The sequence below is a fragment of the Lolium rigidum genome, chromosome 4, assembly GCF_022539505.1.
Source record: "Lolium rigidum isolate FL_2022 chromosome 4, APGP_CSIRO_Lrig_0.1, whole genome shotgun sequence".
Taxonomy (NCBI): Eukaryota; Viridiplantae; Streptophyta; class Magnoliopsida; order Poales; family Poaceae; genus Lolium; species Lolium rigidum.
Genome location: NC_061511.1, coordinates 206,588,217 through 206,652,849, shown reverse-complemented (window position 1 = coordinate 206,652,849; position 64,633 = coordinate 206,588,217). Strand labels below are relative to the sequence as shown.

Genomic DNA, 64,633 nt, shown 5'->3' with positions numbered 1-64,633 from the left:
GAGCCCAGCCATGGTGACGACCAGCTTGGACACGTTTGAGGTCACAGACGAGCAACCACGACGGTGGTTGGTGCATGTTCGGCGAGGAGAGGGCGCCGACATGGGGCGCACAACATTAGGGGTGTGAAGCATGGTGGAGGTCAGGAGGCGGCCAGCGAGGTGGAGGTAGGAGGTGTCTCGCATGACTGACGAGCAAGAGGTGAGGCTCCCGGCAAGGTGGAAGCAGATGTAGCCGACGCTTGGCGGGGGCCGTCGAGGTGGAGGCCGGGTTCAGCGCTCCTGGCGAGGTGGAAGAGGATGTCGAGCAGAGGAGAGGATGCAGGCCCGTTGCTGGGCAGAACGCGCAGCCAGAGCAACATACGTGATGATCCTTCCGTTTAGATTCATCTTTTTTTGCGGGTCCCATACTTTTATTTGCGGGTCCGTTTAGATTCATCTTAATTATGAATAACTTCATTCTGATTTAGATGCCGTGTGATGTTGCCTGCTGAGCGTTGCCATGAATCCTCACTACGAAATGTCCTCTTCTATGTACATTCTTCGTCACAAAATGTAAGGTATCTAAAGATTAAATAAAAGTCAACATTTTCTAAATTTGACAAAGTTTACACACAAAATATGAGAAATTACAATATTGAATCAATATCAACAGATTCACTAAACTATGAGAAATTACCATAAACTATATTTTCTTAATATTTTCATTTAATATTGTATATGTAGATATTTTTATAAGTATTCAATCAAAATTCTTAAGATTTAACTTTTAACTAACCTTTAGACGCCTTACATTTTTGGGATGGATGGGAGTAATAATTTCATGTCATAGTCTTGCACTCTTGGTGTGATTGCGCTTCTAGTTCATGGGGTGTGCAAAAATGGCTCCTTCTATGTAATAACTTTTTTTTTGCGATTCTTCTATGTAATAACTCTGGCTCGTTTGTTTCACATATAATTGCAGGTGTGCAGGTGTGCGGGCACGTGTAAAATGAATTTAAAATACTTTGTATTTTGAGCTACAAAAAAATGATAAAAGTGTAATCTGATTGTACATATTTAAAAATCTCCAAATTTTATCAGATTTTCTCATTTGGTGTAGCTTAGTTTTTTTTTCGACATTGGTGTAGCTTACAATATAAAGAATTTTGCATTGAGGTTTTGCATGTGCTCCTGAAGACACTTTCCGACTTTATCCCCATAAGCTTGCCCTAGAGCTCATAATATACAACCTTGATCTTTCATTTGGTTCAAAATTGCCCCTTGTATTCACAAAAAACCCCAAGTGTTCTGGTTTTCATCTTGTTTGACCTGTAGTCTATGATGACATGTCAGCTAAATCTCTCTGAGCTGCCACGTCACGTACCAGTCCATATTGAAATTTGTCAGATTTCAAAACACTAAAATTTATCAAATATTGTCATTTTCTATATCCTAATGTAGAAAAAAACCATAGAGGTTTTTTACACGTTTGTAAGATTCATCACTACTATATCCAGGCATTTTTCAGAAATTCTCGAAACTTCAAAATATTATTACAGTAGTATTATCTTTTTCAAAATAAATGGCTTCCCAGAGCTCGGCCTCCATTTGTTCACACCTAACCAATATAGGAAATACTAGTTGTAATCCAAACAAATATTACCTCTGTTTTAAATATAAGCCTTTTTTACAAAGCTAAATTAGCTAGTCTAAATCATCCCAAATATTACTTGAATGGGTGAGAGAATAATAAGTTAGAATATTGTGCAAATCAAAACGATTTCACGCTGATTCATCAAACCAAAGGCACATCGTCACATAGAAAAGTCCCATTCTGCTTAGATTAACATAATCTCCTTTTCCTAGCTTGCAGATAATGAATATCATCACCCATTGGGTCTGCATCCAACGGTTGATGTAAACCCTCCGGCCAACACAAAACCCAACGGCAACAGAGAAATGCACGGAACCTATCTCAGTTGCAGTTAGAGACAGGAGAGGGAGAAGCTTCGAGAATGGCCGCCGCCGCTGCCGCCGCCGCTCCGCCGGAGACGCCGCTTCCATCGGCGGACGATCCCGCGTACGCGGAGGAAGAGGAGCAGTGTCGCATCTGCCGCTTCCCCGCCGAGGCGGACCGCCCACTTCGCCGCCCCTGCGCCTGCCGCGGCAGCATCCAGTTCGTCCACGACGAGTGCCAGCTCCAGTGGATGGCCATCCGCCACCAACACGAATGCGAGGTATATATCGTCTCTTCTCCCTACTCCGCCGCCGCCTATGGTTTCCAGGTGCGAGCAGCCAATCCTCCCCTCCTGGCCCCCATTTTCCAGCAAGTCAGGTCATCAAGTCCGCCATGGGTGACCCCCCATTCATGATGTTGCTGTGCCTGCACGTGTTTGCTCGTTTAGATTCATGTCAATTTTCAGCCCGATTTGGAAGCCGTGTGATGTTGCCTGTTTACATATTCCTCACTCCCCAGTCGTTTCCTGTCATAGTCTTGCTGTAATTGCTGCAATGTAATTATTCCCTTTTCCAGTTCATGTGATGCCGGTGTTCTTTTGTTTCGCGTAATTGCAGGTGTGCAAACGCCTCATCTTGACCCGCCCTGTCTACGCCGCAGACGCCCCCGCAAGGCTGCCCCTGTGGGAGTTCATGTTGGGCGCGCCCAACAGGATCATGGGTCTGCTGCTCTCCCTCTTCTTCGCCGCATGTGTCCTCCGCGAGTCAGTCGTTCGCCTCACCACTCTCTGGTCATGGCGCGTCGCGGTTGCCAGGACCTTTGCTCAAGTGCACCGTCTGCTCTCCCTCGGCCTCTCTACCACGTCCATCATCGCTTTGATACCTCTCTGGGTTTTGTTTGCCCAAAAGCTCAGGCCATCTGCTGTAGCTCCATTCACGCGCTGGGTTCAACGTATGGAAGCTCGTCTTCACGGGCTTCGGGGATTTGATGGCTTGCAAGTCGTTGCGCTATTCGCTGTTGAAGGTTTATTGTGGGTATACTTGTTTTTTCTCAACTCATGTCCTACGGTGAATGATAATATCCTCCTATTTTTTCATAGTAGTAAAGTACCAATTAATGCAGCTGTGTTCTGCAGTTAGAGCATTTAGCACATCTTGTCATGGTTGTCTTGATTGTCTTGTAGTTAGTCATAGCTCAGTATGGATCCACTTCAAAGTGTACCATCCTCGATATGTCCAGGTTATTGCCAGAAATAGCAGCAAAACTAAAATGATTGGTCACATGGGAGAAACTAGTATGTGTTGTTCTATGAAAATAAGGCGATGTTCAGTTCTTTACTTCTTCCCTTATCATATTTCCATCCTTAATTACCCTTTTAGGCTAGTTCGACCCTGGGCTTCTCTATATGGTTGTGGCTTAGTTGCATCCTTTTGGGAATGGTGTACCTCACATTTGTTTTGCTTATTTTTTGTACTTATTTCCAGAAAAGTCTGACAATGTGCTTCTCGGATCAGGTGTTAATAGGTGACATGGCACTTGCTTGTGTTTGTGGTTTTCTCCCATTTTCACTCGGAAGGATAACCTTATGGTGTATGTCATGTTTCAATTTTGGCATTGTGGATGAACTCGATTCGTATACATCAACAGCTTCTGTCCTTCTAATTGGATATGGATTTATCTTTTCTGCGGGCGCAACTTTTGCTGGGCTTAATACTTTTCGCCGATACTTGACGGGCAAGCGCCTCATGATTGCTAGTTTCTTTACAAGTCCGTGTGATACAGTCCTTAGAGGGATCGTATATTTGATCACTCTTGCAAATATTTGTCTTAATCTTCTGAACCCACTTATACTACAACCATTGCTCTTGGGTTGGTTGCTTGATATCTGCACTTCGAAAATGTTTGGTGCAACAATATCAGAGAGGTTCAAACTTCTGATTGCATCATCTTTTGCTTCTAATGCTCTTCATTGGCTAATTGGACTCACCATTCCTACTCTACGCCACAAATTGTCGAAAATTCTTCATCAGGTATTTATTGTATTATATATGTCATCATGTCAATAATGTATGCACTACATAGTTCAGAGGTATAACAAGTTTTGTACTTTCTTTTGTGAGTAGATATTGAGGCCAGGAGTTCCCATTCCCTCTGTCCACCATAGGCTGAGTTACCATAGTTGTCGCGAACCATTCTACAAATTTTATTTCAAGAGACTTCCTCGTGTTTGTGTCAGAATTATCTTTATTGTTCTGGTCATTCTTGTTCCTATTGAAATTGTTACCCAATTGGCACCTGAGATGTTCCCACTAGATATCACGTAAGCATTATGTTTTTGCTATTCATCCGATGTATCTGCCATCCTTTGGTGACTTAACTCATCCAACTTAAAATTTTGAATCGTAGCTACTTCAGCCGTCCTGCTAAAGGCACACCATTTTGGCAAGGGCTGCGATACTGTGCAGAGTCACTCTCTGTCATTCATCACCTGAAGTTTCTCATTGGCAATATGGTTTTATACCTTGAGTGGGTAGTGGGGAGGGTAACAATGTATTCTTTGTTCACTGCTGGGGAGGATCTGGGGACCAATGCGGCACCAAAAGTCCAGTACGGTAGCAGTGATGAAGTCAATGATAAAAGGTAAGGACCCATAGTTCCATTCGTTCATGGAACTGAACAATCTGTACATCTTAGCCTGACTCATCTTTGTCCATTTTGTAATACTAAAGCTTTTTGCAATGCCATAGTTGTTTGCTACACTTTTTTTTTGTAAATGCTTACACTGCTTGCACATTGTACCAGACGATTTTTTGCTGTTGGAACAATGTCACGGGTGCTGCTAGCATGGTTGGCTGTTGTGGTATTCAGTTCTGCTACGCTTTTCTTCTCAATCTCAGTTGGACGTACATTTTTGTTTTCCATCCCTCAGCTGCCACTGGCTGGTCGATTTTTGGAGTCTAATGGTAATGATTGTTCAGAGATGATCAATGAACTTGCTTCACAATGGAAGTAAATATTTATCTCCTTTGGGCTTACGAATGAAATCGTTTCTCATAGATCTGTTTGCTATTGCTGTTGGATTGTGCATCATATCAACTATTATTGCCGCCGCTAGAGATTCATTTGCCTGCATGACTTCCGGGGGGACACGCCTTCTAGCTTTGGAGATGCATCTTCTTTTCTTCATATGGGTGAGGAATTTATTTGAGGTGCTTTCATTTATATTTGTTTATTTTATGCTATTGCTCAGTAACTTAAATCTTTTTTTTTCCAGATTTTCATAGTTCCTCTATTGATTGGCATGCTGGTTGATTTATCATTGCTGTCACCCTTCATCGGGCCTGATGATGATGTTCCAGCTGTTGGCTTTTTCTGCACTTGGTTTCTGGGGCGGCAATTGCAGAATATCGGGAACTACTTGGTGAGTTGCAACTTCTGTTGTCGATTTCTGACCTCAGAACTTATGTAATTATCCTATATGTACCAAACATGGCACGATTTTATCTGAAATAAGTTTCTACATGGCACTTAGATTGTACTGGTTGCAAAAAAGGGAAACTACTGCTGAAGTGAATTACCAAATACATGCTTCCAGATTTTTCTTTTTATGGGGAAGGCCATTATGGCTATGCATATTTTCATTTAAGCCTATTTCATTTCTAAAGTTTTATTTGTAGCTTTTTTTTCTCAATAAGGGGGGAGCCCCAGCCTCTGCATCAATCAATGCATGCAGCCAAAAAGTTTTACTTGTAGCTATGGGACCCTTTGTACCTGCTACCTACTCCTTCCCCATTGTTGAACGCATATCGTTTTTCCTCTTGTCTCCTGCGCCACCTGAAGCACTCACACAAATCTCACTATCTTGCATCAGGCACATTTTAGGGCAGAATGCAGCTACTCAAATTTTTCGAAATTAGGTTTATAGTTGGATAAGCTTACGAAGTATTTAACTGATTACGTTTTTATTGTTGATGAAGGCTCCTCGGACAAGGTTCTCGCCTTACCTCCCTTTCGTGGCATATTTTATTGATGAAGGCCACTACGTGAATGTTTGTTTGTCAAGGGAGGTGCTTACAAGTGTCAAGCTAACGCGGTTGCTACAAGATGAATTGTTGCCTATTGCCTCGAAGCTAGTCACTGCTCTGGGTGCTCCCTATGTGCTTGCGAAGTGCATATTCCCATTATTGGGCTACCCGGTCGCCGTGAACTTAGTGGTCTACCGTTTCGCGTGGTTGGGCAGCCTCACCTTCTGCGTGCTCTGCATCAAACTCCATGCTTCGATAAGGAATGACCGCTACGCCATCGGGCGGAGGTTGGAAGACGTGGATGACACTTGCTGGAAGACTCTACTCCTAGGGCTCTATTTCGAGTAGTTCAAGCAAAGATCATGTGATGCCAACTATCAGGAAACCGCGCAAACATGAGGGGATACATAATAGGTGATAGGTCACATTTTAGTGAGTGCAGGAAGGATTCAGTTCAAATGAGATGATGGCAGACAGATGAGATTTTGGCGAAACTTGTAAATGTTTATGCAGTTTTCCATGTGGAAGTTTTGGAGAGTAGTCTCGGTCAGTTCCGACAATTTTGCTCGCTGTAAGCCACCGTTGAATACTTGAATTGACATTCACAAATTTCTGCCATTTTTTGTGCGGTGTTCTCAGGATTGTTGTGCGGTCACCCAATGATAGCATAGGCTGAGGAGAACGAGATGTTCTTTGTTGCCTTGAACGTAGTTCACTTCGTTTTTTTGTAGTGCTGAAATATTTTTCTAGTTCGAAAACAGTAATGCCGCGCACAGGGACTTTTCCTCCTAGACTCCTAGTCGAGCCCAAGTTTTTTTTTTTACTGAAAGTTAAATATATCAAATATATTTCCTATATAAAAAATTGTTCCTCCATTTTTACAATTTATTTGTGTAGTTTGAGATTTACTCATCAATATTAAGTAAAATGATTGTAACACATGATTTTTTTTCTGTGCCATATGTAAAATCATTTCTTATACTAAAGGATTTTATTACTCCCTCAATTCATATTACTTGCCACTATTATAAATGTACCTTGAACTAAGATATATCTCTATATTAGTGGCAACTAATATGAATCGAGGGAGTAGCACATGTAAGCAAATTAGTCTTCTCGTTGCAATTATATGCACACTTGGAGATATAGGGGTTAACCTTTGAAGAAATATTTTTCAGAAGTCTGAAACCAAAGAAATCTTTAATGATTTCATCACTGTGTGTATTAGTGTCATTAGTTGCATGCGTGCAAGAGAAAATGGGAGGAAGGGCTGAATGGAAACCTTAGGGTGTAACAGTCTTTTTTTTGAACTGGAAATTTCATTCCACTTTAAACGTGCTGCACAGCAAGATCGCTGGCAACCAAACCACTTACAAAGTCTGGACAAACGTCCATCCAACTGGATGAAATAGCGTTCTCCTGATAGCCAAACTGTGCCAGAGTATGAGCTACTTTATTACGTTCACGTTGACAGAAAACAAAACGAAATCTGCACTATCAAAATGCAGTCGGCTCAAGCTTCTTGCCTCACGAAAGAGGACTCCTGTATCAGCCAGGTCGTGGCCTCCCTGCTTGGTCGCATTTACCAAAGTGGAGCAGTCAGACTCGAAAATCACCCGGTAGATATCCAGGTTAACCACAGCTTCGATAGCAGCAACACAGTCGTTGGCTTCAGCTTGCAGTGCACTTCGGATGTTACCAAGCTTCCCTGCTCCCGCCGCAACGAACCCACCATCACTTGCACGGACGACGACGCCAAACGCGCCATCTTGTTTTTTCCTTGACATAGGATGCGTCCAGATTTACCTTCATAAAACCTGGAGGTGATTTCCCAGCTACGACGAGGCACTGTAGGCGTGTTAACACCTCTGGGGCTTTGGCTGAACTACCGTAGATGCTTAGAGCATCTCCAGTTGCGTTTCCCAAAGGGATTTTTTTGATAAAAGGAATATATTAATATCAAAAAGATACCAATTACACCCAGCCTCTGCAACAACGCACCACCCTAATGGCACTACGGATGCACACAACCAAAAAAAGAAAAAGAAAACTAAGAAACAAAAGTCTCGCTACAGTATCTCGGGCCTAACAACAACAATACATCCACCGCCAAGATAACACCTGAAATACAGACTCTCCAAAAACAACGCCTCCAAGAAGGGAACAGTGCTCTAACACCGTCGCTGCACGATCAACGATCTTAGGTTTTCACCCTGAAGATAGTCCCCGCTCTCAAAACAATGCCTCCAACAAGGTCATTGCCAGGCACAACCAGTTAAAGCCAGACCTTGGGTTTTCACCCTGAAAGGTAGGACTCTGAATTTCACTTGTGTTGTCGCCCCCACTTTCATACCGCTGCTGTGAAGCCCGGAACACCAAGCAAGTCCCTCAATAGCGCGGCGACTTGAACCTCCCTTAGCTAGTCCTCCCCTCCGGCCTTCATGAACTTCTCTTCTTCCGACTTTCATCATGGATCCATAGTCACTTGATGTCAACACAGAAAAAGAGCTTCGCGCCGCTCCCTCCAGAACCAATCGGTCGGAATAAAAGCTTGGATGCGCACGACCGAATACCACCAATCCAGCAAACCCCAGGAAAAAAAGCACTGTTACATTCGCCGGCGGAGCCTTCCGGAACTCAACACTCCGGCTATATCACGAGTCCAGGCCTCCGGTAGGTCTTCCTCTTCACGCAAGAGAGACCCTAGGACCACCGCCTTTATTCAGGTCGGACCCCCACGTCGGCGACCATCCCGAGCTGGCCACTCCAACCCTCCACCGGCGACTCCGTCGCCGGCCTCCATGCATCTCCATCTCGCCGCCGGAACGCGGTGATAGATCGATAGATCCACCACCACCAACCGCAAGCCGACCCTCTCCGGCGAAGAAGAGGGCCACCTCCACCGTCGTACCCAAGGCTGCTGCCCCGAGCGACCCCGTGTCGCGGGTGAAGCCCGAGATCGCCTCCACTCACCGGCGAGAGGCGGGGGGAAATTGGCGCAGGCCATGGGCCTGGCCGCCGCCCACCACTAGCCCCTGCCGGAGTGCTGCGGAGAGCCGACGGGAGGAGGGAGCGCAGGCAGTCCGCCGCCGCCCATCCCAACCGGGCCGACCGATCCACCAGGGGAGAGCCGGCGGGAAAAGGGGGCGCAGCGCAGGCCGCCGCCGCCCATCCCATCCATGCGTCCGCCATGCTCGAGGAGCGGAGATCCGGCCGCCGTCCACCATGCGTCGACGAGGAAGGGCCCCCGCCGCCGCCATGCCCCGTGGGTCTTTGCCCCGGCGGCGCTACCGGCGGCGGCGGTTAGGGCTGGGAGGCTGGGGTGCGGGAGGGTTAGGGAGGCTGGGGTCAAGTGAGGCTGGGCTCCCCAAAGGGATTTGGAGCGTACCGGATAAAAAAGTTCCCAGCCGCGTCCTCTAAATCTTTTTTTGTCTGGCGCGACCCGATACCGGTGTCCAGCGCCCCAAGCCCATCCCCGCCCCACAGGGGACGCTCCGGGCACGGCGGACACAATGAAAACCGAGGCAAGGCGGGACCGACGCGTCAGCGGGACATGAAAAATCCGTCCCCCTCTCCCACCAAATCGTGCCTCTCCCGCCACATCGCGTCTCTCTTGCCACGCATTTCTGCCGTCCCAACACATTTGACATATCCCGCCGATTCATTTCTCCCTCCCGCCGTCACTACTCTGTTCCTCCTGCCGCCGCTACCCTCTCCCCATCCATGGCGCCGCCGACAGCCCCCAAAAAAATGGCAAAGAAAGCGGCCAAGAAGCCGCCGGGCAATGAGACGAAAGGGGCTAAGGCACCCTTCGCGAAGCCTCGGAAGGCGCCGGCTCCGAAGAAAAGCCAGAAGGCTGGACCGATGATCAGTGGCATCAAAACTGTCTGCGCCGGAAGCTGTCGACGGCGGAGCGGAAAGGACGGAGGGCGACGCAGCAGTAGAAGAAGGCGTTGGCGGCGCGCGCACCAACACACGCTGACCGGGTGTATCGCTGCCACCAACGCGAGCCCATGGAGTACGTCGGCGCTGGTGTACGTTCTGGGAGTGGTCTCTCTGTCGACATCCGGGTTCTACAACGAAGGTCCCTCCGCCACTTCCAGGTGCGTGACGCCAAACTTGTCGCCGCACTACCAGGATAGACTGCCGCATGGCGGCTTCAACCCCAACTCCCTCTTCTACGCCTAGGCGTACGAGCCAGGGCCCTAACGCGAGCCAGGACCCGGTGCGGACAGCGCCCCGTTCACTGGCTGCAGGGGCCCGCTCGAATTTGACGGCGCCGATGCTGATGAGGAGGAGAAGGGGGGAGGACGAGGAGGAGGAGGGGGAGGAGGTGGAGGATGACGACGACGACAAAAAGGCCGATGAAAGGTGGCGGGCGCTGCTCAAGAGGCAAGAGGAGAAGATGGAGCTCAAGAAACGCATGGACGACATGTCCCTGCTGAGAGCGTCGACAGAAGGAATGTCTCCCCGGACGAGGCGTCGCACAACTTCTTCAAAGGCCAGATCCTCGACGACATCGAAGCCAAAATGGCGGTGGCTGAGGCGGCATCCGAGGCGGCGGCCCAGGCAGCGGCAGCAACCTCAACCCCGGAGCAAGAGCCGGCAGACGTGTCTGCGACAGCATCTGCTACTACACCTGTGTTGGCCTCTGCCTCGGCATCGGCGACGGAGCATGCACACCGGGCAGATCAGGACGAGATCATCGTGATCGATGGGCCTACGTCCACTCAGATTCGCCGTCGGCGTCGGCATCGCCCAACCCCTTCCCCTTCTTCTAATTCTTGCGTCGGCCTGTAATATGATCGCGCGCCCAGTACTTTGATCGTCGCTACTCTGATCGCGACGACTTCGGCGGGAACAATCTCTTTTGAATGCAAACTATTTGAATTTCTGATTGGGGACGGCGTTTGGGGGACACGGTTGGGGAGCGACGTCCCGCAAACGCGGCACGAACAAAACTCGTCCCCCAAACGCTCGATTCGGTGCCGTTTGGGTGACGGTTTGGGGGACGCGACTAGAGATGCTCTTAGTGATGAAGTGACACACATGGTCAGTTGGTTCCCTGGCTTTCTCCTACATTGGTTTTGTGGGATGAGGGCCTAACCTGAGGTAGGGATAGATGGTGGCTGCAGGGAGGAACTCTCTCTTGTTAGGATTACATAGATGGAAGCAACTTATATAGGTCATGAACTGGGCTGGGCCAGATAGGCCACAAAGAAGACAACCCAACATGACATACAACAGATTCACCAACAGTTATCCAATACTCCCCCTCAAGATGGGTGATAAATGTCAATCATCCCCATCTTGCATTCCTTTGAGCCTAGCCCTTTTGTTAAACAGTCTGCCACTTGTTGTCCTGATCTGACATAAGCTAATGAGATAATCCCTGCACCAATCTTTTCTTTAATAAAGAACCTGTCTATCTCCACATGTTTAGTTCGCTCATGCTGGACATGGTTGTTTGCTATGTTTATGGCAGACATATTATCACACCACACTTTTAGGCTTCCTTGCCTCAAAATTTTCAGCTCTCTTAGAAGGTTTCGTACCCACAACATTTCACCCAGACCCTGTGACATAGCTCTGTACTCTGCTTCAGCTGTTCATTTCGAGACAACATATTGTTTCTTGTTTCTCCATGACACCAAGTTTCCTCCAACAAAATCACAATACTCTGAGGTGGATCTTCGATCATCTAAGCAGCTAGCCTAACCTGCATCAGAATATCCATCTACATTAGGTGTCCATTACTTTTAAACCACGATCCTTTTCTCAGAGTGCCCTTCAAGTATCTCAAGATGCTTTGAGCTTCTTCCAAGTGTCCATCCATCGGATCATGCATATAGCGACTCACTACACTCACTGCAAATGATATATCAGGTCTCGTGTGGCATAAGTATATTAGTCTTCCAACAAGTATTTGATATTTCTCCTTGTCTATGGGTTCTTCAGACTCTGCTGTGATTTTATTATTTTGGTCAATAGGTGTTGAAGCCACTCGACACCCCAGCATGCCCATATCATCTAAGAGATCCAAGGTATACTTTATTTGAGATAGTGATATCCCTTTTGACGATCTTGCAACTTCTATTCCAAGGAAGTATTTAAGTTTTCCCAAATATTTCACCTCAAAGGCTTGACTCAAGCATCCTTTTAGTTTTGTGATTTCCACATCATCATCTCCCGTGATAATAATATCATCAACATACACAGCAAGGATAGTGATTTTCTGCTCAGAGTGTCTGTAAAATAAGGTATGGTCTTTATTGCATTGACCATATCCCATGCCACACACCACTTGTCTAAACCTGTCAAACCAGGCCCGTGGAGATTGTTTGAGCCCATATAGTAATTTCTTGAGTCTACATACCTTCCCTTTAGTTTCAGGTGTAACAAATCCTGGTGGCATCTCCATATACACCTCCTCTTGAAGATCACCATGCAGAAATGCATTTTTGACATCAAGTTGATGCAAGGGCCATCCGAAATTTGCTGCACAAGAGATCAATATTCTGATAGCGCTCATTTTTGCCACTGGTGCAAATGTCTCATCATAGTCAATACCATAAGTCTGACTATATCCTCTTGCCACAAGTCTTGCCTTATATCTCTCCACTTTTCCTTCTGCATTTTGTTTTATAGAATAGATCCACTTACAACCTACTGCATTCTTTCCTTTAGGGAGATATGTCAACTCAAATGTTTTATTTTTCTTCAAAGCCTCTAATTCTTCCATCATTGCATTGCACCATCCCGGGTCCAACCTGGCCGCCTTCCAATCCTTAGGAATAGAAATAGTTTGCAGCGAAGCAACAAAGCCCGAAAAGAGGGTGACAATGCCTCGTAAGAAATATAATTTCCTACGTCATAGTCATCATAAATAAGTCACTTTGGGGGCCCAACTTTCCTTATCCCTTTCCTTATTGCAATTGGCAAGTCTAGGCTATTATTGGACCCAGTCTGAGATTGATTCTCTTCAGCAGAATCTACACTTGTGCTTCCTTGATTTTCAGGTCCAATGGGTTGCTCCCCTGCCCCTGGTCTTGTTACTCCTCCAGTGCATCTACTTGTTCCCTTTGTACTTGTCTTATGGAGTACACAAGTGGATTCTGCAGCCATATTTGTGGTAGTTCGGGTCTAGGTGGTGTAGGTGTATGATACGTCTCAAACGTATCTATAATTTCTTATGTTCCGCGCCGCCCTATTGTGTGGGGCCCTCATGCCGCCCCTAAACCTACCCTTCCGCCTACTTAAAGCCTTCATCGAGAAAACCCCAGTACCGAGAGCCACGATACGGAAAACCTTCCAGAGACGCCGCCGCCGCCAATCCCATCTCTGGAGATTCAGGAGATCGCCTCCGGCACCCTGCCGGAGAGGGGAATCATCTCCCGGAGGGCTCTTCATCGCCATGATCGCCTCCGGATCGATGTGTGAGTAGTTCACCCCTGGACTATGGGTCCATAGCAGTAGCTAGATGGTTGTCTTCTCCTCATTGTGCTATCATGTTAGATCTTGTGAGCTGCCTATCATGATCAAGATCATCTATTTGTAATGCTACATGTTGTGTTTGTTGGGATCCGATGAATATTGAATACTATGTAAAGTTGATTATCAATCTATCATATATGTTGTTTATGTTCTTGCATGCTCTCTGTTGCTAGTAGAGGCTCGGCCAAGTTGATACTTGTGACTCCAAGAGGGAGTATTTATGCTCGATAGTGGGTTCATGTCTCCATTGAATGCGGGACAGAGTGACGGAAAGTTCTAAGGTTGTGGATGTGCTTGTTGCCACTAGGATAAAACATCAATGCTTTGTCTAAGGATATTTGTGTTGATTACATTACGCACCATACTTAATGCAATTGTCTGTTGTTTGCAACTTAATACCGGAAGGGGTTCGGATGATAACCTAAAGGTGGACTTTTTAGGCATAGATGCATGCTGGATAGCGGTCTATGTACTTTGTCGTAATGCCTTGATTAAATCTCATAGTACTCATCATGATATATGTATGTGCATTGTTATGCCTTCTTTATTTTTCAATTGCCCAACTGTAATTTGTTCACCCAACATGCTATTTCTTATCGGAGAGACACCACTAGTGAACTGTGGACCCCGGTCCATTCTTTACATCTGAAATACAATCTACTGCAATTGTTCTTTACTGTTCTTCGCAAACAAACATCATCTTCCACACTATACATCTAATCATTTGTTTACAGCAAGCCGGTGAGATTGACAACCTCACTGTTACGTTGGAGCAAAGTACTTTGACTGTGTTGTGCAGGTTCCACATTGGCGCCGGAATCCCTGGTGTTGCGCCGCACTACACTCCACCACCAACAACCTTCACGTGTTCCTTGACTCCTACTGGTTCGATAACCTTGGTTTCTTACTGAGGGAAAACTTGATGCTGTACGCATCACACCTTCCTCTTGGGGTTCCCAACGGACGTGTGTCTTACACGCCATCAAGCATTTTATCTGGCGCCGTTGCCGGGGAGATCAAGACACGCTGCAAGGGGAGTCTCCCACATCCAATCTCTTTACTTTGTTTTTGTCTTGCTTTGTTTTATTTTATTTACTGCTTTGTTTGCTCTTATATCAAAAACACAAAAAAAATTAGTTGCTAGTTTTACTTTATTTACTGTCTTGTTCTCTATATTAAAAACACAAAATTTAGTTACTTGCATTTACTTTATTTAGTTTGCTTTATTTACTACTGCTAAAATAGGTACTGTTGAGAATACTAAGTTGTGTGACTTCACTAGCACAAATAATAATGATTTCTTATGCACACCTATTGCTCCACCTGCTACTACAACGAGAATTCTTTGAAATTAAACCTGCTTTACTAAATCTTGTTATGAGAGAGCAATTTTCTGGTGTTAGTTACGATGATGCTTGCTGCCCATCTTAATAATTTTGTTGAACTTTGTGAAATGCAAAAGTATAAGGATGTAGATGGTGACATTATAAAATTAAAATTGTTTCCTTTCTCCTTAAAAGGAAGAGCTAAAAATTGGTTGCTATCTTTGCCTAGAAATAGTATTGATTCATGGACTAAATGTAAGGATGCTTTTATTGGTAGATATTATCCTCTCGCTAAAATTATATCTTTGAGAAGTAGCATAATGAATTTTAAGCAATTAGATAATGAACATGTTGCTCAAGCATGGGAGAGAATGAAATCTTTGGTAAAGAATTGCCCTACCCATGGACTAACTACTTGGATGATCATCCAAACCTTTTATGCAGGATTGAATTTTTCTTCGCGGAACCTGTTGGATTCAGCTGTTGGAGGTACCTTTATGTCCATAACTATGGGGGTGGCAACAAACCTTCTTGATGATATGATGGTAAATTCTGTTGAAGAAACCTCTTCCTTGAGTGATAAGATTGATGCTATTATGTATATGCTTGTGAATGGTAGATGTAATGTTGATCCTAATAATGTTCCTTTAGCTTCATTGGTTGCCCAAGAAGAACATGTTGATGTGAACTTCATTAAAAGTAATAATTTCAACAACAATGCTTATAGGAATAATTCTGGTAACAACTATAAGCCATATCCTTCTGCTAATGGTAATGGTTATGGTAATTCTTATGGGAATTCTTACAAAAATAATAGGAGTGTACCCCTGGTCTTGAAGCCATGCTTAAAGAATTTATTAGTACACAAACTGCTTTTAACAAATCTGTTGAAGAAAAGCTTGATAAAATTGATATTCTTGCTTCTAAGGTTGATAGACTTGCCTCTGATGTTGATCTTTTAAAATTGAAAGTTATGCCTAATAAGGATAATGATAATAAAATTGTTACTACAGCAAACTCCATCCAAGTTCGAATTAATGAAAATATTAGATTGATGGCTCAATTGCATGCTAGGTGGGAAAGAGAAGAAAACGAAAAACTAGCTAAAGAGAATAATGTAGCTAAAGTTTGGACTATTACCACCACTAGTAATGATAATGATTCACATGTTGCTACACCCCCTACTAGCAATGGTAAAATAATTGGTGTTGGCAATGTTTCTACTCCTAGTGCAAAGCGTGCAAAATTGCCTAAAACTGCTGAAACTGTTTGTGATAAAACTGCTGAAATTTTTCAAAATATTGGGGACAATGATTCCATTGCTGTAGATCATAATGGTTTAGATTTTGATGATTGTCACATCTCTGAAGTTATAAAGTTCTTACAAAAACTTGCTAAAAGTCCAATGCTAGCGCTATAAATTTGGCCTTTACAAAACATATTACAAATGCTCTCATAAAAGAAACCTCTATTCCTAGGAAGTTAGAAGATGGTTGGGAGCCTATCATTAAGATGAGGGTCAATGATTTTGATTGTAATGCTTTATGTGATCTCGGTGCAAGTATTTCTGTTATGCCTAAGAAAATCTATGATATGCTTGACTTGCCACCATTGAAAAATTGTTATTTGGATGTTAATCTTGCTGATAATGCTATAAAAAAACATTTGGGGAGGATTGATAATGTTCGTATTATGGTTAACAATAACCTTGTCCCCGTTGATTTTGTTGTCTTGGATATTGAATGCAATGCATCTTGTCCCATTATATTGGGAAGACCTTTTCTTCGAACTGTTGGTGCTACCATTGATATGAAGGAAGGTAATATTAAATATCAATTTCCTCTTAAGAAAGGTATGGAACACTTCCCTAGAAAGAGAATGAAGTTACCTTATGATTCTATTATTAGAACAAATTATGATGTTGATGCTTCGTCTCTTGACAACACTTGATTCACACTTTCGGCGCCTAGCTGAAAGGCGTTAAAGAAAAGCGCTTATGGGAGACAACCCATTATTTTACTTCTGCACTTTTGTTTTATATTTGAGTCTTGGAAGTTGTTACTACTGTAGCAACCTCTCCTTATATTTATTTTATTGCATTGTTGTGCCAAGTAAAGTCTTTGATAGTAAAGTCAATACTAGATTTGGATTACTGCGCAGAAACAGATTTCTTGCTATCACGAAATTGAGCCGCCCCGTCTGTAGGTAACTCAGAAAAATCTGCCAATTTACGTGCGTGATCCTCAGATATGTACGCAACTTGCATTCAATTTGAGCATTTTCATCTGAGCAAGTTAAGTGCCCCTGAAAAATTCGTCTTTACGGACTGTTCTGTTTTGACAGATTCTGCCTTTTATTTCGCATTGCCTGTTTTGCTATGTTTGATGGATTTCTTTGTTCCATTAACTTTCAGTAGCTTTGTGCAATGTCCAGAAGTGTTAAGAATGATTATATCACCTCTGAATATATGAATTTTCGATTATGCACTAACCCTCTAATGAGTTTGTTTTGAGTTTGGTGTGGAGGAAGTTTTCAAGGGTCAAGAGAGGAGGATGATACAATATGATCAAGAAGAGTGAAAAGCCTAAGCTTGGGGATGCCCCCGTGGTTCATCCTGCATATTTTAAGAAGACTCAAGCATCTAAGCTTGGGGATGCCCAATGCACCCCTTCTTCATCGACAACTTATCAGGTCACCTCTAGTGAAACTATATTTTTATTCCGTCACATCTTATGTGCTTTACTTGGAGCGTCTGTTTGTTTTTGTTTTTGTTTTTGTTTGAATAAAATCGGATCCTAGCATTCCTTGTTTGGGAGGGAGACACGCTCCGCTGTTTCGTATGAACACATATGTTCTTAGCTTTATTCTTAATGTTCATGGCGAAGGTTGAAACTGCTTCGTTCATTGTTATATGGTTGGAAACAGAAAATGCTGCATGTGGTAATTGGTATAATGTCTTGAATAATTTGATACTTGGCAATTGTTGTGCTCATATAGATCATGTTCAAGCTCTTGCATCATGTACTTTGCACCTATTAATGAAGAACTACATAGAGCTTGTTAAAATTTGGTTTGCATGATTGGTTTCTCTAGAGTCTAGATATTTTCTGGTTAAGGTGTTTGAACAACAAGGAGACGATGTAAAGTCTTATAATACTTACAATATGTTCATATGTGAGCTTTGCTGTACCATTTTATACTTGAGTTTGCTTCAAACAACCTTGCTAGCCTAGCCTCGTGCATCCAAATCCTTGAGCCAAAAACTATGTCATTTGTGTCCACCATACCTACCTACTACATGGTATTTCTCTACCATTTCAAAGTACATTACTTGAGTGCTACCTTTAAAATTATATTCTTTGCCTTTACAATATATAGCTCATGGGAAAATAGCCTTAAAAACTATTGTGGTGAAGAATATGTACTTATGTGTCTTATTTCTTAATAAGTTGCTTGTTGAGCGGTAACCATGTTTCTGGGGATTCCATCAACTATTACACCTTTGTTGAATATCATGTGAGTTGCTATGCATGTTCGTCTTGTCTGAAGTAAGGGCGATTTTCATGATCAAATGGTTTGAGTATGCATATTGTTAGAGAAGAACATTGGGCCGCTAACTAAAGCCATGAATCATGGTGGAAGTTTCGGTTTGGACAATTAATCCTCAATCTCTTATGAGAATATTATCTGTTGTTGAATGCTTATGCATTAAAGAGGAGTCAATTATCTGTTGTCTATGTTGTCCCGGTATGGATGTCTAAGTTGAGAATAATCAAAAGTGAGAAATCCAATGCGAGCTTTCTCCTTAGACTTTTGTACAGGCGGCATAGAGGTACCCCTTTGTGACACTTGGTTTAAACATATTCTATGCAATGATAATCCATGTTAATCCAAGCTAATTAGGACAAGGTGCAAGCACTATTGGTATACTATGCATGAGGCTTGCAACTTATAGGATATCTTATACATAACACATATGATTTATTACTACCGTTGACAAAATTGTTTCTATGTTTTCAAAATGAAATGCTCTAGCACAAAAATAGTAATCCATGCTTCTCTCTGCGAAGGGCCTATCTTCAACTTTATTGTTGAGTCAGTTTACCTATTCTTTCTATCCTAGAAGCAAACACTTGTATCAACTGTGTGCATTGATTCTTACATGTTTACCTATTGCACTTGTTATATTACTTTGTGTTGACAATTATCCATGAGATAAATATGTTGAAGTTGAAAGCAATTGCTGAAACTTATATCTTCCTTTGTGTTGCTTCAAAGCTTTCCACTAAGAATTTATTGCTTTATGAGTAACTCTTATGCAAGTCTTATTGATGCTTGTCTTGAAAGTATTATTCATGAAAAGTCTTTGCTATATGATTCATTTGTTTACTCATTATCTTCACCATTGCTTCGAATCGCTGCATTCATCTCATATGCTTTACAATAGTATTGATCAAGATTATGATAGCGTGTCACTTCAGAAATTATCCTTGTTATCGTTTACCTACTCGAGGGCGAGTAGGAACTAAGCTTGGGGATGATTGATACGTCTCAAACGTATCTATAATTTCTTATGTTCCATGCTACTTTTATGATGATACTCACATGTTTTATACACATTATATGTCATATTTATGCATTTTCCGGCACTAACCTATTGACGAGATGCCGAAGAGCCGATTGTTGTTTTCTCGCTGTTTTTGGTTTCAGAAATCCTACAAAGGAAATATTCTCGGAATTGGACGAAATCAACGCCTAGGGTCTTATTTTTCCACGAAGCTTCCAGAAGACCGAAAGGGATACGAAGTGGGGCGACGAGGCGCTGCCACACTAGGGCCGCGTGGCCTAAGGGGGGCCCGCGCCGCCCTGTTGTGTGGGGCCCTCGTGCCGCCCCTAAACCTACCCTTCCGCCTACTTAAAGCCTTCGTCGCGAAAACCCAGTACCGAGAGCCACTATACGGAAAACCTTCTAGAGACGCCACCGCCGCCAATCCCATCTCGGGGGATTCAGGAGATCGCCTCCGGCACCCTGCCGGAGAGGGGAATCATCTCCCGGAGGGCTCTTCATCGCCATGATCGCCTCCGGATCTATGTGTGAGTAGTTCACCCCTGGACTATGGGTCCATAGCGGTAGCTAGATGGTTGTCTTCTCCTCATTGTGCTATCATGTTAGATCTTGTGAGCTGCCTATCATGATCAAGATCATCTATTTGTAATGCTACATGTTGTGTTTGTTGGGATCCGATGAATATTGAATACTATGTCAAGTTGATTATCAATCTATCATATATTCTGTTTATGTTCTTGCATGCTCTCCGTTGCTAGTAGAGGCTCTGGCCAAGTTGATACTTGTGACTCCAAGAGGGAGTATTTATGCTCGATAGTGGGTTCATGCCTCCATTGAATGCAGGACGAGTGACGGAAAGTTCTAAGGTTGTGGATGTCTTGTTGCCACTAGGGATAAAACATCAATGCTTTGTCTAAGGATATTTGTGTTGATTACATTACGCACCATACTTAATGCAATTGTCCGTTGTTTGCAACTTAATACTGGAAGGGGTTCGGATGATAACTCGAAGGTGGACTTTTAGGCATAGATGCATGCTTGGATAGCGGTCTATGTACTTTGTCGTAATGCCCTGATTAAATCTCATAGTACTCATCATGATATATGTATGTGCATTGTTATGCCTTCTTTATTTGTCAATTTCCCAACTGTAATTTGTTCACCCAACATGCTATTTCTTATCGGAGAGACACCACTAGTGAACTGTGGACCCCGGTCCATTCTTTACATCTGAAATACAATATACTGCAATTGTTCTTTACTGTTCTTCGCAAACAAACATCACACACTATACATCTAATCCTTTGTTTACAGCAAGCCGGTGAGATTGACAACCTCACTGTTAGGTTGGGGCAAAGTACTTTGATTGTGTTGTGCAGGTTCCACGTTGGCGCCGGAATCCCTGGTGTTGCGCTGCACTACACTCCGCCACCAACAACCTTCACGTGTTCCTTGACTCCTACTGGTTCGATAACCTTGGTTTCTTACTGAGGGAAAACTTGCTGCTGTACGCATCACACCTTCCTCTTGGGGTTCCCAACGGACGTGTGTCTTACACGCCATCAGTGTACCAGGAATTCTAGGAATCTCCGCAACAATAGGAATTTGTTGATGTTGTTGTTGGTAACCACCTTGCTGTTGTTGATCACCACCTTGCTGTTTCTTCCCCTCTTCAGCATCACCAAGATGGTCAAGCCCCTGGAACAAGCCACTAAGATCACTCTCACCGCCATAAAATGGTTCTGACTCGCGAAACATAACATCCATGCTTACAAATGTCCTTCTGTCAGTAGTGCATCATTAGCTTCAAGAGATGGAGTTTGTTGGTGTTGTGAAGATGAAGGCTCCACCATAGTAGAGCATAGTCCTTCCCGAGACGCCACACCGTGTCCCTCAATTAATGGGGCGGAAAAATCCCACACCTATTTTTACTATGACATCTTGAGGTATTTCATCACCTGCACAAACATCAACTTGCCCCACTTGGGATCCATCATTTTCCTCGAACTTCACACTACAAGATTCGATGATAATCCCAGAGGATATGTCAAAGACTCTATAAGTGTGAGATTTGGCACCGTAACCAACAAATATACCCTCCAAAGCTTTAGGAGCAAATTTAGATAAACGAACTCCTTTGATTTTATAGAAACACTTACACCCGAACACCTTGAAGTATGAGATATTAGGCTTGTTCTCGATGACTATTTCATATGGAGTCTTGTTCAAGACCTTACGGGGATAGAGCCGGTTAGAGGAATGACAAGCGATGGAGATGGCTTCGGCCCAAAAATTATAGCGGGATTTGTACTCCTCCATCATAGATCTTGACATATCCATAAGAGTCCAGTTCTTCCTCTCCACAACACCATTTTGTTGAGGGGTATATGCAGCGTAATATTGATGTCTTATCCCCTCATCACTGATAAAATCATTGAGTGTGTAGTTCTTGAACTCGGAGCCATTGTCACTTCTTATTGCCAATATAGTGAGGTTGTGTTGACATTGCACCTCGGTGGCAAAGTCGATGAAGATTTGTTGAGTCTCATCTTTCTTCTTGAGAAAATAGACCCAAGTGTATCTTAAATAGTCATCAACAATCACCAAACAATGTTTCTTCACACCAAGACTTGCATGAGTGGTAGGACCAAAGAGATCCACATGAAGGAGCTCCAAGATCCTCTTGGAAGATATAATAGTCTTGCTTGGGTGCGGAGAGTCAAGCATTTTGTCTTCAACACAAGCCCTACAAACACGATCCTTGACAAAAGAAACACTGTCCATTAGTCCCACAATATGGTTTCCCTTGTGAAGACTTTGCAAAGTTCTCATGTTGACATGGGCCAAGCGGCGATGCCACAACCAACCCATATCCGCCATTCCGAATAGGCACGTCGTACTTGACGTGGTGGCCCCCGAGAAGTCCACCACATACAAGTTGTGTTCGCAATACCCAACGAAAGCGACTTTTAGAGTCTTGCTCCACAAGAGGACCACAATATCATTATCAATAAAGATGGCGAAACCCATCTTGCCAAGGGCGGAAACGAACAATAAATTGTAACCAAGGGTTTTGACAAGCATGACATCCACAAGAGTAATGTTGTGTGCAACCACAAACTTGCCAAAACCCAATACCTCGGATGTTGAATTATCGCCAAAGGAGACGGTGATTTCATGAGTGTTGGGCCTCAACTCCTTGACGAGATTCTTGCCACCGGTCATATGACTTGTGCATCCACTATCAAGCACCCATTTTGAACCTCCGACGGCATAGTCCTACATGAGATCAATTCTTGGATTTAGGTACCCATTTTTCAATGGGTCCTCTTTTGTTAGCAACAAGGGTCTTTGGGACCCAAATAGACCAAGTAATATAACCATCATAAGGGCCAACATATTTTGCATAAACATCACCATAATAATATTTAAATAAAACATAGTGAGGGTTAGCAATTCTCGTATGATCATTATTAATGGTTTTGGCCTTTGGGGCATCACCATTAATGACCACATTCTTCTTTTCTTTTGCGGGCTTGGCCTTCTTCTTGTTTGACTTCTTTTCCTTGGCTTTATAGCCAATGCCCTCCTTCCCATTGTTTGACCTTTGCTTACTCAAGAGGTCATCCAAACATAGCTTACTTTGGGGAGAGGGGGCCTTCACAACTTCATCCTTCAACCTAGTATTTTCCTCAACAATATTTGCATGATCACAAGTAGAGGTAGAAGAGCTAGGCACATCATATTTAGCAAGCCTAATTTGAAGTTGCTCTTTATACTTGGAGAGGAGAGAGTGTTCACCCTTCAAGGCTTTGTGAGCCTTGTTTAGATCACTAGATCCTTCACAAGTTTCTCATGATCAACACCAAATTTGGCCTTTCCCTTTTTAAGCACTTTCACCTTAGCCCTAGAAAGATCTCTTTCTTTGGTGAGTTTAGCAATTTCATCTTGAATCTCTTCAAGAGTTTCTAGTTTCTCTTCAAGAGAGGCTCTAGTCTCTTGTTCTTCCTCAAGAGCATTTTTTTAAAGAGGCAATTTCAAGAGAATCCTCTCTTTATATTTGACATTTTTTTATCAAGGATATCATATAGTTGTGCTAGACGACACATGATAGCCCCAACATGCTTTTTGGTTTCACCTTTCAAGTTAAGCATGAACTCATCGAAATCAAGCATTTCTTGTTTAATTTTTAAGCTAGCATGATCAACCCCTAGAGCATTTGGAATGTTAGGCATAGATGGGTTAGGGGATGATACCTCGAAAGATTTAGCCATGAAGCAATTTTTTCCTTCATGTGAATATTCTCATTGGGGGATTCAATTGGTGATGAAGAGGTGGTGGAGATGAAAGCAAGAGCAACCAACCAATTGGAAGTTTCAGCTTCTCCTTCATCATCATCATCATCCCCCGATGTGTATTCTTCTTGAGTTGAGAGCATAATAGATGTATCCAAGGAAGACCTTGCCATGGAGCAATGTGCATTTTTGATGTGAGGGTTCTCATTGGGGGATTAAAGAGGGATGAAGAGGGAATATTGGTGGTGGCAATGGCGGCCACTTCCTTTGAGGTCTCTTCTTCATCACTATCACTATCATTGTCATTGGAAGAATACTCTTCTTTAGTCATTAGCACAATACTTGATGGCATCTTGTTCTTCTTATTCTTGATGTACAATTTCTTGTTGGGGGCCTTTGAATCTTTGCTCTTGTCCTTGGGAATGAGCCTTCCACCACGAGTTTCTCTATTCTCATAGGGGCACTAAGCGATGAAATGGAACTTGTCACCACAGTTGAAGAAAGATCTTGATCTTGGGCCCGAGCTCTTGAACCCACTTGTGTTGTTTCTCTTGATGTTTTCTTCCTTTGCTTTGGAGGGATCAACCCAAAAGGTTCTTGCATGGAATGCCATATGGTCATGGTAGTGGTATTCCAAATCCTCCGGATAGGACATGCTCCAAGAGGTCCTATATGGTTCTTGAGTGTCCACCTCTTCCACAACATTGACCTTCAAAGCAAGTTTTGTACCTCTTGCCATCCCTATAGCACGATTTTGAGAATCTTGAGAGTTTTGTTCGGCCACCTTGAGAGCTTGCATCTTGTGCACCACTTGATAGGAGGTTAGCTTAGGATAGCTTTCTCTTCCAAGGAGAATCTTGACATCAATGGGTTCATAAGGCACCATGCAATCAATATACTTGTCCTTGATCCAAAATTCATCAATATGTTGGGCACCCACATTCCGAAAGGCATCGGTGACATAGGCATCCCCAATGGGCCTGCCGAAGATGGTACCCGGGGTTTACTGAAGGCCCACGACCCGAAGGATAAGAAGAATCGGAAGCCCAAATCATTATTAAGGAAAGCTAGAGTTGTATTAGGAAGCAATACTTGTAATCTTGCGGGATGAGTTGGAAACCCTCCCGGACTCTGTAACTTGTGTATTATGGATCCCTCGGCTCCCGCCTCCTATATAAGGGGGAGTCGAGGGACAAAGAAAGCATCGAATCATTGTCTGACAAACCCCCGTGACGTACCTTCTTGCAAAGGAAGGGAACACGGGAATACATCCTCGTCTCCGCGTGCTATCAGTTATCTCTAACCGAACTCCTTACTTGTGATTTAACTGCCTGTGAGAGCCTTCGTGCTCGAGTTAGTTGTATCCTCATATAGGTTGTTTCACCTAGTTTGCATTAGGCTCACCTTTATATTCCGCAAAGCCTAATATTGCAAAGAAAGAATTAAAATCTGTAGAAACCTATTCACCCCCCCTCTAGGTTTACCATCTCTGAAATTTCCGAGGTTTTAATTTTGTCTAAGTGATCACCATCGAAGGGCTTTATAGTAGAGGGGGACCTGAAGTATCTTCCTCTTCTAAAGAGTCCTTGTCCTTTTCCTCTATGACGGGAACAGCGGGAGGGAGCGATTTTAGAAGCCCCACAAAGTATGTCTTCATACTTTACATATTAGCTTCCATGGAGGATCTCAAGGATGTTTCCATCAACTTGAGATCTTCCATGGAGGCCGGCTTTGCGGCCCCTTCCGTAGGCCAATCATCCGGCATTAGGCGGTTAAGCCTGAAATAAGAGTTGAGGCTCTGATACCAATTGAAAGGATCGTATGCCGCACCTAGAGGGGGGATGATTAGGTGCTAACCAATTTTTAGTTCCTTTTCAGTTTAGGCTTGACACAAAGTTAAATTCTCTAGATATGCAACTATGTGAATTTACCTATATGACAAGATCAACAACTAAGCAAGATATAGCTAGACAAGATATATAATAGAGCTACTAAGGATAGAGGTAACTGAGAGTGGAGCACGCGGAGACACAGAGATGATTCCCGTAGCTCCTTCCTTTTGAGGGGAAGTACGTCTACATTTGGAGGAGTGTAGTTGCCACGAAGGCCAGACCAACACCACAAAGGCCTCACTCAGGTCTCATATGAGCAACGCCACAAAGGCCTAGCCCACTTCCACTAAGGGACTTCCTCGAGGCGGAAATCGTGCCTTTACAAGGTTTTTGGGGCACACATCCACAACCAAATTGGAGGCTCCCAATATTTGTAACAACACAACAACAACAACAAAATCAACCAAATACAACTAGGGTTTCCAAAGGGCAACACTAGCAAAGGGGCCCTCAAGCAAATGAGGGGGAAATATAAATCGCTTACGTGATGATGTAGATCGGGGTATTCTCCTTCGATTCTCCAAAGATCAAGAGCTTTGGATGGTTGGAGGAGGAGATCTAATGAATCTTATATTTCTTAGAGTGGCTCTAATGGTGGATGAACTTGAGAAGGAATGAGCAACTTGAGCTGGAAGAAGAAGAGGGTATTTTTTCCAACCCAACATTGTACGTAGAGGTTGCAAACTTTTAGGTCCGGAAATTCCGGTGTTAGTTGGGGCCAGAATTTCCGCCCCTCCTAGAATTTCCTCCCCCTCGACATAAATGTCCGGGAAAATTTCTGGGGGGGGGGGGGGGCAACCAGTGGCTTGGGACCTTAAGTCCTTAGCGAAAGGGGCCGGAAATTCTCAGAATTTCCGGCCTGAAAATTCTATAATTCTTCCTTTCTTCTTCCTTTTCATCCACGGCTTATCCCTTTTTAATACTTCTCACTTCAAACTATAAAGTAGATCATATTTGCACACTAAGCCACATTAGATCATCACATATGTTGTCATCAAACGCACAAAAACATAATTAGGGAGAGATTTTCTTTCACATGCCCAGTTGTACCTAAGTGTACAGGCAGCGAGAATTTCTTGTAGCTTCCGAGCGCTCTGTGTTGTGTCCTTCATCACAATCAACGAGTCATCAGCGAAAAATAGGTGGTTTATTATGGGTGCTCCGGCACAGATTTGCACCCCTTCAATAGAACCCTCTAGTTTCACCCGTTGCAGTAATACCGAGAACGCTTACGCGCAAATAATGAACAAATAGGGGGACATAGGGTCCCCTTGCCTCATCCCACGTTCATTCCTGTTGATCTTGACCCTGTAAGAACTGATCGAACACATGCATGATCACTTTTATCCATTGGGAAGCAAACCCCATTCTCTCAAGCATCTTCTCCAAAAAGTCCCACTCCACCCTATCATAAGCTTTACTCATGTCTAGCTGAGCCACCAAGCCATCCCGTCCTCCCTTCTTCGAGTGCATCAAATGGGCAATCTCATAGGCCAAAAGGACATTACCCTTAATCATTCGGCCAGGGAAATTGTATAGTCGCGTCTTACACTAAATTGCATGGAAATTGTTCATATATTTATAAAACATTCATATTTCAATAATTTTCCGATAAAATATAGAAATAACTACATCTATACTCCTATATAGTGTACGAATTTTGAAAGTTTGAGGGAAACCATCATAATGCAATATCTGCCATTCATTAGACATCATCCGACGACCTGGGTCACTGGGATTCGCTGCTACAGTGTCATCTACTATTTTCTACCCAATTTCAGAAACATCCATAAAGCTATGCGTGTGACAATCTTTGTCCAACAATTCTTGTACGTCGCCTCTCCAGGGACAACGAGCGGTTTGGGTTTGGGTCCAACTCTCCTGCTTGCAGGCCCTACCACATTTTCTAAAATCTTTTCTTCCTTATCCCCTTTGCTCATGCTAACAGCTAGCAGCCATTGCTACACCCGCGAGGTGATCTCTATGAGAGGCACGATTTTAGTAAGACAACAAGTTGTAGATAGCTAACCATGAGACAGAGGCTTCTCTAGTTGAGATTGAGGTCGCTCTTGTGATTTGGCTCCAATGGTTGAGGTGAGTTACAACTGCAATGACAAAGATTTGGGCTGGATGCAGGCACTCGGATAGAATTAATTAGCAGAGCGTAACTAGCACTAGATGGAGAAGACATAATACATATATCGAACATGAAGTCACGTCTAGCGAGCAGCTCGCATTCACTTGCATCAGTGTGGTACAACAAAGATGATGAAGAAGGATTGAAACTTTCAAGGTAGTCAGAAAATGTACAAAAATAATACGTGTAAAACTTAACCTGTATAAACACACATGCATGGATAATTTTACATGTGTGCATGAGAAAGACATGTCAATTTTTAGTAAGACATGTTTTTTTTGTCAAATTTGATGCTCATTAATGCAATTTTAAGTGAAAATTACAGATTTATTTGTTATAATTGCCGATTTTAACGTGCAAAGCACGTGCGGCTGACTAGTAAACATGGTAGATTTACTAATACAAATATTTATATTTTTTAATGAAAAATATAATAAAAAATTAATATTAAGACAACAATGTGTAAGGAGCCTCGAAATATTAACAGAACTGGAATATGAAGAGAAAGAATAATATTAAAGATATGGAAACAATGAAAATAAGTAGTTAAAGCTTAAAACCAATAATCGAATAGATTTTTTTAGCGAATAATCAAATAGATCTGAAGAGAAAAGAAAACAAAAACAAAAACAAAACTGAAAAAAATGAGAAAAGGCCTTGTTGGGCCGGAAGCCCGGAACAAGCTCGCTGCGGTGTACGACGAGAAATAAAATAGAAAACTAAGACGACCCAATCTCTTGTGCTCCTTCGAGTTCGATCTGCTCCTCCTAAACCCCCGGCCTCGCTCGAGACGACGGGAACCTTCGCACCGGAATGCCAATGGACGCCGCCGACGTCTCCGACGAGGCAATGTTCTCCGCGGAGGAAGATCCCAGGGAAGACGAGGAAGAGGAGGAGTGCCGCATCTGCCGCCTGCCCGCCGAGCCGGCCCGCCCGCTGCGCCACCCGTGCGCCTGCCGCGGCAGCATCAGGTTCGTCCACGACGACTGCCAGCTCCAGTGGATCGCCGCCCGCCACAAACGCCGGTGTGAGGTATCGCTGATCGTCTCCCGCCGCATCTGCCGCCTGGGGATTCTCATGTCCACTGTGTCTGCAAATGATGAGATCCCATTCGCTCTTGTTCACTACGTACCAATTTCAGTCCCATTAATTTACCTCGTGACCATGCTGTGCTTGCAATAATTCCCCATTGAAAAATCCTCCCTTATGGAATGTGCACCTAGATTCTGTTGCTTTGATGTGTTTCAAGCCTATTTAATTCCTTTTTGCCAATCTCGTTTAGAAACCCGCTTATCCACAACCAATTCCAATCCCGATTGCTATGACGTATCATGAGATATCCAGATGCTCGTGCTTAAACTCACCAATTATCATGCTATGGCATGTCATGATTCCTCGGTGAAAACATCCCTTTTTCGCAATACGATACATTCTTGTACTAGTTATGTCATGGTCAGCTGGTCGCGCTTAATTCCTTCTTTTGTGTTCCATTTTGATGTGATGCTGACGCAAGCAATCATTTCAAACCATTACAGGTGTGCCACCGCGACATCTCCATCAAGCTTCTCTACGCCGCTGACGCCCCTTCGAGGCTGCCCATTTACGAGTTCTTGGCGGGCTTGCCCGACAAGCTCAGGGATCTGCTGCTCCCTCTCCTTTCCGTCGTCTTCGCCGTCTGCGTCGTGCCAGAATTTTCCATTCACCTTGCCAATCGCTGGGCATGGCGCCTCGCCCTTGCCGAGTCTTTTGGTCAAGTGCACTACTTGCTCTCCACACTCGCCTCTCTACTGCCTCCCTCCTCGCTTTTATTGCCATCTTGGTTGCACTTGAGCATTGGACTGAGCTATTTGGTGTATCTCCGTTTGCGCGCTGGGTTGATCACCTGGAAACTCAGCTTCTGGACGATGAAGGATTTGATGGTCTGCAAGTCCTTGCGCTATATGCCATTGAAGCCTTCTTGATGGTATGGCTGGTGCTTTTGAACCAATTTCCTCTGTCTAGTACATTTTGTATGCTAGCCTGCTAGGTTGACTGATAAGATCATTGTAGATTCTTATACAGTAGTAATCAAAAATTCTAGGTTCTGGGATTGGAGCAACATTTATCACATCTTGTCATCCTTGATTTGTCCACATAATCAACACAAATAGTGGCAAACTAAATTTATGGTCACACGGGAAAACCTACTATCCATTGTTTTAAAAATACGATTGAGCACCTCACATTTCTAATGCTTGTTATGGATTTAGGAAAAATTATAACAATATGCTTGTCTAATCAGGTGGTAATATGTGACCTGGGCCTTGCTTGTATTTTGGGCTTTCTCCCTTTCTCACTAGGAAGGATAATCCTATGGTGCATATCATGTTCCGATTTTTGCAATGGGAATGAAGTCAACTCCTACACTTCAAGAGTTAGCATTCTTCTTACTGGATATGGATTTATCATTTCTGCGGGCATAATTTCTGTTGTGTTGAACACTTTTGGCCAATACTTGAGAGGAAAACGCCTTACAATTGCAGTTTTCATTAGAAGGTTGGCTGGTATATTACTCGTAGGGATCGTAGCTTTTATCAGTTTTGCCAACTTTTGTCTTAAGTTCCTGAGCGCAGCTATGTACCCAATGTTGTTTGGCTGGTGGCTTGACATATGGGCTTCAAAAATTGTTGGTGCAACAATGTCTGAAAGGTTTAAACTTCTGTTTGCTTCGCCTTTTGCTTCAACCGCTCTTCATTGGCTTGTCGGGCACACATTTTCGTATCTACACACCATTTTGTTCATAGTTATTCACAAGGTATTTGTCATATTATATACCTCATCATGTCAATAGTATATGTAGTTTACAGTTCAGGGGTATAATGGATATTGCATTTTGTTGTGAGTAGATTTTGAGGCCAGGAGTTGCCATCCCCTCTCACTATAACTTTGACGGACCATTCTACAAACTTTATTTCAAGAAGCGTATTTTGGTTAGCATTACCATTGTGCCTGTGGTCATTTTTACTCCTATTCAAATTGCTGACCAGTTGGCACCAGGCCTGTTCCCATTAGATATCACGTAAGTATTCAGTTTTCTTTCATATGCTGATGTATTGTGCAGATTTTTATGACTCCACACTTTATTTGAATGTCTGTGACCCGCAGCTACTTCGGTCATCCTGCCAAGGGTTTATCTTTTTGGCAAGCACCACGAAACTATGCCGATTCAATTTGTCGTGTTCTTCTTCTGAGATTTCTCATAGACAAAACTGATATACTCATGTACCTTGGGTGCCTAGTGAAGAAGGTAACTCGGCATTCATTTGCTACTAGTGTGGTGCTTGCCTGGTTGACTGTTGCGATGTTCAATTCAGCCGTGCTTATTTTTCCAATCTTAATTGGGCGTGCTTTGTTGTTTGCCATCACCTGGATGCCACTAGCAGGTGGATTAAAATCCAACGGTAATGATTATTTAGAGATTGTTATTGTATTGTTAACTTCCTTCGTAAACAAAGCGTGTATTTAAATTTTTGGGCTTACTTGTTGATATTTTTTTCTCTTAGATCTGCTTGCTTTCGTTGTTGGATTTAGCAGCATATCAACTATTATTGCCATGTCTAGAGATTCATTTGCCTATATGAGTTGTGAGAAAGCACATCTTCTAGCTTTGAATCGCAATCTGGCAAAGTTCTTATTGGTGAGAAACTTTACTTTGGGGTGGGTTCCTTTATATTGTTTCTATTCTATCCTACAGTTAAATAACTTAAAGTTTTCTGCTCTCAGGTGGTCATCATCCCTTTCCTGATCGGGTCGCTAGCTGATTTATTACTAGTACCTTTACTCGCTGGGCCTGACGATGATGTTTCAGTTTTCTACATTTGGTACATGGGGTATGTACTTCTGAGAATCTGGATGAAGCTGGTGAGTTGCAAATTTTCTTGTTGCTTTCTTTTCTCTTATATATGTGTACCAAACTTAACATAATTAGACCAGGTATAATTTGCTACTTGGCACTCAAACTGTACCGATTGCGGAAATCCCACTGCTAGAGTCCATACGAACAAGAACACTTCCATATTTTTATTTTAGCTAGATCTCATTTCAAAGTTTGGTTGGTCTATGTTCATTAAATAAACTCATAACCCTCTGCCCTTCATTTTATCTTATCGGACATCAAGCACGCACACAATTATCACTACTTGTATCTGCCATAGTTTTTGGTAGCATGCTGATGATTCCTGAACTACTCTCGGTAGGTTACTAGTTAGATCGAAGATAGGAATACAAAATAACTTGCCACTTTTTGCCTCAAAGGTTCATGATACAAGGACCACGCCTTTCCTTGCCTATTTCATTGATGAAAGGTGGGACCCGAAGATTGTTCGATACAGGGCAGATTACCGTTCAGGGGCGATATCACTGTGCTGGTTCTTTCAAGATATATTCATGCCTATTGCCACGAAGCTAGTAGCTGCTTTGTGTGTTCCTTATGTGCTTGCCAAGGGCGTCTTCCCAAGATTTGGCTACTCTGCTGTCGTGAACTCGGCAGTGTACCGCTTCGCATGGTTGGTCATCCTTGGCTTGGGTGCCTTCTGCTATCTCGCCAAGGTGTTCTGTGTCGAACTCCATGCTTCGATCAGGGATGACCGCTACCTCATCGGGAAGAGGGTGCAAGACGTTGCTGATGGATCTTCTGATATTAATAGTTAGAACCCAACACATGAAGGACTATATATGTCAAGTTACTTACAGCAAGGATGCAGCTGAGATGATGCTGACAGGTAGGCATGGACGCAATCTCCCAGAGAGAATTGTGCCTTTTCGACCTGTGTTGCTCCTGACAAATTGCCCAACTCATCTATGTGGCATTGTTGAATTGATAGTTGTATGTTTACTCTCACTATTTACCAGGTCTGCCTTCTCATTATGTGGGAACAAACATTGGCATGCCATGACTGAACCTTCTTCTTATTGAATTGACAGTCACAATCTTGCTTTGATATTTCCACCAATGTTTTAGTGCTGAAATCTAAATAATTAATACCAGCATTGTCGAAACATGAAAGAAGTCTATCTTTTTGAGCATGAATATAAGTTCAATATTTGCTCAAATAGGACCCTTGAGCTGATTTTGGAGTGAAGAAATTGAGAATTGCATGTCACATAGTGATGTACGCCTTGCCGAGTCAATCCAATTACTTATGTCGTTTTGTCGATTTTGGATATCACTGGGGCTAATTATGGTCAAAAGATGTCCGCGTGTTGTTCACATACTTCTTGTATAATAACCAATACGTAATCCATGTTTTTCCGCATGTTTATACCTAAAATATAGAAATCTACACATTACCGCTCTAGTTCAGATACTAAATTTTATTTGCCATGTTGAATTTCTTTAAACGAAATTGGAACAATACAAAGAATTCCATACTAGTTTCTACACGTAGCAAAGTTGCGGTCTGCTTGATGACTTCGCCTTTTCTATTTATTCTACTAGTCACTTGACAGTTATTAGTTATAGTGTGTTTGAGTGTCGACTTTCGTTGCTCGGGCGTTTTGGTCATCGAGTTGTGTGGGGCGCGGCCTCAACCTGAAGTCATGCATGCTGTGTTTTGTGTTGTTTCCCTTTTTGGCTAGTTTTTCTTATAAATTGTCCAATTCTATTCTGCTATCTCAATGAGAAAGAAAAATTATACTTTAACAAATTAAAAAAACATACATGTGCTGTTAATATGTACTCCGTACATCTTGAGAACATACTCGTGAGAAGACTTAAAACATCCGGAATTGCTTCACACACGATAATTTTCATACGATCTCTGTCCGATAACTCTCCCGCAGTGCTAATCTTTGTTTCTTTTTCTGCAACTGAACATAGCGCTAAACAACTCTGTGTGCCTCGTCCCATGTGGCCACGTCCCAAGCCCCAGCCCAACTATTTTTAAACGAGACAAAATCGTTGCCTTCCATTGATTAGAAAACGACTTGTCTGGTTAATTAACCGAAAATCAACTGAAATTGGTACTCCTTTAATTTCAGTGAATAAGACGTTCTCGTTTTTCGGTTTTTTATTTTGCCTAAGAATTACACTAAATATATAAAGATTGTTGGTATAAAATTAGCATCATTAGAAAGTGTTTTCAATATAAATCTAATGATACTAATTACGTACAATATAACAAAGATATTGTTGCTCAACTTTTTTGGTCAAAGTTCATCTTGAAATACGCATGCATCTTATTCGTCAAAACGCAGGTAGTACAAACTGGATCAAGCCCCACAACCGAGGCAAAATGACCAGCCTATCCGCGGGAATGTAAACGTGGTCCAAATTTGGTTCGCAGATGCGTCTATGATTTTATGGGAGTTGCTTTATACCGACCTGGTCGGTGGTGATCGACGAGCCGCACACCCCCTGTCGGTTGTTGGGCCCGGCCCACGATTCCTACCGGCTGAGACTGCTTCGCTGTTCGGTGACGAGCCGAGTTCGATTCTCCTCGCTAGCGAATTTTCAGTTCGTACAATTTCTGGGAAAATGTACGAAGCAGTCACGAGTTCGATTCACGCACTAGCATTTTTTCAGTTCGTGCCACTTTTCTGAAAGTATACGAAACAGTTATAGAAAACAAAACTCTTTTTCGTCAATTTGTATAGTTTCGAAAATTGGAATAGCTTCCCAATTTCTACTCTGAATGTAAGAAGCAGTCCAGATTCTCCCTGCTACCTAGGTATGATTCATATTTTTTTCTTTCCAGATATTGTTCCTTTTAAAAAAGGAATTGGAAAATGCATCATCAGGAAACTTAAAAATACATAAAATGTCAAAATGCCACAGAAAGTAGTTCCTTCTGGCTTAAAACATATTGTATGTACTTTATCTAGGTCACCCACAAATCACTTTAAACAAAGAAAAATAAATCCCACTTATAAAGGAAGTCGGGTAACAAGACTATTTTCTCCAAACATAAAATGTAATATCTCATTTTGTCAATCAAATGTTTCTCTTCTTCCTTGATCTTGGAATCTCTGGAATAAATGAAATAGAGAAAATGCATAAAGATTTTGGGAAAAATCATATATTTGTAATGACCGAATAAAGAATAAATTGTGGAAAAAATAGTAACTTGAAGGGACTTACAGTTGTAATACATCATCTGTCTCCTTGAATTTTTTTTGCTTACTTAATCAATGGAGAAGATGTGGAGCCTATGAAAAAGAATAAATTCACTTTACAGAAATGAATTATCGTGATGTGGGTATGTTTCTATATGGTCAGAACATAGAAAAATGATATAGTACTAAAAATAAATAATTATACTTACATGCTTCGAAATGAATTCTCGTGCTATTGGCAGTTGCTCATTGAATTTGTTTATCACTAGCTGGCATGAGACTTTTTCACGAATTGCTTGCAAGTCAACCTTTATTGAAACAATATATGTAGATTATAAATAAAATAAAAGAATATATAAAAAATGAGAATTATAGATTTACATTGTATTTTACAAAAAACAGTAAGTACAAAATTCTAAAAAATGGAAGAATAACTTACATTTGAGAATTGTTTTACTTCAACTCCATTGTAGCATCTCATGTATTGGATCACAAAAATTACAGAATCATACCTGCGCTTAAGTAGAGAATAGAAAATGCCCCTGATAAGCTTATGTATAATTAAAAAATAAGCAAATAAGTGTTTATTATTAAAAAATGCAGGGTTTTGTAATCACCTAAAGTTTTGTTTAGGCACATGAACATACTTAACACTAAAGTCATGTATGTTGAACTTGAAGCAACCAGGGTAACATTTGACAAATAGTTGTTTGAAATTGAAAATCACAGAGTTAACTACTGAGGAGAACATTTCTACTGCAGAATCACGATTTAATACATCAAATGATTTATCAATGAAGTTTGCGACAATGAGAATCCACTCTTTCCCAATTGGACATGGAATGTGTACCTGCATATAGTAGATTTGAAGAAAATTAATTGATATATTATGAGGAAATTGAAGGAGGATTTTTCTCACTATATATTGAGGAGAAAAAAGCAGATGGTTAACAAGAAATTTACCAGTCTTGCATTTTCCAATCTGTATCCAACATAATCTAGTGATAAAACCCGTTTATATTCTGGGTCAGAACAATCCAGGTTAGGGTCCATTAGTAATTTCTGTGCGAAGTTAAAAAAGGAATAAACAATGGAAATTAAAATGGAATTCAACCAGTAAAAGAGGGGGAAAATGTCATGTGGCATATGATTAGGTAAGATGATACAAACCGTGACTTCTTTTATGACGACATGTATGAGAATGTCTTCCTCACCAAATTTTCCTTCTTTTCTACAATGAATCTGCTCGGTCGTAGTTAACATTCCATAACAATCCATTACACAGGGGTGAATCCAACCTCCTGGGTTCATAGATAACGACAATGTTCTTTGATCTACCCATACTGTTTTAATTTCAAAAATCCTAGGGCTATTAAAAATAAAAGAATATGTTTGTAAAACATTTATTCTTGATATGCAGTGAAGAATACGTGTAAATTAGCAATGAATTCAGTTCACATATGCAGTGAATATGTTTGAACAAAATACCTGCTTTCTGGTTTGGAGCTTGTAAGTTTGCAGTAAAATTCATGCTCTAATACAGTGGCGAAAATTACTTGTTGTGGAGGTTGTACATGTTGCATTTTTAGTTTGCTGCTAGGAACAAAAAGAGTTTTTGACTTGATACTAATTTGGCCTCCTAATATTTCTTGCCCACATTGATGAAGAACCATATGTAAGAGAGGATCAATTGACGCTAATTTGAACACAGTAAGAAAGATTCTACTTCGATACATTTGAACACATACTTATCTTGCAAAAATATTTCTAATTTTGTTTGCATGAACGGTTTCCAAAGTTGAACATAAATTTCGAGCATGAATGAATTTTATGCATGAACGTTTTTAGAAAACATGACTGGTTTCTTATCATGAACGAATTCTTTTCATGAACGGATTCTTTTAATGAACGGATTCTTTGTCATGAACAAAAATCATAGCTTGAACATAAAAAAATTAACTATTTGGTATCTTTAACAAAAAGAAACCATGAACAGTTTTGTTGGCATGAATTGTTTTCAAACTTGAACAAAAAAAATTCTCTAATGAACGGTTTCTTATCATGAAACATTTTCATACCTAGAACAAAAAAGAAACAATGAACGGTTCCTTGCCATGAATAGGTTTGCCAATTTTAATATAAATTTCGAGCATGAACGTATTATAAGATCCCCCAACCTTGAAAATTAAAAATAGAAGCATGAACGAATTCTTGTGATCAATGGAATATTTGCATGAACGGTTTCTTCATAGGTTGGACCTTTAAAAAATGGATTATTTTGATGAACGGATTATTTTGTATGAATGGTTTTTGTACCTTTAACATAAAAAGATTCCCCCCCCCACCGGCTTTTATAGAAAAAAATAGAAACATGAAGTAATCCTTTTGATGAACAGATTCTTTGTCACGAAAAAAAAAAATCATCACTTGAACATAAAAAATGAACTATTTAGTACCTTTAACAAAAGAGAAATATTTAGTACCTTTAACAAAAGAGAAACCATGAACAGTTTTGTTTGCATGAACGGTTTCCAAACTTGCACATAAATTTCGAGCATGAATGAATTTTATGCATGAACGTTTTTAGAAAACATGACCGATTTCTTATCTTGAACGAATTCTTTTGATGAACGGATTCTTTTAATGAACGGATTCTTTGTCATGAACACAATGCATAGCTTGAACATAAAAAAATGAATTATTTTGGAATCTTTAACAAAAAGAAACCACGAACAGTTTTGTTGGCACGAACGGTTTTCAAACTTGAACAAAAAAAATCGCTAATGAACGGTTTATTATCATGAAACATTTTCCTACCTAGAACAAAAAAGAAACAATGAACAGTTCCTTGCCATGAAAAGGTTTACTAATTTTAATATAAAATTTGAGCATGAACAGATTATAAGATCCCCCTACCTTGAAAAAGGAAAAATAGAAGCATGAACGAATTCTTGTGATGAACGGATTCTTTGCATGAACGGTTTCTTCATAACTTGGACCTTTAAAAATGGATTTCCTTGAACATCGTTCCTTGCCATGAAAAAGGTTTGCTAATTTTAATATAAAATTCGAGCATGAACGGATTATAAAGATCCCCCTACCTTGAAAAAGGAAAAATAGAAGCATGAACGAATTCTTGTGATCAACGGATTCTTTGCATGAACGGTTTCTTCATAGCTTGGACCTTTTAAAAAGGGATTATTTTGATGAACGGATTATTTTGTATGAATGGTTTTTGTACCTTTAACATAAAAAGATTCCCCCCCCCACCGGCTTTTATAGAAGAAAATAGAAACATGAACTAATCTTTTTGATGAACATATTCTTTGTCATGAACAAAAAATCGTAACTTGAACATAAAAAATGAACTATTTAGTACCTTTAACAAAAAAAGAAACCCTGAACAATTTTGTTTGCATGAACGGTTTCCAAACTTGAACATAAATTTCGAGCATGAATGAATTGTATACATGGACGTTTTTAGAAAACATGACCGGTTTCTTATCATGAACGAATTCTTTTGATGAACGGATTCTTATCATGATACCAAATAGTTCATGTTTTCATGGCAAGGAATTTTGTTCTTTGTGATGAACAAAAATCATAGCTTAAACATAAAAAATGAACTATTTGGTATCTTTAACAAAAAAGAAACCATGGACAGTTTTGTTGGCATGAACGGTTTTCAAACTTGAACAAAAAAATTCTCTAATGAACTGTTTCTTATCATGAAATTTTTTCCTATCCTAGAACAAAAAAGAAACAATGAACGGTTCCTTGCCACGAAAAGGTTTGCTAATTTTAATATAAAATTCGAGGATGAACGGATTATAAGATCCCCTACCTTGAAAACGAAAAATAGAAGCATGAACGAATTCTTGTGATCAACGGAATATTTGCATGAACGATTTCTTCATAGCTTGGACCTTTAAAAAGAACGGATTATTTTGATGAACGGATTATTTTTTACGAATGGTTTTTGTACCTTTAACATAAAAAAGATTCCCCCCGACTTTTATAGAAGAAAATAGAAACAAGAACTAATTCTTTTGATGAACAGATTCTTTGTCATGAACAAAAAATCGTAACTTGAACATAGAAAATGAACTATTTAGTACCTTTAAAAAAAAGAAACCACGAATAATTTTGTTTGCATGAACTATTTCCAAACTTGAACATAAATTTCGAGCATGAATGAATTTTATGCATGAACGTTTTTAGAAAACATGACTGGTTTCTTATCATGAACGAATTCTTTTCATGAACGGATTCTTTTAATGAACGGATTCTTTGTCATGAAAAAAATCATAGCTTTAACATAAAAAATAAACTATTTGGTATCTTTAACAAAAAGAAACCATGACAAAAACATATACTAAAAAACAGCTATTATCAAAGTCATATAACATCTGTTATCATTATTTGAACACAGTAAGAAAGATTCTACTTTGATACATTTGAACACATACTTGCAGTATACAAAAACTTCATAAAAAAATCGACGTTTTCACTCTTAAGATAAAGCAAAGCAATGAAAATAAAGCAATACATTAAAAATTGAACTATACAAAACATTGGATAAATAGTACCAAATGAAAAAGCCGCAAGCATAACAATTCATACCCTCAATAGAGTTCTCGCCAAGTCCAATTATATCTCGTTCAACACGAGCATCAAAACTCCTAGTCTGAGCATAATCACCATCTGAAACAACAGAATGCACCCAACCCTCATGCTCAATGGTGTAAGACCCAAGACTATCCACTTCATCTTGTGTATCAGAGATATCAATCTGGCAAAACAAAAGGAATATAAGCAAAAAATAAGAATTAGGATTTCCTATTTTTGCAAAAAGTCAATGAGGAACCTGTTATTCAAAAAAGAAATATACAAAAAAGAAATAGAGACATACTATTTCTTAAACATTGTGAACAACGTCTTCATCAAAAGGTTCTACATGATCTACTGGAAGATCATCAACCACTGCCACAACTGCATTAGGCTCCACTTTAACCAGTATAATTGCTAAGGCATTATTATATGGAGTAAGAGTGATGTCCTGATGATGTATAAATATATGAACTTAGTTAATAAAAAAGGTTGAATAAAAAAAGGATGTAAAAAAGGAAATTAATTGAGAAAAGATGACATACTAGTAGGACGCCATAGGATTTTTGTGACTTCATGTTACGGTCTAAATTCACTACATGAACAAAATCTTCATTCCTTATATGTGACATTCTAGGCAAATGATAATCAAAAGGACCTCGAAATCAAGGAAATCCATGTATACAACCTACAACAACGAAACAAAATAAGAGCAGACATAAGAAGATTATAGAAGATATTTAAAATACAAAAAATAGTAGTGAAAAAGAAAAATACATTACAGAAGATACAGAATGCAAAATAAAGCACGTACTGCAAGCAAAGGTAAGCAGCCACCGATCCATAATATCCTGTTGGATTCACTTTTGTCTTGGAGAATCTTTGCTTTCCAAGAATTCATCTCATTCCACAGATTGTTGAGGGAGGCAAAATCCAGATTATACACTTCTTCAATGTCACTGTCTCTCAGAGAGAACAGATATTTGGGGTTCACAAAATTGTATGTCGAAGGGCACAAAACTGTTGTGATGAATAAAAGCAAGAAGCTCCTAATGAAAACAACCTCACTGTTAGAACCAAGCGAAACAGATTCCACGTTCAACACAGATATCTTCTTCTTCCCTTGTAGGTACCGATTACATATCTCATCAACCTCTCTGTTTATTTCAGCATCATCAGATCTTTCCAAAAGAAATTGCTTGGTCCCAGCTGAAAACCGAAAACCTTGTCGACCACTTGTTGAAGTGAATAGTTTTGTTCTCGTGCTGAAAGTACTTTGATTCACCATTAGAAGTTTTGCTGACAAGCCACTCAAGAAGATGCATAGGGATCATTAGGTGATCGGGGAGCATAGCCAGATTATCCAAATGATACTTGGAAATGTAGGACCTCTGGATTGGATTGAATTTCTTCACTATTTTCATAAATCTGAGACTAGAAAACCTATATTGTATGCTAGGCTTACATGGTGGAACAATATCAAGAACATTGACTACAAAAAAAATAAAAGAAGCAACAAAATATTAGCTCAATATAAAAAAAGCAGATATGGACAACTAGAAAACCTGTCGCATGAGATTCTACATGTATTAGAGAAATTATTTAAAGATTTAATTCTAAACATGTATTAGAGACACCCTAAAATATTTGGATTTAGTTTGAATTGTCTCTGTTGTAGTAGTATATATATCTGAACCATGCATTATAGAATTAAAACAGAATGTATTACCCCGGAAAAAACCTACTCTGAAACAATTGATTCATGAACAACATCATACAAAAGGTTGCGTCTGGTATGATCGGGGTGCTTTATCTAAACAGAAGCAGTGCGGACGTATCTTCGCCATGTTTCACATATATCTTCGCCATGTTTGACGAGAACTAGAAAACAGGCATCGAGACGGAAAAGCAATTCGGGCTCTTTAGTCTGGACAAGTCCCTAGCGTACGCAATCCGGTTCTAACTGCATTTGCTATGTACGGACGTAGGTTGCGAGTACAAAAATAAGCGCATGCTGAAGTGAAACAAAGCCAGGCGGATATGTACATCGATCCATGGAGGAGCAAGTACATGGCGGTCACTGCTACTGCGTCACTATGAATAAAAGAGAAGGAACTGAAAGTAGTTACAAAGCAGTGATCCATGCTTCTGAATAATGCAATAAAAATCGACTACGAGTCCACTACGACAATGTTTTTTAAAAACAGTATTTTTCAACTTTAGACAGTGAAAAAGGACATTTTATTTTCGAAACACACTACTGATGCAGATACGCACAAAAAAATATGTACATAAACTCAACGAATGCGCCAATACAGGAAACTAACTGAATCTACTCACTGTATATTCCTCAAATCGCTCTTAGGCCCTAAAACAAACTTATCTTATACTTTCAAAAAATAGGAACATGCTACTGCACTAAGAAAAACCAATATTGGAGGATCTCCAGATGGTTTGCAGTGAAGTATCTAATTTAACATGTGTTCACTCTCTTAGCAATCGCCTATACAGTCATTAAAAAAGGTTCTAACATGATCACTGCCTTGTCTAGTGACATGATCTACACAGCAGTCAGAACTTCCTGTGGTAGGCAACACACACAGAAGGAAAAGACACATTTCATTTCTGGTATCCTGGATATATAGTAGCATTCGGAAGAAAACAGAATCCGCGAGGTCTCCCAGTGTTCCTATTAAATCTGGTTAACTCCTGCTACTCCCGAACTACGATTATCAAATCACATCCTTGGTCCTTATAGTGTATATCATAGACAAAAATAAAATTTGTGAAAAATCCTAAGCAAAAATCCTATCAACCCATTCCATGAGAGGGATGCTAACTGACCGCATTTCTCTAATCAAGAACATGAGTTGCGAACTGCAAAATCAAAGGAGCACCACTAAAAATGGTTCGTAAAGAAATGCTGCAATAACAACTATTGTACATAATATGGTTGAGGACTCATTCATCTTACCACCATTTTATCTATATAATACGTTATTAACCATCGTTGATTGAAAACCTCATTTCTCTGAACATAATATCTCTGTTGAAACTAATTAATTTTGGCCTAAAGGTTCCTTGTCAATTAAACTTATGATGAGTTATGAATTGAATCATCAAAGAGTAGCAGCTGTTCTACAGTGGTACATCAGAAAAATAAAAATAATTGAAACAATCGCTCCCAGCATTATAAACATTAGAGATAAAGCTGCTAGCAAAGGCAGAAGAAATCAGATGCTCACAAGTACATGAATCTATCTTCCATACGCGAAAGATGTTGCGTATGACAGACTTACATGGAACAGAAAACTAGAAGAACCTCTTAAACAGTACGAATCGAAGCAAAAATCAACTGGAGAGACCCTAACTAGAGCGAATCCAGTAGTTCCCGTACGACAAAAACGATACTGACCTTCCGCCGCCATGGAGAGCAACAAAACCAGTACTTGAGGGAAGAAGTGGCGGAAGCTGAGGCGGACGATTCTCCTCGAGCGAAGAAGTGGCGGAGGCGGAGGCACACGACGGGACGGAACTCGGGCGGAGGCGCAAGACGGGACGCGACCGAAGAAGAAGCAGTATACATCGACCTGGTCAACCGAAGCAGTCGAACGACGAAATTGGGCCGGCCCAAAAGGAAGACGGGGGGTGTGCGGGGCTTCGTATACACCGACCTGATCGGTGTATAGGATTTCCCTGATTTTATTGCTATGAAATTTGTTACTTGTTGTTTCAAAACTATACATTAAATATTGTACTATGTTGGTGGAATAAACCCTACCGGCCTCGCCAGATAAAATGCGTCAGGACGCTGGGGGCACCCCAGACGCAAACGGTCAACCACGGCCCAAAGGCCAATTTCGCATCCGCGGCCAGAAGCAAACGGGTGCGTGCAGTTACTTTTGGTCTCCGAAATACTTCGAGCCACTGGTGATGCCCTAAGAAGCCGAGCCTCAAAGAGTCGCACGAACACGACATTGTCGACTAACTAGCATGAAGAGCAATATCATCACTCACGTGTCACGAGGCTGACAAACCCAACGATATCAAAGTGTCCACCACACAACACGTCGACGAACACCTCGTCCTCGAGCCGCCACCTCGGCATCTACCTAGTTGTCACACACCGCAAAGCACCGGGTCGCACCCACTTTCTATTGAGCCGCAGCCCCATCTCATAGGCTCGCAACCGCACACAATCCAGGCCCGCCACCCTAATATGCAAGACCAAACTCGAGGTCGCCGCCTAGACATTCATCGCACGCGCCGCAGAGACAAACCAACTTGGCACTGCCAAGGCATTACCCAAGGAGGGAACTATAAAGCTGCTGGCATCCACTTTTTTTTGAAGACAACCTTAAATCAAATTAAAATGTTAATTTCCCGCAAAAAATTAAAACGGTAATGAACTATTTTCTAAGCATCCTCTTGCATTGACTTTATCACCGTCTTTTTTAAAGGATGATAGCACAAGAGATCATTGGTCTGGGCTTTAGTTCTGGGTAGTTAAGAGAAACGACTGAGTCCAGCCTTATCCACTTGAAGCAAGCTGGCTGCTAGAAAGAATCGTACAAGTATCGGATAGAAACTGTCGTGTGTATAGCAGCGCTCTAAAACATCTAGTGAAAGCAGAGGTTTGCTCAGCTGTCGCACCTACACATACCACTTCTTTCTTGAACAAATTCGACATTAAATTTATTTTATTTTTCCTCAGGCTCAGATGTTGTTCAGAACATGAAGAAAACTCGAAATATCTAACTAGGAAAAAACAGATCCCAACTCGCTTTCACCCTGAAAGATCCAAATCTTTTTTTTCTCTGCTGCCTGTCCAACTGTCCGCTCCAACCAAAAAAAAAAAAACAAGGCGATAGGCCTCTGTAACTCTATCCCCCTCCCAAGCCTCCCACGGCGCCGTTGCCATTGCCGTGCCATGGGTCTGCGCATGGTGCGCGGGCCTTGCTGCTGCTCGCCGTCCCCGTCCTCCTCCTCCTCCGTCTGGCCATGGATGCTGCAGGCCCAGCTCCCCAGGCACCCCCACCCCCCATGTGAGTCGTCTCAAGGTTTTGGCTCTTGGGTGTTTCATTTCTTGTCCTGCAGGAATCAGTTTATTTTGCTTTACTGTGGCGGCAGTAGTATATATTTTGAGGAAATGAAACGGTGATCTTGAGGTTGTACACGCCCGACTGATTTACGTTATTGAAAATGGTGTCTGGTTCTGAATTATGACTGCATGTTCGGATAAAAAAAAATCGCGTGTAAATGTTCGGATAATTCGGTAGGCCATAACTTGCTTACTGGCACTAATCTGAAACTTTCTTGTCCTTGTGCTGGATGCAGTGAGTGGAAGGCCAGCTTGCTCTGAATCCCTGAGAGTTCTGGCCTTGCATCTGTTGCTCAATCGGCATGCGAATCTTAACCGGCGCCCGGGTGACACCGTCAGAACTGCTGCGTCTTCATCTGGTTTGCTTCAGATAACAGAGAACAAGACAAGCAGCTTGCCAAAAATGAAGGCGCCCACTTGAACTCTATCATCCGTAATCTCTTTGTATTTTTTATACTTTTGTTAATCGATCACATTTTCAATTGCAGGTGGATGCAGAAAGAACAGCCCTTGATGATGCTCTTGACCGAAACACGCAGTTTGGCAGGATTTATGAGGACATGTCTTCCTGGATGGATGTGGCTTACACAAGCAGCAACAGTTTGGAGTACAACCTGTTGATGCAAAACATCCATGTCTTGGAGAGTAGTTTGGCTGGCCAAGATTTGGTAACTCTGGAAAGAGACATCCTTGTACATATGGAACAACTTGGAGCTCTGAAATGGTTCAACGCGACCAGGTCCAGGGCTACTGTTACACAAACCTCATATGAACCAGATTTTGCACTTGCTTGGAATGTTACCGAATCCGGTCCCGTGACTAGTCCTCTCGAGGAGCAAAGCGATGATCAGCTGGTCATTCGGAGCGGGAAAAGCCAGGAGAGGAAATTGAAGAGAATTAGAGCGTCTGAGAAAGGTTCCGGGGTTTGCGTAAGGGCGTTGCCACGAAAATCCAAAAAATCACGCAAGTCCAGTTGTAGTCAATTTATAGCCGAGTGGAAAAACTATCCGGGTCGACGAAGGAGCATCGTCCGAGAACAATCGGAGTTGCTGGTGACCATCAAGGTATCCCCTTCATCAACATTAACTCGTTGTTTACGCTCTTTTTTTTAACCACTACGTGAGGAGCCTCGTCTTATTTTAATTAAGGAGAAGGTAAGGGAAGCCAAGCCGAACTAGAGTCGGCTGAGAAACACCACCGCGCTCTAGATAGTGGGATAAGAACCCATCCACCTTTCTTTAGGATTTTTCCTTAACTTTTTGTGTGTCGTGTGTGTTCCCAGGAATGTGCAAACCTTGAGAAGATCAGAGAAAACATGCTGAAGGAAGGACAAGTGGTCACCTACGATAGGTGGGCTAAGGCAGCTGGAGTTGATGAAGCAGTTCTGAAGAGTAGACTGCAAGCAGGTTACTGCTGCAGAGAGAGGCTATTGGTAACCACCGAGTGGCTTGTCAAGTACATTGCAAGATCATACACCGGAATTGGAACAGCTTTTGAAGATCTTCTCCAGGTTACCAGATGGCATTTTTATCCCCTCTTTATCTCCTTTACCTTGACAACTAGCAACCTTTTGTAATTGAGTTTGTTGCAAATGACACTGCAGGCTGGGAAAATGGGTGTGCTTGATGGCGCCGAGAGGTTTGACAGCCAGAAAGGGTGCAAGTTCTCAACTTATGTGAAGTACTGGATAAGGAAAGCGATGCTAGCGCTCCTTGCTGAAAATTCTGGAGTAATCCAGCTGCCTGTATGCCTCTGGAATCAACAACTGTTTTCATATGTTTCAGTTTGTGTTTCATGTAAGAATTTTTTCTAACCCTTAGTTATTTGACATGACCTGATAATGCAATAATTATGCAAGTGCAGGCAAGGATGGAGAGTATCATCCGAAAAGTGAAGGAAGCTAAGCGGGCGATACGGTCCAACACAGGGAGGAACCCAATCGACGACGAGATTGCAACCTTTGTTGGCGTGTCACTTGCCAATGTTAGATTGGCAAAGAAGTACTCTCGTCGTGTTGTTTCACTCTACACGGAGGTCGGAACCGGACAGAATGCCAAGTTTTGGGTAATGTCCAGTAGTCAATACTGAATGCCCTCTCACATATATAGATTGATCCCAGCATAAACTCAATTTATGAATGAACAGACCACAGACGGAAATCTATGAATGATAATAATCGATGGAAGTTCATACACTTCATCGATTTAAACGCAAGCTAATCGGTCTGACCAAATTTTGAAATGCAGGAGGTGACTCCAGACACATCATTGGAAGATCCAGAAGAAGTCATCTTCCGGAGGCAGCTGCGGGAGAGGCTGCTTCTTGTTCTGGGCACGCTCCCAGTGAGAGAGGGGCACGTGCTGAAGCTGCGACATGGCCTCGAGGATGGCAGGTGCATGTCTCTAGAGCAGATCGGAGGCATCTACCATGTGTCTAAGGAGTGGATCAGGAAAATCGAGAAGTCTGCCATGTCCAAGCTCAGGAACGAGGATGTGCATCATGAGCTCAAGGACTTCTGTGGATTCTAGTGAGCTCTCTGATTGCGCAATCTTTCTAGTGTGGATTGGCTTAAGGGTAGCTCAGCTGTGAAGCCCAATTCGAGACTGCGATAGGATTCTATAGGACTTTGTATATAAATGCATCACATTTTAAAATGACACACTTGTCCTGATGGCAACTGATGAGTACAAGGTTAACTTGATTATGTGCTGGTGAATAGACAACGGTAAGTGAAATTATTTGTTCTTTTTTTTTCAGTTTTCTTACCCCAGTTGCTGATTAGCAATTTATATCGCCTATAGTTGAACTGGATGTCATTAATTTATATGTCGTGGATTAGCAGCAAGGAAAATGACCTGATTAATATGGTTTCATCCGCAATGTGTGGAATGGAAAATTCGCAGTCAGAGATACGTTCGGTATCCTGGTGTGGAGTTGAATGCATGTTTTATGCGCCCAAATGGGCAATGAGTATAGAAGTCCTTATGAGCTAGCCTGGTTGCTCTAAAAATTGAGTGTCGTCTACTAGCTACTTACATGCCTCTACTTTTGAATGTTGGATCATCAATAACTGGAATACATATCCCTCCCTCTCCTCAAGCCCATCTTCTTCGCTTCCATATTCCATGCCATATTTATGCTTTGGCATCACCATGTCGACACCGCCTTCTCCAATTCTAGAAAAATCTAGTTGACTTTTCCAATTCTAGAAAAATCTAGTTGCCTTCTCCAATTCTAGAAAAATCTAGTTGACTTCTCCAATTCTGGAACATTAAGTTGAACATTGCGATTGCCAACACCCTGATTCTACGCCTTGATGTGGCCCAGGAGAGGCGCATCTTAACCCCCAGGGAGCTTTGGTTAAGGAGGATGCTCAAGCAGTCCGTTCTTGGGCTTGCTTCGCTGGAGCGGACCATGGCGAGGCAAAGATCGAGGATCCGCTGGTTGAGAGAGGGAGATGCCAACACAGCACTTTTCCATGCAGTCGCCAATGGAAGAAGAGTGAAGAATCATATTGCTGCGGTTAAGGTCGGCGATGAGCTGGTTACGGAGCAGGGCTTGAAAGTGGTGGCTTTCACAGAGGCGTACTCCCAGTTGCTGGAACAGGTCCAGACTAGAGAACATTCTATTAACCTGGACGAGCTGGATATCCCCACCGCTGAGCTTCAGGACTTGGATGCCATGTTTTCGGAGGAGGAGGTGTGGGGGGTGGTTAAGGACCTCCCCCAAGATAGGGCACCAGGACCGGATGGGTTCACCGGAGCCTTTTATCAAAGAGCGTGGCCTATCATCAAAAGAGATATCCTAGCGGGGTTGTTCAAACTATGCGTGGGAGATGGGCATGGCTTTGCACGTCTGAATAGAGGCCTGATCACGTTGATCCCCAAGAAACCGGACGCCATGGAGGTCAAGGATTATCGCCCTATTAGTTTGGTGCACAACTTCTCTAAGCTGTTCTCCAAAGTGATGGCGAACAGGCTGAGGCGAAGGTTAGGTGATGTTGTTAGTACCAACCAGTCGGCGTTTGTGAAGGGACGGTCCCTACATGATAATTTCATGCTTGTGAGACAAGTGGCAAGGAGGATCAATCAGAAGAGGCAACCGGGAGTGCTCCTCAAATTAGACCTCACAAGGGTGTTCGACTCGATTTCTTGGAGCTTTCTGTTTGAGGTGCTTCGGCGCATGGGTTTTGGAGAGAGATTCCTTAAGTGGGTTGCCTTGTTGCTCAACACGGCGAACACTAGAGTGCTGGTGAACGGAGTGCCCGGAGATAGATTCGTGCATGCCAGAGGGCTTAGACAAGGGGACCCCACCTCGCCCATGCTGTTTGTGGCTGCTATGGAGGTGTTGACGGCGGTGATCAAGAAAGCCGTGGATAGGCAACTGTTCACTGGGCTTGCGGGGATATCAGAGCTTCAGCGAATCTCGGTTTACGCCGATGATGTGGTTATCTTCTGCAAGCCGCTGGACACTGGGCTTGAGGCGGTGAAGGAAATTCTACAAGTGTTTGGACAGGCCTCCGGACTGCGCGTCAACTTCAGAAAGACCTCAGCCACGCTGATTAGGGAGCAGGATGGAGACGATGAGAGAGTTGCAGAGACGTTGGGGTGCAAGGTGGTGGGTTTCCCCATCAAGTACCTTGGTATGCAGCTTGCGCTGAGACCCTTGACTAAGGCGGAGTGGCAACCGCTGATTGACCAGGTCATACACTGTGCTCCGGCTTGGCAGAGAGGCATGATTCAGAAACCAGGGAGGCTCATCCTCATCAATTCGGTGATAAGCGTGCGGCCTATTCATCAGCTCATGGTCGCTGAGGCGCCAGCTTGGGTGCTGGAGGAGTTGGTCAAATAGATGAGAGCTTTTTTCTGGACGGGAAAAAGGAGGTCAATGGAGGGCAATTAATGAAATGTTCCATAAGCTTTCTCTAGCAATGCTTTTTCGTTCTCTTGTCGATAAAATGAAAACAAGACGTGCCTTCTTTGGCTCATTCCATTCCTGGACGGTGATCGGGACGTTGTCTCTAACAACGACTCCGCATTGGTTGATAAACTTTGTGTAGTGCTTTTGGGGTCCAGCGGCCTGCCAAAAACCAGTTCGGTGGCTTTGGAGTGAAGGACTTGAGATTGCAGGGCTTGGCCCTCAGAGTGAGGTGGTGTTGGCTCCGCCGTACGGATCCGTTGAGGCCTTGGCAACGGCTGCCGGCCTTTAATGATGTGGAAGCTAGTGATGTGTTCCAGAGCCTGGCGAGCTTCGAGGTGGGTGATGGGGAGAGTATTCTATTCTGGAGAGATAGATGGATCAATGGACGGAGTGTGGATGAGATTGCGCCTGAGGTAGCGACCACAAACTATCTTCAACTTTGCTACTCGGATTAGGATCAATGATGTCAATAGTGATTTCTTCCTTCCTAGCAGAGGTGTGACGCAAGGAGATCATGTAAGTGATGTATTCACCTTGGCGAAAGCTGCTAACCGTGGCTGGATTACCGGTCTCTTGCCCAATTTAAATGGTACTGGGATCATCCGTATGCAATATGCTGATGACACCATATTATTTTTACAAAATGACCTAGCCCAAGTAATTTTTTTTAAAATGGATCATGTCTTGTTTTGAACAGATTTCGGGTCCTAGAATTAACTTTTATAAATGTGCATTTTTTTAATCATATCCGTAAATGTGGCTTGGTGCCTTTGAATGTGTCGACTGATGAATCTCAACTTGTAAAACAGAAAAAGAAATCGTACTATCTCTTAGTGGGCCGCGCAAATGCCGCCCATTTGCGAGCCCACACAGAACCCATCCGCCCATCCCTAGGCCGACACTCACATCCGAAGCCCATCCAGCCAGTGCCACGCAAAACCCTACCACGAAATGACGCAAACACCCTCACTCCAGCACTGCCCCACTGCTCCGTCCCGCCGTAATTACCGCACACATCCAGCACCAAATCCGCCATTTCATGGGGGGGCCGCGGTCTGAAAACGGAAACCGCACGGGCTCACTCCTAGCTTCAGCAACACTGCAAAGGCAAGCGGCGGCGGCTAGGGTTTTGCTTCTTCTTCTTCTTCTTCTTCTTCTTCTTCTTCTTCCTCGCCCAGCTCCCTCCAAAACCCTAACTTTCACCCCCGCCCACCGCACCTCCATGGCAGCGGTCGCCTGCTAGATTTGTGAGTGTTTGTGCCGGGGTTTCGGAGTGTTTGCGCGGCGGCGAAGGCGGAGGCGGAAATGACGTCCAACAAGTTCGATCTCCTCGACGACGTCGACAGCGACGACCACTCGCAGCTCATCGCCGCCGCCGAGAAGAAGGCGGCCGCCAAGCCGGCCGCCAAGCTGCCCACCAAGCCCCCGCCGCCAGGGCAAGCCGGTGAGCCTCGATTCGCTCCCACTGCCCCCCTTCGTCCACGTTTATCCGATTGCTGGACGGATCTCTAGACTAGATCGGTTCCGTTCTGTGAATTTCACACTTGCTGTTCTGATTGCAGTGGAGGACGGGAGGAGCTTCCGGGACGGGGCCGGGCGCGGGCGAGGCGGCCGCGGGGGCAGGACCGCCGGCCCGAGGCGGGACTACGGCGACGCCGACGCCAACGGCTTCCAGGGCGGGTACGGCGGTGGTGGATTTGGGGGCGGCGGAGTGGCCCGTGGCGGTGACGATGGCGAGGGGAGGGTCCGGGGCCCGCGCCAGCCGTACCGCGGAGGCGGCGGCCGCCGCGGCGGGTACGGCGAGGGGCAGGCCGCGGACGAGTCCGGGCGGCCGCACCGGCCCTACGAGCGCCGCAGCGGCACGGGCCGGGAGTACGGGATGAAGCGCGACGGGGCTGGCCGCGGCAACTGGGGAACCGCGACTGATGAAGGCCTTCCGCAGTTAAGATTGTTCATGTTTAAGCTTCGGCTTTTCATGTCTTTTTGGTTGTGGTGTGTGGGGTTTGACGGTTTAATTGTGTGGTTGATTGGTGATCAGGGAGAATGTTGAGGCGGTTAACACTGAAGAGGCTCCTGCGGTGACTGAGGATGAGAAGAAGCCTGAGGATGCGCCGCCGACTGAGGTTGATGAGAAGGTCAAGGAGGGTGCTGAGAAGGAGGAGGAAGAAAAGGAGGCTGAGGAGGATAAGGTATATCTCTGGAATTTGCAATCAAGTTATTCCTTTACATTCTGTCTGTTAGTAGTGTGGCATGTACATGTTGTATTGGTCACAAGGCATGATGGTAGCTATCATGCTGGACTGGACATACCTGGGGTGTCATGTTTTACAAGCTTGGTAGTGTATATGCTATTCTAGGGATGTAATGCAGTTACTCAACCATTCTACATATCCTGCTGTACACTTGCTTGCCTGATAGCGACTCCTTCTGTCACAGTACTGAATTGGTTTAAAATTGTCAAGCCTTTAGAAGGATTACCTGTGTTTTGGTAGGGGATCATGAAATATGGCTGTTTCAGTGATAGCACTGTTGCACTCCCAGAAATGGATTGCCAGCGCTCAGTTTTACATAACCAATTCATACAAATGCATCCATTCTTTGATGTATTCTAGTATGGCAATTGTTCTCCCCACAGATTCCGACTTTCTGTTATTTAATTGATCTGCTGAATGCTATTTGCTCTCTTGTTGCCCTCTTCAACTTCTCTTAAACATTCTGGTGCTTCTGTATTGTTGTCAATACATTTTCTGCATTTTTATTGGTACTGTTTCATGTTCCAACTTCCAAGTTTCTCATTAGTAACTCCCCTATGGCATGTTTTGCACTCTTCCTGATGTTTCTCTTACCTGTTGTGTGCTTTATGAGTGCAATTTGCTGATGTGAAAGCTTTAGCATCCCTGTGGCATGTTTGCACTCTTCCTGATGTTTCTCTTACCTGTTGTGTGCTTGATGAGTGCAATTTGCTGATGTGAAAGCTTTAGCATCACTGTGGCATGTTTGCACTCTTCCTGATGTTTCTCTTACCTGTTTTGTGCTTTATGAGTGCAATTTGCTGATGTGAAAGTTTTAGTATCACTGTGGCATGTTTGCACTCTTTCTGATGTTTCTCTTACCTGTTGTGTGCTTGATGGGTGCAATTTGCTGATGTAAAAGTTTTAGCATCCCTGTGGCATGTTGCACTCTTTCTGATGTTTGTTACCTGTTGTGTGCTTCATGAGTGCAATTTGCTGATGTGAAAGTTTTAGCATCCGTGTGGCATGTTTGCACTCTTTCTGATGTTTCTCTTACCTGTTGTGTCCTTGATGAGTGCAAATTGCTGATGTGAAAGCCATCATCCGAGTTCTATTACCTCAGCCTTCCAAATAACATATACTCTGACCACTATTGTACAGGAGATGACTTTGGAGGAATATGAGAAAGTACTTGAGGAGAAGCGGAAAGCTTTGCTCGCACTAAAGGCTGAGGAGAGGAAAGTTGAGGTTGACAAGGAGCTGCAGTCCATGCAACAACTTTCAGTTAAGAAGGATGCTGATGAAGTCTTTATCAAGCTGGTAAGATATACATGTTGCGGTCTTCCTTCTGCATGTGGTTGTATATCGATGCTAATTTTGAACCAACCTCCTGGTACAGGGATCTGACAAGGACTCGAAGAAGAAAGAAAATTCAGAAAGAGAGGAGCGTGCCAAGAAGGTATCTCACGCACTTCTGTTTGTCTTGTCAAACTTTGATCTTATTGACTGTTTGTTCTGAACTTTGACCTGAGTAACTGTTCTATCGTCTAACTATTATGTTCTGTTTGTTCGCTTCATGAAGTCCGTCAGCATCAATGAATTCCTGAAGCCGGCTGAAGGCGAGAGGTACAACAGCCCTGGTGGCCGGGGGCGAGGCCGTGGCCTCAGGGGACGTGGTGAGCCACGCGGTGGGTACAACGGCGGCGGTGTCCGGCGACAAGCCCCTGCTCCAGCGATCGAAGACCAGGCCCAGTTTCCAACTCTAGGTGGGAAGTGAAGGGGTTACCCTGATCCAACTAGCAGCAGCTCGGTTCACTACAAACTTAGTTGTCAGTAGTGTATTGTTGCTTCGCCTGTCTTTTATGTCCCGCTGTGTCGTTGCCATCCGTGTGTCCCGTGTATACCCGAGGTGCACCCACCAGTCATTCTGTTTTTCGATAGGACAACAACATGTATGAGATGTTTTTTCTGCTGCACTTACTGCTGTCTGTGTGCTTGGTTTAATGGTTTTGCCCAGCTGAGAATTATATCATGTTTTCTTTCTCTATGTTTTATTATGCATGTTCTCTGAAAGAATGATGATGCTATGGCAAGGCAGCTGGTGGGTGTTTTCTGTGTTTGCACAGGCTGCACTAAGCCTGGAAAACATGGACAACTCGTATCACGAATTTGAGCTCAGTTTTCAAAGTAACTGAAGCAACTGCATGTATGTCATCATGCTAACCTCAGTTCATGTAACAAAATAATTATCTGCCCAAATGACAGCATAACACAAAGCCCTAATACTATGCTTTCTACTCCATTACTATAAACAGGGAAATTACAAGCAAAAAAATTATATTCCAGTTACTACAATGGTTACAGAGGCAAGAGCAGCACACGTTTCATCTTGGCCGGCTGCAATCTGCAGCTGAAGGATACCAGAACCTGTCAGACAGCTCCTGCCTGTCTGAATCCCAGGCACTCCTCAAGGTCTCATAAGAGCGGTTCACCTCGCTGACATCCTTCGGCTGAACCGGGCTGCTCTGCTCCTGATAGTGCTGCCGGTCGCTCATCATCCGCCGGCTCATGCTCCCGGCGACGCTGCCCGGGGCGGAGATGCAGCCGGACTCCACCATGTCGCCCTCCAGTATGCGGAGGACCTGACAGTTAGGAGATGCGAAAACAAGGGTGAGCATATTATATATGTGGAGATTGTTCCTACTAAGAGATGGTGAAATGCTTTGTGTAGCATCTGACTAACATGGGACATGCGCGGCCTCGAGTGAGGGTCGCGCCTTATGCACAGGTTTGCCGCGTGCAGCATGCAGTAGACCTCGTTTTCGCAGAAGCGGTCCTCGAGGCGCGGGTCGATGAGGTCGTCAAGTGCGTGGTCTTCCAGTAGAGGCCGAGCCTGTTGCCAAATGAAGTGAACAGGGTGCATGTGATGCAAATGGATCAAAACAGAACAAAATCCACTTCCCTTTTAGTTTGTGTTGCTGATTAAGCATGAACAGGTACCGAAATATCTGTTAGTTTCATTTTGGTCGATGGTGTAAACATCATTATTTTCTCTTACAAAAAATATATTTCTTGACACAGGATTCTTCAGTTATTGAAAGCCATCACTACTGGGCACTAGCTATCCTATTCATCCGGTAGAGTTATACTAATAAGTTGGCTTTAGTGACCGCATAATCATCATACTAATAAGTTGGCTTTAGTCATTAACAAGCGAAGAGAAAATCAGAAAGGGATATGATAGTAGTAGTTATCTAATTATGTGGTGCTCACCCATTCAGTTAGGAACTGCTGGCCCTTCGGTCTGTTAATATCGACAGCCTTGCGCCCAGTGACAAGTTCCACTAGAACAACCCCAAATGAGTAGACATCAGCCTTCTCAGTTATTTGCCCGCTCTGGGCATATTCAGGTGCCAGATAACTGCAGTGAAAACAAGATGCTCAGATTTGCCAAAATTACAAGCTACACCTGACCAAACATGGGAATGTGCACATCTGATAGCTTACCCGAATGTGCCGATGACTCTTGTTTCGACACCCATGTCTCCATCAGGTTGCCATCTAGCCAAGCCAAAATCGCCGACCTGTGACACCATTATGAAATAAACTTCAATCTCATCATGAAATACAGTCAATACTGAACCCAACGACACCAATGGGACATCAGGCTATATCACAGCTATTCCCTTTATGTTTACTCTATATTTAAAGGGAGACAACTCTATCACACTTAACAGCATAATAAATCTAAGAGATGACCAGATACCGAGCTTCATGAATAAAGGAAATCAGAAACAATAACCACAATGGATCAAAAACAACCAGATAGTTATTTAGCACATAAATAACACATGGTTATTAAGGCCCGACATAATGTAGGTATGAGGTAAGGTTTTATAGCAATTGTCACATCATTGCGGAAATAAAATTTGATGCTGGCAGTGACTTTTTACAATGTGAGAAAGTTGATGATCATACCAGTGGCTCAAAATCATGTGTGACAAGGATGTTATTTGGTCTCATATCACGATGAATTATGCAACCGACCCTGCATTCTTCATGGAGGTACCGCAGCCCTCTGGCTGCTCCAACTGCAATCTTTTGTCTGGCAGCCCACCCCAACGTCTCTCTGTTACGACCTAATACAGTGCAATTTTTAGCAAGGTTAGACTCATTAATTTAAAGAAGTACACTTCCCTTTTGTCCAAATATTGCCATGAGAAATGAATACAAGAATCATCAAAGCTGAACCGATGCATTTTTGTCTAAACGACTTGTCACGTTGAGTTTTCAGGATAAAATGTAGCTTACCATAAAGATGTGTATCCAATGATCTGTTGCAAATGTACTCGTAAACCAACAACCTTCTCTTGTCTTCAACACAAAACCCAATGAGCATCACAACATTCCGGTGCTGTGCACAGCTCAGAACCTCCACCTCCGAGCAAAACTCGACATCACCTTGGGAGCTAGCAAGTTTGTACTGCTTAACAGCAATCGCTTGGCCATCAGGAAGCACCCCTCTGTGAACAGACCCAAACCCACCCTCGGCCAGGAAATTTGCTCTGGAGAAGCCACCGGTCGCATATTCCAGTTCCGCGTAGCTGAACCATCGTGGAGGCTTTCCGAACACCGGCGTCTTATGCTGACATACGGAGCACAGAGGTGGTGGCCCGGGCGGCGCGCTCCTTGACAGAGAGACGACGTCTCTCACGTTTCCTCTGAAGTTCAAGTCAGACCTGCTCCTGACAGCGCTGATCTCAGTCAGCAGGTCCAGCTTGGAGATCTTCTCGAGCAAAGCGTCCGCCGTGGGAGTTCTTCTAGCTCTAGGACGGTTTGGTGTTAGTACTTTAGAGGATACAGGTCTCTGCAAAATGTCAGCCATCCATGGTTGAAGCAATGAGGCTGCTGCATGAGGGGTTGAAGTTTCAGTCTCGGAATCAGATGTGTTGACATGCAAATGCTGCATATTATCATTGCCTGCTACTTTCTTCAGAGGGCTATCTGTTTCCGAAACACAAAGTGGAGAAGTGACAGGGCGCGAGCTAGAAACAGAGGATGTTCCGGTATTGTCGGTCACTTCATTTGTCAGAGAGGTATTTGTTTCTGAATCACAAAATGGAGAACTGGCAGGGTCTGAGCTCGGGATAGAGGACGTTCCGGTATCATCGGTTCCTTCTTTCTTCAGAGAAATGCCTGTTTCTGAATTACAAAATGTAGAGGTAACATGGTCTGAGCTTGTAACAGAGCATGTTCCGGTATCTTCGGCTGCTTCTTTCTTCAGAGAAACATCTGCTTCTGAATCACAAAATGGAGAAGTGCCAGGTTCTGAGCTTACGGCAGAGCATGTTCTGACATCCTCACTTGCTTCTTTCTTAAGAGAGCTAGTTGCTTCTGAAGCACAAAATGGATAATTGCCATGGTCTGAGCTTGAGACAGAGGCAGCTCCCATATCCTCCGTCAATTCTTTCTTCAGAGAGGCATCTGTTTCAGAACCACAAAATGGAGAAGAACCAGGGTCCGAGCTTGACACAGACGACACCACGACATCAGTACTATCACACGGTGTTACCGACTCTGCGCTGCAGCTCGGTGTCACCTCGGGGCCTCGGATTGAGACCGTCTCCTCCTCTTCTACATCGCCTGCAACATCACCACCATCCGAAGCGCTCGGCTCGGGCTGCGGCGGCGGCGGCACCGGAGCTGGTTCCTCCGGCTGTTTCTCCGCCAGGTTGAGCCGGACAACTTTGGGCCGGGAGCGCCTCATGACGACGATGTTGCATTGGAGGTCCTGCATGCAGTGTCTCTCCTCAAGCTTCAGGTCCCTGAGAAACATCAATGCAACACACACATGACTGACTATGCTGCTGCTACTGAAAACTTCAGCTAGTGTGGCGGTGGCAGTGTCGCGGTACCTGTCCAGCACGACCCAGCTCGCCTGTGCTTGCTTCGACTCGGCGGCCACCACGCCGCCGGAGGGCGAGGTGTGGATGATCCTGACCTTCACGTCTACCTGCAGCGAATTAAGCTGTATGAGTTACTGAACTGAAACTGACGAACAGCAGCAGCATTCGGTAGCAGCACCTTGGTCGGGTCATAGAGGTCCCGGAGCCTCAGCGTCATCTGCGTGCAGAGCTCGGAGACGTCTGACCTCTGCACGGGCGCCGCCCCGTGGCCGGTCGCGCAGGCCCCCGCGAAGAACGGGAAGCCCCAGGGCCTTTTGCCTGAAAGAGGCGGAAAGGGCAAGAACGGTTTTTTTTTTGAACATCAATTAGTCAGATGGACGGCGGAAGCCATGGATTAGGGAAGCTCGGGGTGAGGAGGAGGGCGTACCGGAGACGGCGGGCGGCGGCGGCGGCATGACGACGAGGATGAGGACGGTGTCGCCGTGCCGCGCGACGTGCGCCAGCGCCCACGCGGCCGCCGCCCTGGGGATCTCCCTAGGCGCGGCCCGCGCCGCCACCACCACCGTCGCTCCCCGGCTCTGCGGCTGCGGCCGAGGCGGCTCGCCGGCGCCTCTTCCCGGCGCCGCCATCACCAAATGCAGCTTTATTTTCAGCGTTCGAATTTCGAAGTGGTCGGCCAGGAGAAGCGGCGGTCAGTCAGACGCTCTTGTCCTAGTACTATTTCGTTTCATGTCCCGAAGTCCAAATTAAAGCGACACGTACGCATGAACTTTATGTTCAACTTTAATTAATTTGTTATTACATATACTCCCTCATCTCTATAATAATTGACGAGCTTAGTTTAAATTCAAATCCCCGACGCATATTAGATCTAGTTTGTACTCTCTCCGTCCGTTAATAGATGTCCAGTAGTTGTCTAAATTTGGATGAATCTATGCCTAAAAAATGTCTAGATACATTCGAATTTAGACAAAACTTGTGACATCTAAAAATGGACAGAGGTGGTATGGAATTTCAAGAAAATTTGCCCTCATGAATCTGTTTTTCTTTGTCTCTACGACTCTACGTCAATTATAGCAAACACACGAATACATGTTCTTTGGAAGAAAAGAAAAACCTGCTATGTTTTGCTGCAACGCATGTATTGCTACCACTGTTTATAAAAAGATGTCACAAGATCGTTTAAATTTGGATATATCTACACATTCTTTAGTGTATGAACATGCAAATTTAAATAAATTTTCGACATCCTTTTATGATCGGAGGGAGTACTAATTTTTGTGTTCTCATTTACCGTAAGATTTAAAATGACATGACATCGTTGCCACTGTTCTTCATCTTGAATGTTCTTAGAACAAATAGCCGTCAGACAAATGAGTCTTGTTCAAAGTTATTACACAGTAAAAAGAAAAGAACATGGTGGCTCAACTCGACGCCTGCGTTTCATGCGTGGCACAGATGTTAAGGCAAGATGGTAGGCAGCTTTAACTCGCAAGAGAAGAGGGAGCCTTTTTTTTTTGTCTTGATCATTGCATATGCATGCCGCTGCCCTTTATCTCCTCGAAGGTTGCGTCGCGTTTGAATTTGGAGATAGGCAACTGAAGGAAGAATTCAAACATTTCCTCTACTCCTCGGAGGTTCGACGATGAAATTCTCTTTTTTGTGCTGGTCAGTTTTTATTTACTTTTTTATATTTGAACTTTTGTTTGTTTCCAAATACTACCTCTGTCCATAGAAGGACGTGGGAAGTTGTCTAAATTTGGATGTATCTAGACATCTTTTAGCGTATAGATACATCCGAATTTAGACAAACATTTGATATCCTTTTATGGATAGAGAGGGTACTTTATATTTGAGCTTTTAACTGGAAGACCGGTCGGGTCGACTAGAGGAACGAGAAATGCAACTGTTTTGGTGAAAATGATAATGTATTAATATCAAGGTTTAAAAAAGCACGCTATTTTTCGGCTAAGGGCATGTCCAATGCTGGGCGCTAGTGTAGGCGCTTGAGTAGAGAAAAAACGGAACTTAATCCCAGCGTTCTACCCATAAGTGCACAGCTCTTTTGGAGACTTCCAACTTGAGGCGCTTATTTCCCCACATTCCATTAGATTTTAGAGCCAAATTTCAAAGAAGCCTTGGACGCAACATCTTGCAGCGATGTCTGAAACTAAGTGGCTGTCAACTGGGATTTTGCCATGTAACTGCCAAATCGCTGGGATTAGGACGTCTGGGCTTAGCGCCTTGCGCTGTAGATGCCCTAATAGCACGCTATAGCATATCTAGAGGGCCCACGCTAAATTTTAGTAATTTTGCTCGCGATGGCGCTATTTGCGAAATAGCATGTTGTATCACGCTAAATCTTCAGAGCGTTAGCGCGCTATTTTTTTCAAGGCAAGTTGCTTTCAGTTTTTCGTGGTGATGAACTGCAATCTGTTGGTTCCACTTATAAATCAGAAGATAATATCGCTAATACTAATAATTTTTAATAAATAATTTATACTATGTTGTTGCCTTGTGAAATGTTGATATTAGCTTTCTAAAATATTTGAGATCTATTTTTATATGTGGTTATGTACGTATGATTCAGTCACTTTTGGACTATATATCCATTCATTCTAGTAAAATTATTTATTTTTAGGCTATATTTAGTATTATTTTGAAAACGCTATTTAAATTATACCACACTATTAGCATGATATAGCATCCATAGGGTTTGAAGGAGGCTACCGCTATTTCATTTAGCACGCTATTTTAAACCTTGATTAATATCGTGAAGATAGCAATTGCCCAACAAGATGTTCAAACATGTTAACGATGCATACATTTATAAAGAAAGACCCTCACACGGTGATTTTTTTGTTGAGGGAACCCTCACACGGTGATTGTCACTTGCATTAGTAACACTCTAACCACCACAAAAAACAACACTCGAATTACAAAACATGTGAAAGAGCATTTGGTCTCCTACTTGATTTTGTGTGTTTGATAACAACACTTGAGAGGGTTTAACCGTGTGCTAAGAGGTGTTGATTTTATTCAAACAAATAGCACGAGATTATTGATTGCCGAAAAAGGTGAAAAGAGGAGTTGACACTCGGAAAGTAGAAGGAACACCAAGAAGTGATCGTTGGTGTTCCAGCATGGCGAAGTTTTTCCCGGGCAGGATTATCCGCCTCTTCAAGAAAATCCCCCCACCCCCGCAGATATTTGGCAAACAACCTTAATGAGGTCGTTTCGCGCGACCTTCTGGTGTCGCCGGGTTTTGGAGAGGGAGGGGGGATAATTTGACCACCCGGATTATACGTTGTGGTCCAGATTATATGTTGTGGGCCGGATTATCCACTCCATGAACGGTCATATTATTTTTGCAAGGCCGGAATATCCGGCCATGCGCAAGGGCCAACGATTATTTTAGGAATGGGGGTATAAATACCCCCCTCATTCATTCTACCTTAAGACTACACACTCTCTCCTCCAAAGAACACCAATTTCTACTAGATCTCCTACATTAGCCAATCAAAAGAGTTGATCTTTGGAGAAGTGAAGGAGAAGACCTAGATCTACAAGTTCACCAAAGCGATTTGAATTCTCCCCGCATTCACTTGAGGGTCCCTTTGGCTAGAGTTTCCTTTCGAAACCCTAGTTGTTGTTTACACCATTGATAACTTGTTGTTGTGTAGCTTTGGGAGCCTCTAATTCGGTTGTGGATGCGTGCCCCAAGAACCTTATAAAGGTCCAATTTCTGCCACGAGGAAATCCCTTAGTGGACAAATGAGCTAGGCTTTCATGGCATTGCTCACTGAAGAATAGGGTGAGGCCTTTGTGGCGTTGGTTAGGCCTCGTGGCAATCACACCCCTTCAACATAGACGTACTTCCCATCAAAAGGAAAAAACTACGGCAATCATCCATTGTGTCTCTGCGTGCTCCACTCTCGGTTACCTCTACCCGTTATTGCCTTGTGACATGGGTATGCCATATCGGGTACTCAGCATTACCATCCCTGGTACAAAGTCCATGATGGAATAGGATAAGGCCCATGAAGAAAGCTACATGAAGCCGAAGCCCAGTTATTATGTAAATAGGAAAGCTAGGCCCATGTCGGGTAAACCGACATACATGATGTAAACAACCTCGAGGTGGAATCTGAGACCTAGTCCACTATATAAGGGCTAGGAGGAGCCACCGTGGAGGACATATTACACAACTCTCTACACCCCTGTAACCCTAATTCTCGACAATACAATCTCGATGATTTTGCCATTGATCATACTTTTCGTCGGTTGCCTAGTTTGGCTGACCGGTCTTTGAATTCACCAGCATTCTCCTTCCTCTAAACCCAACTCCATCATTTGGGGCATTGATAATTTCACCCCTTGTCACCTTGTGTATCTTGCTTAGTTGTGTAGCTCTTCATCTAGGTAAATCCACTTAGTTGCATATCTAGAGAATTTACCTATTGCATCAAGCCTAAACTGAAAAAAACTAAAAAATTCGTAGCACCTATTCACCGCGTTCTTGTCCGCTGCGACCCATTCAGACCCATTTGGACGCAATGCGTCGCCGCATTGGAGATGGCCTAAGGGCATCACCAGCGGCCTGGCCGTTTGCGCGTGAACAAAGAATGGCTCTACCCCAGCCTAGCGGTCCGACAAAAACTGACCGGCCTGTCCGAGGGGTCGCAAACGTGGCCCGAATTTGCGTCGTGAATGTGTCGGTGCGGATGTTGCGCGGACAGCTCGCGGGTCCGCCTGGGTGGTATCTGTTGACCCACAAGTATAGGGGGTGTATCGTAGTACTTTCGATAAATAAGAGTGTCGAACCCAACGAGGAGCAGAAGGTATTGACAAGCAGTTTCGATGAAGGATTCACTGTAAATGCTCACAGACAAGTATTCAGGGGTTTTTGATATAGCAGATAAATAAAGTACAAGTAAATAAAATGCGAGAGTAATAGTTGCAGCGAGTGGCCCAATCCTTTTTAGCGCAAAGGACAAGCCGGTTTGTTTACATATAATGACCAAACGTTCTTGAGGACACACGGGAATTTAGTCTAGTGCTTTCGCTTCATATAGCTGATTAATCTTCATTGTTTTGATAAGTGTTGTGTGGGTGAACCTATGCTAATGCACCGCCCTTCCTAGAACTAATACATACTTGTGATTATACCCCTTGCAAGCATCCGCAAATACAAGAAAGTAATTAAGATAAATCTAACCACAGCCTTAAACTCTGAGATCCTGCTATCCCTCCTGCATCGATATACCAACGGGGTTCGAGTTGCTTCGTCACTCCGGCAACCCCACAATTAGCAAACGAATACAAGATGCATTCCCCTAGGCCCATAAAGGTGAAGTATCATGTAGTCAACGTTCACATGACACCACTAGAAGAATAACACCACAACTTAAATATCAAACCATTAAATATTACTCAACATAGTTCACTACTAACATTTAGACTTCACCCATGTCCTCAAGAACTAAACGAACTACTCACGAGACATCATATGGAACATGATCGGAGGTGATATGATGATGAATAACGATCTGAACATAAACCTTGGTTCAATGGTTTCACTCAATAGCATCAATAACAAGGAGTAATCAATACGGGAGAGTTTCCCCTATCAAACAATCAAGATTCAACCCTAGATGTTACAGCGGTGACAAGGTGCAGCGGTGGAGATGACGGTGACGGTGGTGGAGATGATGGTGATGATGATCCCAATGAAGTCCAGCTCGATGACGGTGACGATGGCGTCGATTTCCCCCTCCGGGAGGGAATTTCCCCGGCGGATTTCTGCCTGCCGGAGAGCTCTTTTCTCTCTGGTGTTTTCCGCCCCGCAGAGGCGGCTGTGTCTCCTCACGATTATTCCCAGCACCTTAGGTTTTCGGGTAGATGAAGTACGCGAAAGAGAGGCGGCCGAAGGGGGCTTTGGGCCCCCTCCCCACAAGGCGGCGCGGCGCGGCCAGGGCCCGCACCGGCCTATGGGGGGCCCATGGCGGCCCTCCTCGGCTCCTCCTTTTGGCTAGCTCATTCTTCTGGAAAAATAAGATCTTCAGTGTAATTTCCGTCAATTGTTGATCTCCAGAAATATTGCATTCTGACGGTGCTTTTTCCAGCAGAATCCTCACTCCGGTGAATGATTCTCCAATAATCATGAAACATGCAAAATAGGTGAAATAACATAAGTATCATCTCTAAATATGAAATATATCAAAGAATAACAGTAGATTATGATATAAAATAGTGATGCAAAATGGACGTATCAACTCCCCCCAAGCTTAGACTTCGCTTGTCCCCAAGCGAAACTGAACTCAGTAAACAAGACCACATGTTTATAGAGTGAAGAGTCGATGAATAAAATACGGACAAGAAGCATCACATAAATTCACACAAGACATTCTAGTGAACAACTTCCTCATATAATTAAACTTGAAACAAGTAGAAGGAAATCACAAATAAAGGTACATAGAGAATCATAATTGGTGATGGCAAACTTCGTTCTTGGTCAGAGAACAATTGACAGATTGTACTTATCTATCGAGCGGCGCTCTTATATTAAAGCTTATATAGCAAAACTTGCATACTCAATCATAATAATCTCCTCATAAACATTGATGACTTTCAAAGCTATATTCATTCAGATAAAACTTGTACTAAACAAGAAAGAATAAAATGCACGATTAAATAGATCACAATATAGATGGTTGGATCACAACAACTCAATTGCTTGCTTAAGATGGAGGGAAATAGGTTTACTGACTCAACATGAAAGTAAAAGATAGGCCCTTCGCAGAGGGAAGCAGGGATTAAATCATGTCACTACAAGAAAAGTTGCCATGGCCGACGAAGTTGAAGTCGCGCCGTGGTTGCTGGTGTACCATGGCCGACGATTTTGGTCCCTCCGTGGTGCATGTCAAAACTTTTTTTTTCTCGTTTTTGAGGCCACCTAGCCCGACGAAAGCGGCCAAAACGTCGCGTATGGTGGCCCGGGACGTGGTGCATCGCGAATTCTCGGGTTCGCCGGCCGAGTCAACGCAAATCCGCACCGCCGAGGGATGTAGGGCCCGGATGGCAGCCTCTCTGGCATTGTTTTTT

General features: G+C 43.1%; 4 protein-coding genes, 1 long non-coding RNA gene and 1 pseudogene across 6 annotated transcripts; 4 read left to right on the top strand and 2 right to left on the bottom strand.

Moving 5' to 3' along the window:
* The first annotated feature begins 1,994 nt into the window (after positions 1-1,994).
* Positions 1,995-6,309, top strand: LOC124648103 (probable E3 ubiquitin ligase SUD1). The gene is made up of 7 exons (XM_047187921.1): positions 1,995-2,216; positions 2,554-2,970; positions 3,451-3,966; positions 4,431-4,576; positions 4,739-4,796; positions 5,211-5,357; positions 5,914-6,309. Exons 1-7 carry the CDS (start codon positions 1,995-1,997, stop codon positions 6,307-6,309), a joined length of 1,902 nt encoding a protein of 633 aa, XP_047043877.1.
* Positions 6,310-28,490: 22,181 nt separating this feature from the next.
* LOC124648102 lies at positions 28,491-32,360 on the top strand (annotated as a pseudogene).
* A 2,250-nt stretch (positions 32,361-34,610) lies between these two features.
* Positions 34,611-35,011, bottom strand: LOC124648907. The gene is made up of 3 exons (XR_006986468.1): positions 34,973-35,011; positions 34,789-34,856; positions 34,611-34,676 (listed from the first exon to the last, which is right to left on the bottom strand). It is a non-coding gene; the product is annotated as an uncharacterized LOC124648907 (long non-coding RNA).
* A 9,255-nt stretch (positions 35,012-44,266) lies between these two features.
* On the top strand, positions 44,267-47,223 carry LOC124706923 (RNA polymerase sigma factor sigC). Of its 2 annotated transcripts, none has more exons than XM_047238595.1 (7): positions 44,267-44,431; positions 44,709-44,881; positions 44,961-45,536; positions 45,755-45,982; positions 46,076-46,216; positions 46,336-46,536; positions 46,719-47,223. In XM_047238595.1, the coding sequence occupies exons 1-7, from the start codon at positions 44,302-44,304 to the stop codon at positions 46,998-47,000; spliced, it is 1,731 nt and encodes a 576-aa protein (XP_047094551.1). In that variant the 5' UTR covers positions 44,267-44,301; the 3' UTR covers positions 47,001-47,223. The 2 variants fall into 2 exon arrangements, with proteins under 2 accessions (XP_047094551.1, XP_047094552.1); XM_047238596.1 differs by having other exon boundaries at positions 44,268-44,416.
* Positions 47,224-50,537: 3,314 nt separating this feature from the next.
* Positions 50,538-53,655, top strand: LOC124706922 (RGG repeats nuclear RNA binding protein A-like). The gene is made up of 6 exons (XM_047238594.1): positions 50,538-50,832; positions 50,960-51,333; positions 51,431-51,581; positions 52,785-52,943; positions 53,023-53,082; positions 53,206-53,655. The coding sequence occupies exons 1-6, from the start codon at positions 50,698-50,700 to the stop codon at positions 53,398-53,400; spliced, it is 1,074 nt and encodes a 357-aa protein (XP_047094550.1). The 5' UTR covers positions 50,538-50,697; the 3' UTR covers positions 53,401-53,655.
* A 127-nt stretch (positions 53,656-53,782) lies between these two features.
* On the bottom strand, positions 53,783-58,158 carry LOC124648100 (inactive protein kinase SELMODRAFT_444075-like). The gene is made up of 9 exons (XM_047187920.1): positions 57,957-58,158; positions 57,708-57,847; positions 57,539-57,636; positions 55,935-57,448; positions 55,602-55,762; positions 55,131-55,207; positions 54,897-55,044; positions 54,367-54,516; positions 53,783-54,265 (listed from the first exon to the last, which is right to left on the bottom strand). The coding sequence occupies exons 1-9, from the start codon at positions 58,156-58,158 to the stop codon at positions 54,008-54,010; spliced, it is 2,748 nt and encodes a 915-aa protein (XP_047043876.1). The 3' UTR covers positions 53,783-54,007.
* Positions 58,159-64,633: the final 6,475 nt, after the last annotated feature.

Bases quoted from the DNA above. Each gene is read 5' to 3' on its own strand.
- LOC124648103 (XM_047187921.1), top strand. From the start codon at position 1,995: ATGGCCGCCGCCGCTGCCGCCGCCGCTCCGCCGGAGACGCCGCTTCCA. The intron at 4,797-5,210 runs GTATTCAGTTCT...TTTTTTTTCCAG, and splicing joins TAGCATGGTTGGCTGTTGTG to ATTTTCATAGTTCCTCTATT. The intron at 5,358-5,913 runs GTGAGTTGCAAC...TTGTTGATGAAG, and splicing joins AGAATATCGGGAACTACTTG to GCTCCTCGGACAAGGTTCTC.
- LOC124706923 (XM_047238595.1), top strand. From the start codon at position 44,302: ATGGGTCTGCGCATGGTGCGCGGGCCTTGCTGCTGCTCGCCGTCCCCG. The intron at 45,983-46,075 runs GTTACCAGATGG...ATGACACTGCAG, and splicing joins CTTTTGAAGATCTTCTCCAG to GCTGGGAAAATGGGTGTGCT. The intron at 46,537-46,718 runs GTAATGTCCAGT...TTTGAAATGCAG, and splicing joins GACAGAATGCCAAGTTTTGG to GAGGTGACTCCAGACACATC.
- LOC124706922 (XM_047238594.1), top strand. From the start codon at position 50,698: ATGACGTCCAACAAGTTCGATCTCCTCGACGACGTCGACAGCGACGAC. The intron at 51,334-51,430 runs GTTAAGATTGTT...ATTGGTGATCAG, and splicing joins ACTGATGAAGGCCTTCCGCA to GGAGAATGTTGAGGCGGTTA. The intron at 52,944-53,022 runs GTAAGATATACA...CTCCTGGTACAG, and splicing joins ATGAAGTCTTTATCAAGCTG to GGATCTGACAAGGACTCGAA.
- LOC124648100 (XM_047187920.1), bottom strand. From the start codon at position 58,158: ATGGCGGCGCCGGGAAGAGGCGCCGGCGAGCCGCCTCGGCCGCAGCCG. The intron at 55,208-55,601 runs GTATGATCATCA...ATGGTGTCACAG, and splicing joins CACATGATTTTGAGCCACTG to GTCGGCGATTTTGGCTTGGC. The intron at 54,517-54,896 runs GTGAGCACCACA...ATTTGGCAACAG, and splicing joins AGCAGTTCCTAACTGAATGG to GCTCGGCCTCTACTGGAAGA.